Below are 72,089 nucleotides of genomic sequence, written 5' to 3'. Positions count from 1 at the left end.
AAAATATATGTAAATAAATAAATAATATTGAGAACATAAGTTGTAGGGTCATTGAAAGTGAGTCCTTAGGTTGTGGAGTTAGTTCAGTGTACAGGGAGTGAAATTATCCTCTCCAGTTGAAGGGTAATAAGCATCAGGCAGCTGTGGAGAACAAGTCACTATGTAGACTTAAGTCAGACATTGATAGACTCTTGATTAGTCAGGGCATGAAGGGATTCAGGGAGAAGACAGGAGTTTGGGGCTGAGAGGGAAAATGGATCGGCCATGATGAAATGGCAGAGCAGACTTGATGGGCAAAATGGCCTAATTCTGCTTTTTTTCCCCTCCAGTCCTGCTGATGGGTCTCATCCCAAAACGTCGACTGTACCGTCTTCCATAGATGCTGCCTGGCCTGCTGAGTTCCTCCAGCATTTTGTGTGTGTAATTCTGCTTCTATATCTTTTGGAATTATGGCCTTATAACTGTTCCTGAACCTGGTGGTGTGGGACCCACAACTTACTAATCAGAACCCGCAAGTGTTTGGGATGTGGAAGGAATGCAGAGCATCCAGAGGAAATTTGCCTGGTCTATCATGCTGGTTTGGACAAACCAGCCCCACAGAAACATAAAATAATGGATTATAATTCAATGGTGAACAACCAGAAAACTCTCTTAACAAATGAGTCAAACTTTGCTTTTGATTTATATTTTATATTTAATCTTTAACTTTAATGAAGGAACTAAACTGTTTAGATCCTATTCCCAGGCATTGAAGGAGAAAGGACCTTATATCCTTGGATGTTTCTACCATATAACTAACGATTCAACACTTCAAGCCACAAACTAATTTTCTCTGAAAGCAGCAATCTATACTAGCATCTATTAGGCAGTTTAACATTAATAACACCATTGTATTCCCATACATGTCAACATAAGTTCTCAGTTCAACCTTGCTAATATTAAATAATTGCAATTAAAATAACAGGTGTGAATTTAAGTGTGAATTGCACTTAGTAGAAAATATTGCTCTGTTCTAAATGACACAGACTCCTCTACAGATTTAGAATCTGCTCCCTGGATTTTGTTTTGAACAGTGAGTATGATGGCCCAGAATTTGGTCATAGTTGAATCCATTACGGATATACTCTTCGTAATTAGACCTGAAACTCACTCTAGTGTTGAAGTGCCTCATTTAAATTATTGGCTTATTATTGTGAAGTGCACTGAGATACAGGACAGTGGAAAGAATTTGTATTGCATGCCATCAAGAAAGGTCTTGGCCAAAAATGTCAGCTGTTTATACATTTCAATAGATGCCTCCTGACTTGCTGAGATTCCCCAGCATATTCTGTGTGTTTCTTTTGATTTCCAGCAACTGCAGACATTCTCATCTTTAAGACCATGCCATGCGTAGTTACACTGAAGTAGCAAAAAATAAACAAAAATCAGACTATAGTGTTGCAGTTTCAGTGAAAGTGTGGTGCAAGGGATAGACTGTGAGGTCAAGAGGTCACTTTCTGTGACATCCACTCAGGAATCTGCTAACAACGGGATAGAAGATTCAAGATTCAAGATTCCAGATTGTTTAGTGTCATTTCCAGTACACAAGTATAAAAGAGAATGCAATGGTTGCTTCCATGGATCTGATGCCGCACAAAAAAACAACATTTGATAACAAATACAAAAATAAAAGTCCAAAATAAATAAAAATGGTGCCTGCATACAATGCTCCTTCGGTCAATATCTTCTGGGTAGATCATGAAACCATGTATTTCACTTCTTTTATGTTTTTTGTTTGTTTTTCATCTTGAATGTGATTCTGGAACTTTGGAGACTGTGATCTGCAGTTTGGAGACCGTCTGGGTGTTTCTGTGCTGTGCAGTCTCCGAGGGGCAGCAGAGGCAGCATGCGGGAACCTCGTGGCGAGAAGACTGCGAGCCAATGTTTGACTCCATTTTGTCAATAAAGACCAGAAGACTGTAAGAGATAGAAGCAGAATTAGGCCATCTGGCACATTGAGTCCACTTTGCCATTTAATCATGGCTGATCCTTTTATCCCCTCCTCAGCACCACTCCCCGGCCTTCTCCCCATAGTCTTTGATGCTGTGTATAATCAAGAACCTACTAAGCTCTGACTTAAGTGAACCCAACGGCCTGACTTCCATAGCTGCCTGTGGTAACAAATTCCACAAATTCACCACCCACTGGCTAAAGAAATTACTCCACATCTGTTTTAAATGGACGCTCCTCTATCCTAAGGCTGTGCCCTCTTATCCACCATGGGAAACATCCTTTCCACATCCTCTCTGTCTTGGCCATTCAACATTCGAGAGGTTTCAATGAGATCCCCCCACCCCCATTATTTTAATGATGAGGCTACACTCAGGTTGGAGGAACAACACCTCATATACCATCTAGGTAATCTCCAGCCCCTTGGTATGAACATAGAATTCTCCAACTTCCGGTAATTCCCTCCCCCTCCTTTCCCCTATCCCTATTTCACTCTGCCCCCTCCCCCAGCTGCCTATCACCTCCCTCATGGTTCCGCCTCCTTCTACTACCCATTATGTTTTCCCTTATTCCTTCTTCACCTTTCCTGCCTATCACCTCCCTGCTTCCCCTCCCCCACCCCTTTATCTCTCCCCTTACTGGTTTTTCACCTGGAACCTACCAGCCTTCTCCTTCCCACCCTCCCCCCACCTTCTTTATAGGGCCTCTGCTCCTTCCCTATTCAGTCCTGACAAAGGGTTCCGGCCCAAAACGTTTCCATGGATGCTGCCCAACCTGCTGAATTCCTCCAGTGTGTTGTGAGTGTTGCTTTGTCACCAGCATCTGCAGAGTATTTTGTGTTTACTTTAAACACATAAGATAGCTTGTATACATAGATTGATTGTATGTTTCTAAATTGACTCTAGGCATAGGTGTTACAAGGGGTGCTGGAAACGGACCCAAATGCTAGACATAGATACTGAAGTACAAGGAACAGGACTTGACTAGAGTAGGGACGTGACAGGATTCAGGCAAGGGACAAGGACAAGAATGCAGACTTTGGCTAGGGAAAGCGGAATCAGGACTAAGAACCATGGACTAGGAGACAAGGCTTGGACTCCAAGCCCGAGACTGGACAAGGACCCAGAACCTATGTCTTGCCTTGGGCTTGGACCCCAGAGCCAGGCAAGGACATGACATGGCTTGAGGCTTGGGGTCTTGGGTCTTGAGCTTGGCTTGAGATCCTCGAGGCTTGGGTTCTTGGAGCTTGGCTGCGGGATCTTTGTCTTGAAATGTGGAGGCTGATAACTCGGGGACTGGAGCTGAGAGACAGGCTGGGAACTGAACATCAACATAGAGCCAGGACTTATCCTTTGACAAGCCAGGACTCATCTTTAATACAACACAAACATGAGACAGGTCAGAACATAGACATAGAGCCAGGGCTTATCCTACGACAAGCCAGGACTCAACTTCATGTCCACACCAAGGTGGGAGAGGTCTCTCCGTCAGATAATGGCAGAACGGCTGGACTTACCCAACAGAGGCAAAGACAAGACAAGACAGGTACACCCCGCCGGGTAATGGAAAAACGGCTTGGCTTACCCCACAGAGTCAAGGACAAGAAGAGACAAATACCAAAGGATGACAGACAGTTCTGTCTCTGCTCCGAGGAAGCTCCGAGTCTCAGATCGGTCAGTAACCTCAGCTGGCTACAGAAACAGCTGGATCCCTGCCTAGCTCGGAGTGGCTGGCAGCCACTCAGCTGGCCCGGAAAACAGCCGAATCCATACCACAAAGACTACACCAACAAGTGGCAACAAGGCTTCATGAAGCAGTGGTCCTACAACCAAGTCTAGAGATCACGAATGGTTTCGCTAGCCTTCCATCAGCAAGTTGCTCCAAGGGGGACTGACAAGACAAACCAGCAGCCCACACTCAATCCCAAGGCTACTTATATTGCAAGCCCAAAGAAGGGAATCAGGTGCCTATGATTAACTCGAACAAGAGACAGCTGGAAGAACCGGAGTCCTAAGTCCATGGACCGGACCGTGAACCGGAATGTGGACATCACGGACTGGACCATGGCAATAGGAGTGTCTGTACATAAGGTGGCTGACAGAGAAGGATGAAGTAGTGGTGTTGGAGGGGTTTAGAGGAGTGTGTTAATGGATAGAGCTATTGCTCAGCTTCACTGTTCGCGGAAAGTAGCTGTTTTTGAGTCTGGTGGTCCTGGTATAGATGGTACATAGCCTAATCTCTGATGAGAATGAGACAAACAGGGTGGATGGGATCCATCATGATGTTCCTGGCCTTTTTCTGCCATCTTCCTGTATATATGTTTTTGATGGTTGGTAGATTGGTGCTGGTGATGCGTTGGCCAGTTTTAACTTCCCGTTGTACCACCACAGAACAGTTTCAATGCCACACAGGGATACAGCATGTCAGGATGCTCTGTACAGTGTATCTGTAAAAGGGATGTGAGCATCATTGTGCATAGCACAGCTTTTTTCAGCCTCCTCAGAAAGGAGAGGCTGTCCTTGAGCCTACAGTTTCATGTTGTCAGGCTTTCTCTCAGGAGAAAACCAATGACCGGGATGGGAAAGGGATTATGTTAGCTGCTTTGCTGAGGCAGCAGGAAGTATAGACACAGCCACCAGAGGGGACGTTGCTATGTGTGAAAGGCTGGGCTGTGTTTACAGCTCTCTGCAATTTCTTGTGGTCTCAGGCAGAGCAGTTACCATACCAAACCAAACAGCGAGGCCTAAAGAAAGGCCTTGGTACAAAATATCAAATGGAAATTGTTTCCATAGATGCTGCCTGATCTGCTAAGTTCCTCCAGCATTTTGTGCTTGTTACTTTGGGCTTCCAGCATCTGCAGAATCTCTTGTGTTTATATTATGTATTTGGACAGGATGCTATCTATGGCGCTTCTGTAATAATTATTTTCCAGTCCTGATAAAGGGCTTCGGCCCAAAGCATCAAATATTTATTTTTCTCCAAAGATGCTGCCTGACCTGCTGAATTGCTACAGTATTTTGTATGTGTTCCTCAAGATTTCCAGCATCTGCAGACTCACTTGTGTTTATAATAAACACATTTGTTTGACTCTCACAGGTCCTGCTGCTGTTATTGGATGTAATACTTACCACAGCTCCAGTGATGTTTAAAGTCCAGCACAGGGTATATTACAACAGAGCTTGACTGTGGGCAAACTATAGAAGAGAAATGGCACGTGGAGGACCAGACTTCTTACTCTGTGATGGTTTAGTCAGAATTAATAACTTGGGAATGAAGCTGGGTGAAAGAGTATTTCGATATGCAGAGGAGAGGAAACTGTAAGAGGAAGGTGGAGCAAGTAACCACGCTTTCAGAATCAGTATCACCTTTAATATCACTGTCATTTTTCATGAAATTTGTTGTTTTGCAATACATCTGTAACACCCTGGTTAAGATTTTTACTGCTATACTATAAGCTTCTCATTTTAGCAGCTCTGTAAGAGCAATCGGTTCTGCCTTTAGCATGTTTGTTTTGAGCTAAAGATAAGGGGCTATGTTGTTCAGTTTAGGATTATTGTGTCAGCTAATCAATACGATGGAATTAGGAGAAGGTTCTAAAGAATGCTGAGCGGAGAGGTTTTTGTGACGTACACTGGTGTAGGCCGAGGTCTTTTTGGCGGGAGCTGGGAGAAGACAGGAGGGAAGATGGCTAGGGATGCTGTCCCTGTTGCACAAGGTGCTTTGTGCAGGTGAATGGCTTCAAGGAGGAAGGACCGATACTCCCGTGGGGGAGCCTGTCTGTTTGAAATGGATTTCGAGCGTCATTCAGAGGTGACGTGTGCTTTCACACAGGTTGTGAGTCCAGCATGTGAGTTAAAGACAACTCCAACATGAGCTCCAACTTGACTGGGTTAACTGCAATGGGCCCTTTTTTTACTCTTATTTTTCCCTACTAACTGTTTGATAAAGCTGAAATTTGTAAACATACTTTCTTTATAATTACATGCAGCGTACAATCTGTTATTTCTTGCCGATGTCTAATTGCGTGGAGGCAGTATTTACACAGTATTTGCACAGATCAGGATTCAGGTGGTCAAGACATCCAACTTCTCAGTTTTGGTGGGACCAAGTCATACTGATCCTAGACATTCAGAGTTTGAGAAAGGAGGTCTTCTCACCTCTGTGTCCAGTGATTGTTAGCAAGGGGCTAATGAGCTGCATCTCTGGAGATGCCCATTAATAGGGGTTTCACACAATAATAATAAAAACCAGAAGGTACAATTAGAAGCACATATTTATAAAAAAAAGGTACATTAAATAAATAGTACAAAAAGGGAAAGAAAACTACTAGGGTAGAGCTCAATGGTCAATATACTATTCAGATATCCGATGGTGGAAAGGAAGAAGCTGTTCCTAAGATGTTGAGTGTGTGTCTTCAGGCTTCTTCACCTCTCCCTTGATGGTAGCAATGAGAAGAAGGCATATCCTGCCGATGAGGGTCTTTAATCATAGATGCAGCTTTTTGGGGCATCACCTTTTTAAACTCCGCACAAAAGGTTGTCACCTTCTACATCGTTGGCATGTTAAGTGATATTCACGATCGTACACAATCACATTTCCTTTTCCAGTTTCTGATGTGGACAGTGCTGACAACGTGAAATTTGCGATGATTTGTCTGCAGATTTTAGAAGTGGCTTATTTATACCGCTTTTATTGAAGAAATTATTGATTCACAATGTTGAATTACAAAGAAGTAAAGGGCGCGAGTGCAAAAGAACAGTTAGTTCATTTAAAGCAGAATGGCTCAATGAAACAGTAGAAATGGCTACGCTGTAAACTCATGAGGTCAGGAACGTACAGCTACAAGAAATATTTATGTACAATACAGAAACGTGTTAACTGCATGCACTGTTGCGATGCAAATGTTGGTGGAGAATTTGCAAGTGGGAAGAAGTGGAGAGACATTTGAAAACTTGACTTTTTAAAGTGTCATTTAGCAAGCAAATCATATGTGGACGGTATGCAAAAGCTCTGGTGGGAAAACCCTTCATTACCCACTATAGGCCTGATACGTATGTTTTGTGAGAGTGCAGGTGAACGAGAGCAAAAGCGATCAAATCCAGAGGAGATCAAAGTTCTTATTGATAGTTATTTTATTTCTTTTAAACAATGAACAACAAACTGGATTTGGTAGTTTATTATCCTGACAATAGCTTCAGGTTTACTTCCACTTACATCGAGGAGGCGGAGCTAAGTAGTTATGGCGCCTAACGATGACTCCTTTGCTTTCATCTTCGAAAACAGTTCTGTTTCCATCTTTAATATCTCTATTTTTCCCTTTCAGGGTTCTTACGAAGACCCTGACCTGGAGTTACATGCTGACTACGGTTCTTTGCGGGAATGGGACCCGCTCTCGAGGTTCCACAATCGGCCACTATTCGGCATGCCAAAGCCTTGGCCTAAGATTTCGGCACGGATTCAGAAGCCTGGGATCTCGAGGAACTGGAGATGGGCAGATCAGGGGTCAGTGTCGCCACAGGAGATCCGTGTGTCGTTGGGGGAGTCGGAACATCTGCTGTGCTCCTGGGGACCCGGGATCTTTGCGATCTTCAGGCACAGAGCTTGAAAAAAGTGACGTAACAGACTTTTAACATCATAAACAAGCGAGTTGTTTGTTACCTCTCCCCGCTCGTTCAAAAATGGAGTCACCTCTTTCTCCCTTATTATGTCGAATTATCGGGTGAACAATGTACTCTTTGGGGTACCTGCAAGTCTGTGTCTTTTCTATTGCTTTGCTCACGCTTGAGTGCTGGTAGCGGGTGCACTTTATTTTTGCCGGTGGGGGGAGGGGGATTGTTGCTCGCTGCTGCTTACGCGTGGGAGGAGAGGGAGCTGGGGGGGGGTACTTTGGGGTTCTAACATTTAACTGTTGTTCATTCTTGGCACACTCTTCTGTTTTCGTGGATGGTTAGGAAGAGAAAGCATTTCAGGATGTTTATTGTATACATTTCTCTGACATTAAATTGTACTTTCGTACCTTTGAACTTAAAAATTCAGTGCTCACATGTTGTTGTCACTGGGCAAAAAATTGCACAGTGCAAGATTTTTGCGCACACTGGTCATTACAAATTAGAGGGAACATTGCTCAGTGCTTTTGACCATTAAAAATAATACCAATATCAGAACTAAAGTTAACACTTGAGTGATCATCAATTGCCACTTGTTTTTTTGTTTTGTTTTGACATGAATCATGGACCACCTACATTAGGCACCTGAAAGCCTTGGAATACCATCAAAGATCCTCACGAAAGATTTTAACAATCAGTTGGAAAGACAGGCACGCTTACACCAGTGTACTGGAGGAGGCCAACATATACAGTATCTCCACCATGATGAAGCAACACCAACTCCAATGGATAGATCATATCACTTGAATGCCTAACTCACGTCTCGCCAAATAGATCCTTTACTTCCAGTTGAAAGAAGGTCAATGAGCCCCTGGGGGACAAAGGAAATGCTTCAAAGATAACATTAAAAACAGCTTGAAGAAATTCAACATCACATCTAAACACTGGAAAGACATTGTACTCAATAGATGCACCTGGATGAAATCTGTTCAAGAGGGAACGACCTCCACTGTGCCGCTGATAACAAGCAGCCACTCTAAAGGAGAGTCTGAACAACCAAAAGGTCCAACCACTAACTACAGCCACCACTTACTCTTGCTCATACTGCACCAGAATCTGTGGATCCTGGATCAGCCTCTACAACCACCGAAGGACCCAGTATTAGACAATCCCTCAGGGAAACATCATACTCAATTCCAGTGATTGCATTAAACTTTCAAAAGATACTTGTGAACATGCCCTTTGTGTATAGAAATATTACTCCTGAAAGTCCTGGTTCTAATTTGTACAATATCTATTCTTTTTAGTTTCTCCAAATTTTGAAGGTTTTACTGAAGTGACAATGAAGAGCTTGAGTTTTTAAGACTATGGATCATGTTAATGTCAAAGTTTGTTCAAAGTTTGGTGTCAAAACTTCATTTTGGTTAGTAGGTATACAATGGGCCAAATTGTCTCCTTCTGTGCCATTAATTTGTCATGGTTTTATAAGGCTTACTTTCTACCTGACCAAAAACGGTAGAAACACTGTGTATGGAATAAATGGAGCGTGATATGTTTATAGCATACATATCTGTGTACTGAAGAATTAAAAAACAAAAATAATTTAAAATTTGTAAGAAATTACTTTGGATACATTTGATAGGATGGAAAATTGCTCAAACACCTCATACCAACAAGGACACAATCACTGTTCTTCTGTGTTTCCATATGCCCTGCTACTTCCTAGAAGATTTCCTCTTACCAAGAGTGACTTTATCATTTCCAGAGTCACCTTACGATTCAGACACTCCTGTATCCAGCATCACTTTACATACATACAATCAGACGGTCCTGATGAAGGGTCCTGGCCTGAAATGTTGACTCTTTATTCCTCTCCATAGATGCTGCCTGACTTGTTGAGTTCCTCCAGAATTTTGTGTATGCTGCTCTGCATTTCTAGTGTCTGCAGACTTTATGTGTACAGGTATAAGCTCACCTTATGTATGTATAGCCACACTCAACAATTACTTGTATGTTGTGTTTTATAGAATTGCTTTTATGTTTATATTTATTGTGTTTTTTATGATTATTCCATTTTATGCTGCATCAGATCCAGAGAAACAATACATTTTACACTTGGAGAACGACAATAAACAATTTTGAATCTGTGTCTACATATTGAGCTAACTGTCCAAAGACTATATATGCATCTTCGAAAGAAAGACTTCAAATTATATTTCTAATCTAGACCTCAAGGCTTCTTGAAGAAACTTCCTGACAATTAAGTATTTTTTGAAGTGAAGGCAATACTAACTTTAGAATTAAATCTTTGGCATCTGCCATTCCTGTTCTCATGTTCTTGCTTGATGTTTGAAAGAGGAAAATTCTCTGCCTCAGAAAAAAACAAAAATGCAGCCATATACAATATGAAATTAGAATGCAAGTTTGAATCAGGAACACAAATGTTAAAAAGCAAAGCAAAATATCGACATCAGCCAAATGTTGCTCCTCAACTCTTAAAACACAAGGTTCAATTAATTGATCTGCTCGAAGCAACTTATGAAGATAATGCCTTTGGGCCCCTGCATTTGCTGAAATGGCTGCTCCACTGAGAAACACTTCATGACAAAATAAAAGCATCTGTTTCTCACATCATGCATCAGACATTCAAAACACACTGTGGATTTGTTCCTTTCATTTACCATCCATCCTTTTTTCTTAATAATATTGTGCCCACTCCGTTCCACACCTGCTAAATACAGAATTCATCTTATCAGGTGATGCAGGGACTTGCTCACAGTAGTCAGGGCAGCAGGCTGCTTGAGGAATTTATAAAGGACTTTTATTTAAAGAGATTAGTTTTATTTGTCACATCAAAACATACAGTGAAATGCATCTTTTGAGTCAAATCAAATCAGTGAGAAATGTGCTGGACAGACCTCAAGTGTCTTTTTTAGATTATGAGAACACTCAGTCCTCTTTTCCTGTCATTTAGAAATGCATACATGCATTAAGAAATGGTACAATATTTCTCCTGAGTGATATCACAAAAAACAAGACAGACCAAAGACTAACACTGACAGAACCACATAATTATAACATATAATTACAACAGTGCAAAGCAATACCATAATTTGATAAAGAACAGACCACAGGCACAGTAAAAAAAAGTTCTCAAAGTCCCAAGTCGATTGACTCCTGAGTCCCCGATAGCAGGCGGCAAAAGGGAGAAACTCCCTTCCATAAACCTCCAGGCACCGACAACTTGCCGATACCTTGGAAGCAGCCGATCCCAGCTGACCCTGAGTCCATCTGTCCGAAAACTCCGAGCTTCTGAGCAGCCTCTCCAATACAGCCTCCCGAGCGCCATCCTCTGCCGAGCGCCTTTGACCTCTCCCCGGCCGCTGAAACATGAAAAGCCGAGGATTTCGAGGCCTTCAGCTCCGGAGATTCTGGTTACCACACAGTAACAGTGGTAGCAAAGTAGTCATTTCAGAAGCTTTCCAGATGTTCCGCTGTGCTCTCACATCTACCTCCATTAAATCAAGATTGTGCACGGTCCCCTACTTGACAAATAACAGATATTCATCACCGAAGTGGCCGCGCGCACTGTTGTTGTGCTGCCATCTTCTCCCCCCTCTTCATGTTTCTGATGCCAACATAACATTTCCAAAACTCACTAATCCGAACTGTACATCTTTTGGAATATGGGAAGAAGCTGGAGCACCTGGAGGAAACTCACTCAAGTCACGGGGAGAATGAACAAACTCCTTACAGGCAGCAGCGAGAATTGAACCCTTGACTGGCAACAGTTGGCATTGCAAAGCAATGCACTAGCCACTATGCTACTGTGCCACCCCATGAAATGCCCCGTTCGTTTAAGTGGTGTCTGTCAAAATCTCAGTGCATTCCTGGAGTACCTTACAGCCAATTAAATGTTCATTGAATATCAAGTTCACGTTCAGTTTATTGACATTCAACAATTAATCAGGTGCATTTACGGCACATAGAAGTAAACAGTATAACGTGACTGGGGCTTCACGCATGATGAGACCTGGGTGGTGGCAGAGTTCAGTAGTCTTACGCCTTGGGAGATGAAGCTATTCCTCATCCTAACAGTTGTTGCCCCAATGCTATGGTATCTTCTGCCTGATATTGGGGGTCAAGGAAGCAGTTGGATGAATGGGAGGGATCATTGACAATGCTCAGGACTCTGCATGTGCAGCGCTCCTGATAAATATCTCTGGTGGGTGGAAAACGGACCCCAGTGATCCCCTCAGCAGTCCTCACAATCCTTTGCAGGGACTTGCTGTCAGATGCCTTGCAGTTCCTGTACCAGACAGTGATGCAGCTGGTCAGGACACTCTCGACAGTGCTCCTGTAAAAATTGTAAGAGCTTATAGTCCCCATTGTAGACCAGTCTGGTCTCGAATCATCTTGGACTCCTTGTCAGCATTGCATTTTTTGGTTGCGTGTCGCACTAATACACCGCAGTAAATGCAGGTAAATGTATATGAATGAGGTTGGTCCTTGATCCCCGATAAAGTTGGTTTTGGTGGATCACAGTCTGTGAAGTCCATGCACTAGCAAGTATGTGTAATGGCTACCTCTTGGTAAAAGAAACCACAGGTAGACAACACCTGTTGTGTTCTTTATATTAATACGTATCGTGGGTTTCTAATAAAGAACCATATTCTGGAAGAATAAAACTTTTATTTAACAGCAATAACCAAACATATCTTACAGCACCATGCTTCCAAATCTTTCTATCATTTCTGTGTATGCTCAGAACTCTCTCCAATCACTTTCTGACACGTCATATCACCACATCTTCCTTTCCTTAAAAAGAAAAACAATTAGCAACATTGACCAAAGCAAATACATAATTTAACATGTCTCTATCAGTCTCTCTGGGGGTTTACGAACATGAGTAGACCTTCTAAGTGGTTCACACAGTTCTTGTGTTTCATTGTTATTTCCATGTTTTGTTTGGTCTGCATCAGTTAACTGCAACTCTGACGTTGGCTCTTTCTTAAGGTCTTTACGATTTCTTCTGAACACTGCTTCTTCTTCTGTTTGGACCATGTATGATCTGGGTTGTACTTCTTCAACTACCGCAGTTTTCTTAATTCCTTCACTTCTATTTGTAATGAAATACAAATCTTCTTTTCTTCATCTAATTCATTCGGTAAATGTGTAATCTCTTTTTTATGCTGAGACTTCATCATTTCAATAAAACTTCTTAATTCCTTCACTTGTACTTTCACTTCTCCTGATTCTTGTCACTCTTTGGCTTCAAGTCAGTATTGTACTGTACCGGCAAGTTTGGCCTCTGTCCTCCTGCAGAGGTGAGATTGTGATGGAATGCATGGCCCAGTGATGCATGTGCGTTACTTCCAGAGGGCAAAATTGCAACTCCTGGTTTTGGTGCCAATGCCTTGTCAGATGCTGGTAACAAAGGGATGGGTCTGGGAGCTTTCTTTATGACTTCAAGCCGTTCCATTCTGTCAAGCTCTGTTTTCAGTTGATAATGTAATGCAAAAGGTACATTTCTACATGGATGTACTACAGGTTGCACTGTGTTGTCAATTTTAATCGTGTGTTCTCCTGGAAGACAACCAAGCCCTTTGAACAAGTCGTCATGCTCTTTCATCAAGTACCTGTATTCTGACTCTGTGTCACTGTTCAGGACTAAGACTCTTCACCAAATTCAGTCTCTCACAGGCAGATAAACCCAGTATTTACTGTACATTCTTTGGCACCACGACAAATGAAAGCTTGTGCACAATATTTTTGTGTGATACTTTTGCCACACATGTTCCTTTAACTGGAATGTCTGTACCTGAATATCCAGTCATGTTTATATTTGTCTTATGTAACTTTGGTATTGGCTTTAATGCATTAAACTCAGATTCTGCAAGAACATTTACTTGTGCTCTAGTATCAAGTTTAGACAGAATATTGTTTTGGTTCACTTGCAATGGAATAGTCCAGTCATTCTTACTTTGTTTGTTTTCACAAAGCACATCTATATAAAACTCCTCCAGTTCATTTTCAAGCACTGCATTTCCCTGTTTTATTTTCTTTCTACTTCTGCAACAGCATGAAAAATGATTACTCTTACCACAGTCATTGCACATTTTCCCATACTCTGGACGCTGTTTTGGCCGATGCTGCTGCCCACTCCGATTACATAGCTTTTTTCTCTCAGATGATGTCTTGCTTTCTGTGGGTTTTGTTATTGTTTTATTATTTTTCCTAATATGTTCATGCTTTTTTACAGTGTCTACATTGCAGCTTTCAATGAAAAAGTCTTTAGCCTGTGATGTCACTGTTTCCGAAGCTTTGCAGAGCATCAAAGCTTTTTCCAAGTCTAAGTGTTGGTCTCTTAACAGTCTTTCTCTCAGACCATTATCCTGAATGCCACAAACAATTCTGTCTTTAATGATAGAGTCTGTCAGTTCTCCAAACTCGCATGATTTACTCCTGTGTCTCAACTCAGTAACATATTGATCAATTGTTTCACCAGTTCTCTGCGCACATGTAAAAATTATCTGCTTTTCATACATCACATTACGCTTTGGTATACAAAATGCTTCAAATTTGTCCATTATCGATTTTAGATTTAAATTATCTCCATTTTCAAAGTAAAATCGTTATATACCGCAACTGCATCATCACCTATTACGTGGAGTAGAAGAGCAGCTTTCGTTTTTTCCGGTTTTCTATCCGCTCCAATCGCCGATAAATAAATTTCAAAACGTTGTTTAAATTTTCTCCAGTTCTCTGCTACGTTCCCAGACAATTGAAATGTCGGTGGAGGCTGCAACCCTTCCATTTGTAAAACTGTTAGCGAACACCAAAACAATCCAAACTCTTTTTTATCTTCAATTCTCCCGTGTTAGGAAACATATTATTCTCTGACACCATGTTGTCTTCCAGACCAACTTCTGACACCATGTTGTGTTCTTTATATTTATACGTACCGTCGGTTTCTAATAAAGAACCATATTCTGGAAGAATAGAACTTTTATTTAACAGCAACAACCACACGTGTCTTACAGCGCTATGCTTCCAGAACTTTATCCTCTCTGTGTATGCGCAGAACTCTCTCCTATCACATTCTGACATGTCATATCACCACAACACCCAGACCTCAAATTGAAGTTTGGGGCCTGAAATATCAGGATCCACATGGACAAGAGACTTATGAGGATGGGAAGTAGTGGCCATTTTACACAGCAAGGTTCCACGAACAGAAATGTGTAAATGACTAGATAATCTTTATAGGAAATGTTGGTTCAGTTAAAATTATTGGTTAAGACACCATACTCCTCTTCAAACTAGTGTCAAAGGGATTTTCGACGCCCACCATTGAGAGCTGTTACTTAATGCCTCATGCCAAATTGTCACTGCTGCCAATGCACAATCATGCAGTACTACTCTGGAGTATATGGCCAAAGGCTCAAGGCATTCAACATTCAAGAATCATACACACAAAGTGCTGGAAGAACACACTAGTTACGGCAGCATCTATGGAGGGGAATTAACAGGCGGCATTTCATGCTGAGACCCTTCATCAGGACGGAAGGGTCACGTCCTCAAATGTCGACTCTTAGTTCCTCTCATTAGATGCTGCCGAACCTGTTGAGATTGTCCAGTATTTTTTGCGTGTTACTCTGGATTTTCAACATCCACAGAATCTCTTGTGTTCTATATTCAGTTTATTTATTTATCACATGTACATCAAAACATAGTGAGATTCATCATTTTTAACACAACCTATGGATGTGCTGGGAACAACCCGCAAGTGGGACTTGAACCCTGAAACCTACTGAATAACAGCTTATAGTGCTGCTACTGAGCCAAAACGGGCGTATAACTACCACTGCACTGAAATTTGAGCCTTAATTCCATCTGCCCAAGCAGGCAAACTGCACCAAAATGGAGACCAAGTCACGGTAACTTCACTGGAAGTTCCTACCTAAAGGAATGGATGCCAGGAGTGGGGCATCACAACATAGCCCAATGTTAAGATTAGCTTTATCTGTCACATATATCGAAACATGAAACACTACAAGCAGGGTAGACAAAGGAGATGTAGTAGATGTGGTGTACTTAGATTTTCAGCAGGCCTTTGACAAGGTGCGGCACATGAGGCTGCTTAGCAAGATAAGAGCCCGTGGAATTACAGGGAAGCTACTAGCATCGGTGGAGCATTGGCTGATCTGCAGAAAACAGAGAGTGAGAATAAAAGCATCCTATTCTGGTTGTCTGCTGGTTACCAGTGGAGTTCCACAGGGGTCAGTGTTGGGATCGCTGCTTTTTATGAAGTATGTCACTAATTTGGACTATGGGATTAATGGATTTGTGGCTAAATTTGCCGATGATACAGAGATAGGTGGAGGAGTGGGTAGTGTTCAGGAAACAGAGAACCTGCAGAGAGACTTAGATAGTTTAAGGAACAGGCAAAGAAGTGGCAAATGAAATATAATGTTGGAAAGTGTATGGTCATGCACTTTGGTGGAAGAAATAAATGGGCAGACTATTATTTAGATGGGGAAAGAATTCCACATACAAAGCTGCAAAGGGACTTGAGTGTTCTTGTGCAAGATACCCTAAAGGTTAAACACCAGGTTGAGTCATTTGTGTAGAAGGCAAATGCATATTGGCATTCATTTCTAGAGGTATAGAATATAAGAGCAGGGATGTGATGTTGAAGCTTTATAAGGCACTCGTGAGACCACACTTGGAGTATTGTGTGCAGTTTTGGGCTCCTTGTTTTAGGAAAGGATATACTGACATTGGAGAGGGTTCATAGAAGATTCATGAGAATGATTCCTGGAATGGAAGGATTACCCTATGAGGCACATCTGGGAGCTCTTGGGCTGTATTCCCTGGAGTTCAGGAGAATGAGGGGGGATCTCATAGAAACATTCTGAATGTTAAGAGGCCTGATCAGATTTGATATGGCAAAGTTATTTCCCATGGTAGGGGAATCTAGGACAAGAGGGCATGACTTCAGGATTGAATGACGTCCATTTAGAAAAGAGATGTGGAGAAATTACTTTAGTGATAGGGTAGTAAATCTGTGGAATTTGTTGCCACAAGCAGCTGTGGAGGCCAAATCATTGGGTGTATATAAGGCAGAGATAGATAGGCTCTTGATTAGCCAGGGCATCAAAGGATATGGAGAGAAGACAGGGAGTGGGGATGACTGGAAGAATTGTATCAGCCCATGATTGAATGGTGGGGCAGACTCAATGGCCTGCTTTGCTCCTATATCTTATGGTCTTATGGTCTAACTTACAGTGAAGTGTGTCAATTCAAATCAGCATTAATTGTGTTAAGCAGCTTGCAAGTATTGTCACGCTTCTGGCACCAATATGGTATTCCCAGAACTCACTAACTCTAATTACACATCTTTAGAATGTGGGAGGAAACCAGAGCATCCTGAGGAAACACACATGGTTACAGGGAGAATGTACAAACTGCTTACAGGCAGTGTTAGGATTGAACCCCAATCAATGATCCTTAGCACTGCACAGTGATGCACTAACCATTACACTCTGATGCTGCCCCATAACGCACTGTGCCTCCCCAAACAGTCTCTGGTTCATCCCCAGTGGCCCATGCATCTTCTACATACATGCTTAGGTTATGGCTGTAACTTTGACAGGAGGCAATTTTAACCCCAACCCTTCCACCAGGAAACTGAATGGCTGGAGTTTCTGGCTTTTTATCCTGCCTGATCGTAACTCATTCACCAATGTTAACAAAATACCACTGAAGTGCAAAGCCAGCACTGGCAAAATGCTGTTTATGATTTTGCTTAAGGTTCTCCATAACATCTGTCCAAAAGTGTAATTACAGTTTTTGCAATTGAACAGACATTTTAGATTTCCCTGCTGTGATTCTGGTTTTTTTTTTGGTCTGTATTGCATAGGATGTTTGAAATTCTGCCAGTGTACTTAAAATGTACTTAAGTAATAAAATTTTACAATAAAAGGAATAATCAAGTAAAACTGTCAGATTTGTGTTAATTATTAATACGCATGACAGGATTCAATTCCAGTAATCTTCTGTTACGAATGGGTTGTGATACGAGGTTAATAGCTATGGAACTATGATAGGAGATACTCTGAACATATCTCCATTAACACCGTGCTCTGGAAGCAACGTTTGTAATTACCTTTTACAGACCCCCTTCTCACAGTGTTCCCCCTCTCTCCGGAGGTGCTCAACTAAAATGGATTATAATTTCACAGGCACTCACTTACTCAGTGGCCATGAATGGACATAGAGGCCTCACCAGGTCAAACAAATGGTGCAAAGGTTTGCTTTACATGATTTAAAAAGTTCAAAGTATGTATACATTACACAACCTTGGGATTCATCTCCTAACAGGCAGCCAAAAAGCAAAGAAGTTTAAAAAACACTATTGAAAAAACCAATGCGCAGAGAAAATTATGCAAACAATAACTGCAAACAAGTAGCATTCTGAACTGAAGTCCACAACGACAGTCCTGTCCATAGACCCTTCGTTCAGCACAGAGCGGTGCAGTGAACTGAACCAGTCTGATCCTCGCCTCTTTCCCCAATACTCTGACCTTTTCAATCTAGCCTGGTGCTTAAATTGTCAAAGCATTGGGCTCAGATGCTTTGATACACTTTGGGCCTGGAGCCTGCTGCCTCGGTGTGGCCTGTACTCAACCTTTCTGATTTGATTGTTATGACTGCAAGCATCTGTTGGGCATTAATAACACAAAATACTTCAAGTCTGGTTTATCATACCTGTGTGTGCTGTGTGTGACTATATGTACTGTGGTTTGCACCTTGCCCCAGAAGAACAAAGTTTCATTTAGCTGTATATATGCATATGGTTGAATTACAATAAATTTCAACTTGAACTAGGTTATACATCCTTCGACTGATCCTTTAGCTACCTACACTATTGTTGGTGATGTCCTTCAGATGAGACATTAAGGTGAATCCTGTCTACTTCTCCCGGCTGGTTTTAAAGATCCCAGGGAACTTTGAGAAAGGGAAGGAGAGTTATCACAGATATCATGGACAAGTTTAATCCCTCAATCATCTCAAATTTTCTGGTCACTGCCCCCATTGGCTGTTGATGGAACATTGTATATTACCTGCTACACTTCCAACATTACAATTGTACCTACATTTTAAAAATTGTATATTACAATGTATATTTTGGGATATTCTAGTTTCAGGAAGACACTGTGGTCTAGAAATCACAATAAGCCTAAAAGTAGACTCTAAACATGCAGTGTTGTGTAGGAAACTGACATTGGTTTGGGTGAGGCAACCGTGTTTGGATATTCTACTGGATCCAAGGCTAGTAGATGTGATGTGCAAAATGTCTAGGATCTGTCAATATGACACATTGATTCATGTGCTGATTATCTTTTCCCACAAAGACAATTGTTTTCATCATTCCATGAGCAATACATTACACTAAAGAGCTGGTCTGAGATTTCAGACTAGCTATGCAAACTGTGGAAAGTACAAAAAAAGTTCTTGATTGGTATGGAGGTGCCAAACTATGGACCCCGCTAGCAAGCCCTGCAGCGGGTTCGGCAATTACGCTCATGAATAATTACGTTCCAGTTAATTACTGTTTCATTCCGATGGTACTTAACATTCCCTTCTTTTCACTGTGGTCTTGTCGAGACTTGAGAAAAGGACAGCAATACTATGCTCCCTGCTTACCTTCGTCCTTCTCTGAAAAAGAGGAGTACCATTTTGACTAACGCTGGAAACAAGTGGTACTTGTTTAGTATTTAGATATTGTTGGCATTTTACTTTCAGTTTGAAAGTTTTAGTTAACGGTCCTGTTGGTCTAGTGTTTATTGTTTTCCTTTCCCTTAAAATTCTGCAAAGTTCACATTAAAGCCTGTGATCAGTTGACTGGCTTCAGTCTCTCTCTCTCTCTCTCTCCGCACTTGGGCCATATCTGAACATTCTGACAGGAGGTCACTGGTATTGATTTGTATGCTATTGTTGGAATTTTATTCCCAAGATGTGGACAGTAGTAGTCATAAAGCACGAAAACAGACACGCTGGCCCAACTTGTCCATGCTGTTCAAAATGCCTGTATTTGACCCATCACCTTAGAAATTCTTTATTCTGCAACTCCTGAAAAAACACTAAGTGCATTTACTCATGATTTTAAAAACCTACATAAAATGCCCTCTCATTCTCCAGTGCTCTAAGGAATAAAGTCTTAGCCAATCCAACCTCCCCCTATAACTTAATCCCAAGAGTCCTAAAACATCTGTGTCTCTTTGCTGCACTCTACATTTTAGTAACATTTTTCCTATAGTAGGGTGACCAAAACTGTAAACAACACTCACCATCATCTTATAGAACTGCACCATGATCTCCCAATGTCTATACTCAATGGCCTGACAAATAAAAGCCAGCGTGTCAAAGGCCTTAGTCACACCCTGTCTATCTATGACTCATCTTTCAGCAAATCATGAATTCCCAGGTCCACCTGCTCTCAACTCGAAACGTCGACTGTTTACTCTTTTCCATAGACGCTGCCTGGCCTGCTGAGTTCCTCCAACATTTTGTGTGTGTTGCTCGGATTTCCAGCATCTGCAGATGTTCTCTTGTCCACTTGTTCCACAACATTCCCCTGAACCCTGTCCTAGACTTGTATTTGCACTGCTATGCTCACACATGGACCTTTCCTTTACAATGTCCGGAGTGCATTTCCCTAGGGTAAATGGTTTGGAGGGGAGAGATGAAAATGGGGAGGGCTTTGAAGGAAGTACATAAAGAGTATGGGAGAGGTTTCCATATTGGAAATGAGTGGGGAGAACAGGCTATGGAGATAATTAGAATGGGACAGGGAGGTTATAGTAGGGAATGTAGGGAAGAGTGAATTCTATTTGTCTTTGTGGCACAGCAAAGATAAGAGAGATAACAATGAGGCAGAAGGGTAAAGTAGTCTCTATAAGGCTGGTACCAGACTGCAAAAAGTATACAACCAGCCTTTTCAAGGTTCTTTTGAAGACCGTGACTTGGAGTTACACGCTGACTTTGGTTTTTTTGCGGGAATGGGACCCACTCTCAGGGCCTCATGACCTGTCGTTTCTCGATGTGCCAAGGATGCGGCCTAGGAGACTAGCGTGCCTTCAGGGTATTGGATTTTCGTGGCTCTGGAGGTGGGCGGATTCGAGGCTGGTGCCGCCACAGAAAACTGGCGCGTCATGGGAGTACACGGAAGATTGAAAGCAGCGAGCTGGCTGCTGGCTGTGTACCCAAAGACCTGAGATATTTGGGTACACAGCTCGGAAAAAGTGACTCAATCAGCAACTTGTTTTGTTATGTCTCCCTTCTGGCTGTGAAATGGGGACATCTCTTTTTCCTTTATTAGGGAGAGAGAGAATCTGTGGTATGTCGAATTACTGGGTGAACAAGTAGTCTTTGGGGTACTACAAGTCTGTGTCTTTACTGTTGCTTTGCTGCACGCTTGAGTGCTCGGTGGGGGGCTGCCATTGCTTTTTGCTAGTGGGGGAAGGGGGTCATTGCTTTGCTACTACTTTTGCGTGGGTGGAGGGAGTTGGGGGGCTTTGGGGTTCTAACATTTAACTGTCATTCATTCTTTGGGGTATTCCTCTGTTGTCATGGATGTTTGCAAAGAAAAAGAATTTCAGGATGTATAGTGTATACATTTCTTGACATTAAATGTATCTATTAAAAATGTGGGATAAAATGAATGATAAAAGACTCATTCCAGCTTCCAGCTCAACATTAGCTCCATTAACGACATGAACTCCATAAACATGGTGCGCAATGGTAGCATAGTGATTAACACAGCACTTTACAGTGCCAGCCACCCGGCTTCGATTTCCACTGCTGTCTCTTAGTGGGAGAGTCTAGGAGCAGAGAGCACAACTTCAGAGTAGAGAAGAGGAGGAAGAAGAATCTGTGAAACTCTTTGCCACAGACAGTTGTGAAGGCCATGTCATTGGGTATATTTAAAGCAGAGGTGATAGGTCCTCGATTAGTAAGGGCATCAAGCTTTATAGGGAGAGGGGAGGAGAATGGGGTTGAGAGGGAAAATAAGACAACCATGATCGAATGACAGAGAAGACTCAATGGACTGAACGGCTTAATTCTTCATCCCTAGTTCAAAATCCACGTAATCCATGCAAGATGGCGCCAGCAAAAAAACGGGACCAATAGTGACGTTCTGCAGACAGTTCATGAAACTACTTCTTTTACTTCATCCTCTTTCAAATATGATTCTACTACTAAGCTGCGTGGATTTGGAATCTGTGAGTTACATTTTGATTGTGTTTTCGGGCTGATTGAGCGATCTGGCATTTTGCAGTCTCCAAGGGTGATTGTTGAAGCTTGGAGCAGAGTGTGCTGCCTGAAGGCCTCCTGGAGGCCTGGAGACCAGGCGCAAGCACGTGAGCGACTCCATTACTTCTCCCCGATTGAGGCATCAAGGGCATGAGCTCATGATGGACCCAATTGCTTCTCTCCAGTTGAGGCATTGAGCAAAGTTGAAGTCGATGAGGACGAGAGTGGAGGATGGTGCCATTTGCTTGAGTGTGACCAGTCTTCCCCCTCCCTCTCATTAACTGCTGTCAGAGGGAAGTGCAGAAGCCTTGGGTTTCTTGCTGCAAGGATTGATTGATGAGGCAGTGGGCTAATTTTGGAGGACTTCGAGGTTCGTGTGGTGTCCGTTTCTGGATTCTGGTTACTCTTTTTATTTGCTGGTTTTGAGGGGTTTGATCGGACTGGGGCTCTTCAGCAAAGGATGGCTCTGCGTGCAGGCTAATGGTGTGGTGCTGACCTAAACTAAGCTGAATGCTAACAGACTCCTGCTTGACATTTTATATTCTATATGTTGTTCGCTCGCTTTTCGTCTTTTGTGCAATTTGTTATTTTATCGCGCTTTGGGTGCTCAATGTTTTCTTGAACGGGTTCCATGGTGTTTTTTTGTTTTGTGGCTGCCTGTGGGAGGACAAATCTCAGGGATGCATTCTGTATACATAAATGTACTTTAGATGTCTGAATCTTTCAATCTCCTGTTCCTCTGTCTGAAGGTCTTATAGCCATCATTGATAATAGCGAGTGTCCTCCACACCACTCAAGGGCCTTTGATTTACTTACCAGTATTTCTACAGCCAGAGAGTAATGTGCTGAAAGTTCAGACCAGCTTTCCAGTGTGATACACTACCCAGTCAATGATGAAAATTGTTGTCCTTGTGGAAAAAAACACAAAACAAGGGTAAATGTGCCTCGTTAATGGATTCTGGGTATTCTTGACATAGTCCCAATGATATGATATGTTGCTGGAAGTCTTCCCTGCTCTGGAATAAGCACATCCAAGATAAATATCTGATTTCTTTCTTATGGGAGCATTAACACACTCCACTTATTGTACCCTTGTAAGTGATAGGCATCGGATTCATCCTGGCACATATCCATGCTTTGGCACAGAAGGGTTCGATTCCGCTGTATAAAAGCTTTGCACTCTCCAGCACACAGCAGTGTGTGACTGGCACTAGAGTGAATATGAAAGCATAGTCCACAGAGTCTCAATGTTTAAAAAGGCACTTTACATCCCTTTTGAACCTTGAAGGACAAAACACAGTTGTCAAGAGGCACATGGCAATCAACCACTGGAAGAAAGACATGGCTGTGGCCAGATTCTTGGATTCATTGATGTTCAAGATTGAAGATGCAAGATTATTTATCACTTGTATATCAAAACATGCAGTGAAATGCATTGTTTGTGTTAGAAACCAAGTCTCCCAAAGTTGTGGTACGGGAAGCCTGCACATTCTGGCACCAGCATAGCATGCACACTATGCTCAAAAGAACAACACAGAACACAACAAGCAACAAAACAACAACAGAAAAACAAGCCCCATTCGTCCCTCGTAGCTATACAAATACACAGCCCTCTAACCCCAGATCAGTCTGTATTCTTCAGCCTCTAGCCTCCAGGGGATCCTAATTCAGACCTGAATTTGAACATCGACATACAGACAATGAGTCTTGTCCACCCCAGCAGAAACGGAGAGATTTGTTGACCGAGGGTTTTGACCAAATGACATCAACTTCCGGACTTCCCATTCAACCCTCAGGCTTTGATCTTCAGCATCGACCCTACTGAACACCAGACTGAACCTCAAACTCCAATTTCACCCAATTCATGAATTCAGGGGGTCACTGGACCTCGTTCCTCCTGCCTGCATGTCGCTCTGACTCCGGAAGCTGCCGACAACTCACTACCTCTGGGGGAAGCACCAAGCTTCATCCATGCTGGTCTGTCAGAAATATGTCCCGGCCCGGTCCACAGCTATCCCATATCTGCGTTGCTGTCCTTCAAATGCGGAGCAGAGATTTAAGACTCCAACCTGTCCTCTAATTCCTCTAATTCTACCACATCCCTGTCCCTAAAACCAATAACTTTCTTTTTTTTCTCATTTTATTATCAAAGTATACAACTCTGAAATTCTTCTTCTGCAGATAGCCACAAAACCAAGAAAGAGAAGCATGGCAGCACAATCATCACCCTCACCCCCAATTCGCCTTCCCCACACAAGAAATGAACAAGAATGGAACAGGCACATTGACCCCCAAATCCACCTGCCTTGCACATAAAAAATGAAAAAGATCAGGTGAAAAACACAGAATATGAAAACTATAAGACTGAAAAAAATATCTGTAGTCCAAGTCCATATCTAAACTGCAGAAAACCTGGGTAACATTCTTTGGGCACAATGGCAGCTTCCCACTTCAGCAGCAGAACAATCTCTCCAGCGATCAAAAGGCAGGCAGCCGGTATTCACTTTCCACATTCACCACAATGTTTCAATCTCCCTTTTCACTTTAGTCGGCGAACAATGGAAGCTTTAATCGGTAAAATGGAGCCAAACATCAACTGGCACCCCCTCCCACAGCCTTCCCACTAGGGTTCATGCATAATACCTCTGCCACCCAGAATCCTCTCGGAGACTGCAGAGTGTCGAAACACCCAAACGATCTCCATACTGAAAATCACAGGATCCCAAGATAGAAAACAAACATAAAAGACATAAAAGAAGTGAAGTACGTGGTTTCATGATCTATCCAGAATATGTTGACCATGGCAGCATTGTACGCAAGCGCCATCTTGACTCCTAACTCCCCTCTCTGTCCCCAAAACCATCCCTGCAAGCTCAAAAAGCCACAAAAAAACAACTAAAACTGAGCCTTTACCTTAGCAGAAGTAACAGCTTGATGCCATCTTGGACATGTTAACAGCGATAAATTTTGACTAAGCCACCTAATTATTGGAATCAAAGAGGCAATAAGATTGGAGCAATAATAGCTCCAACTCTGCTGCTGCTTGGAATGTTTCCTGGATGCGGGAGAGGAGTGTTTTTATTTATTAACCAAAATACACTTCATTTATAATTTTAAAAATTTACTAGAATAAACTGTGCAATGCCTTTTCATTCTTACATTCACAGACAATATGTTTAGTAATAAATTACATTTTTAATTTAAATAACACCATTGCTGATTATGTTGCCTCCTGGGGTGGTACATGGAGTCAATGAGGTCACGTTGCCCAGCGCAACTCATGAACACACACCCCCACCTTCCAACTCCCTACTGCCTTTATAATGGTCCATCCACCTCACCACCCATGGATTACACCAGGCACTCAGAGCCAACACTAATCAAAGTTCCGTCATGTGAAAAAGTTGCCAGCTGACAAAGGAAAAGGCCGAAGATGTGCTCAAAGCATTCCTGAAAAAATGCATTATCACTATGACTGTTAGAAGTAGCGGACCATTCGCGGTGATAGTGAGTACATGTATCGATTGCACACAGAAGCCTGCTATGAATGTTTCTCTCTCCACAGATGTTATCTCAGCTGTTAAATATTTCCAGAAATAACCTGATGGATATAAAATGACGATTCTCATGGACAAAAGCAGATTAGATTTGCACATACAATATCTCCCTTCTTTCTTTCAGTCCGGATGAAGGGTCTCAATCCAAAACATCATTGTCTATTTCCCTCCATAGATGCTGCTTGAGCTGCAGATCTCCTCCAGCATTTCGTTAGTTGCTTATTACAAACGTAATTGCTAAGCTTATTGCTAACCCTTTTTAGCACAGGAGAAGACTGTCCAAGGTTCAAGATGTTTATTGCTCACTCATCAGATTAAACTTCTAACAGTATCCTTTGACTATCCACTTGACACAATCAAGAAAAGCAATACTATCCATATTGACCTTATTAGACCAAGACATACCGTCTACTTGACCTGATCCCGACTAATAACGTCTCAAAACATAGCAGCAACAACAAGTATACAGACAAGGTTATTACCAGATAAGGATCAATGTAAAAAATAACAGTATAAAATCTAAGCAACACACACAAAATGCAGAAGGAACTCAGCAAACCAGGCAGTGTCTATGGAAAAGAGTACAGTCAATGTTTTGGGCCGAAACCCTTCGTCAGAACTGTAAATTCTAGTTGACAGGAGAATTGGCAAGAGTTACAATGAAAGTTTGTCTCTACGTTTCTGGCTAGTTTACTGTCATGTTCCTTGTGCTTTCCTTAACAGTTTCTTGAAAATCCTTTGCTGAATTCTAAAACACTTCCAAACTTCAGGCTTACTTTGTGTGGCAATTTGTCATACGAAGGGATATTCGTTCATTCGTTATGTGCCATGTCGTATGACATGGGCAGTTATGGTCTATCTATGACCAAGATTGTTTTTGGAATGTTTTTCTACAGAGGTGGTTTGCCATTGCCTTCTTCTGGACAGTGTCTTTAGAAAATGGGTGACAACAGCCGTGATCAATACTCTTCAGAGATTGTCTGTATGGCATAATTGGCCACATTGGACTTGTGAAGTGCACCAGCTGCCCATATGACCATCCACCACCTGTCCCATGGCTTCAAGTGACCCTGTTTGGAAGGGCTAGGCAGGTGCTACATCTCGCTCAAGGGTGGCCTACAGGCTAGCGCAGGGAAAGAGCGCCTTACACCTCCTTTGGTAGAGATGTATCTCCACCCCACCACCCAGAAGGGATATACTTGTTGATATTAAAGTTCAAAGTCCAATGTAAATTTTTTACCAAGGTACATATAGGTCACCATATACAACCCTGAAATTAATTTTCTTGCAAGCACGTTCAATAAATCTTCATAGTCCGCAGAACTTCACCATAGTTCACTGGTGCCATCTTGTAATTACATAATGAATTTGTGTTGCTCACTAGTGCCTTTAAGTATATAGCCATATTTCTATGATATTTTTAATAAACGTATCAGCAACAAATCCTCAAAGGAGAACATATGGTCGGACAAAATGTTTAAGCATTCCTCCTCCGGTGAAGAAAGTACTGAAGTGAATACTAATTGCGGAACAAACACAAAGTACTGGAGAAACTCAGCAGGTCAGACAGCAGCTGTGGAGAGGAATAAACAGACAACACTTTGGGCCAAGATCCTTCATCAAGACTGGAAAGGAAGGGGAAAGAAGCCAGAATAAAAAGGTGGGGAAAGGAGCAAGAGTACAAACTGGCTGGTGGTAGGTGAGACCAGGAGAGGGAGAAGGTAGGTGAGTGGAAGAGAGGGGAATGAAGTGAAAAGCTGTGCGGTGACAGGTGGAAGAAGTAAAGGGACGAAGAAGAAAGGCTCCCATAGGAGAGGAGTGGAGCACGGGAGAAAGGAAAGGAGAGGAGGCACCAGAGAGAGTTGATGGGCAAGTGAGGAGAAGAGCAGGGATAAGAGGCAAATCAGAATGAGGAACGGAAAAGCAGAGAATGGGGGGAGGGAAATTACTGGAATTTAGAGAAATCGATGCTCATGCCATCAGGTTGGAGGCTACTCAGAAGGAATATGAGGTGTTGCTCCTCCAACCAGACAGTGACTTCAACATGACAATGGAGGGGCCATGGACCAATATGTCAAATGGGAACGGGCAGTGCCTGTAAGTTGCTTGAAACACTTGGCAGTTCAGGCAACGTCAACTGAAGCAGAAAGAGTCTCTGCCAGAACTAGGAAAAGAGAAAGCATATCATTTTTAAGTTGCAGTGAGGGCAACGGAAGGCAGTAAAAAGAGAATATCTCATATAGAGCGAAACCAAATATTTGTACCAGACATAAAAGTTACTGGTGAACGCAGCAGGCCAGGCAGCATCTCTAGGAAGAGGTGTGGTCGACGTTTCAGGCCGAGACCCTTCGTCAGGACTACCTGACGAAGGGTCTCGGCCTGAAACGTCGACCGCACCTCTTCCTAGAGATGCTGCCTGGCCTGTTGCGTTCACCAGCAACTTTTATGTGTGTTGCTTGAATTTCCAGCATCTGCAGAATTCCTGTTATTTGTACCAGAGGTTGGCAAAGATATGATGGGTCTGCTTTTATCATATGAGAGTTCCGTTCAAACATCTGATAACAGGGGGACAGAAGTTGCCCTTAAGCTTGGTGTATGTACCTTAAAACTTCCAAATTTCTGCTGAATGGGAGAGGAGAGAAGAGGGAATGACCATGGCAGCAGAGGTCTACAGTTATCTTGGCAGTTGTCCTGGAATCACTGGTGGTGAGGCTGGTTTGTGCGATGGAATGGGTTGTGTTCACAACTCTCTGTAATTTCTTGCTGTCTTGGGCAAAGCAGTTGTTATACCAAGCTGTGATGCTTGGAGGATCTACCCTGTGCTCAAATCATTGAATCATTCATGAAGAAGGCATGCTGGTATCTCCATTTCATTAGGAGTTTGAGGAGATTGCCAGAAATCTTACAAATTTCCATAAATATATAGCAGAGAACATTCTGACCAGTTGCATAGCTTGATATGGAGGCTCCAATGGACAGGATTGAAAGAGGTTGCAAAGGGTTGTAGTCTCACCTATCATGGGCACAACCCTCTTCACCATCTAGGACATCTTCAAGAAGGTAGCATCAACCACAAAGGACATCTTCAAGAAGTTAGCGTCAATCATCCAGGGACTGTGGGACTGCTCTCTTCTCATTACTACAATCAGGGATGTGGTGAGGGAGTCTGTAGACCCACACTCATCTATTTAGACAGAGGGTGTACTTTGATGATCTGCACTACTGGATTTAACCCTTTCCTAGGTCTTCACCAGTGTTCTGCCTCCGAGTCCATGCAAAGTGGAAAAAGGCACTAAATCAATAAGCAATGTTCTTTAACGATAAGAACAAATGATTAGAAAGGTAGCTGCAATTCCAGGTGCAAACACAACTTCCCCATTATCACTCTATTGGAGAAGCCTCAGATAATCAAAAAAGAAATGAGTGCCATGTGTTAGTGTGATTAAATATGGGGACACAAGAGATTCCACTTGTTGGAATATGGAAAAACAAACAAACTTCTGGAGGAACTGAGCAGGTCAAGCAGCAGTTCTAGAGGAAAATGATTAGTCAGATCTGACCTGAGTCCAGATGAAGGGTCTGAACCTGAGCTGGCAAATGTTCATTTCCCTCTACAAACACTGCCTGACCCTCCGAGTTTCTGCTGTAGTTTGTGTTTTGAGAGAGATTATATATTCCTATGCTTCCTCCCCTCTGCCATCAAATTTCTGAATGGACAATGAAACCCAAGGACACTTCTTCAGTACTGTTTGTTATTTTGTGTTACTGATTTGTAACAGGGGAACACATCTCACAGCATCCACTCAAACAGATTTCACAAGTTCAGCCGGGCCGGAGGCTGTCTTCCCCTTGACTAAGCTGCCAGCCAAATCTGAGGGTTACATATACATATACTTCTTATGTAATTCATAGTTTTTATGACTTTGCATTGCAATGTACTGCTGCTGCAAAACTATAAATTTCACAACCTTTGCCGGTGACATTAAACCCGATTCTGATTCTGGTATAAACCAAAGGGAAATTTAGCCAAACCTTCAAATGTGTATTGGCTGTCTTCTCTGAATCTTCTTCCAATCTGTACGCTGCACCGTAGCGCAGTGATATGCGTAATGGTATGAGTTAGAGTTAGATATGGCCTTTGTGGCTACGGGGGTCAGGGGGTATGGAGGGAAGGCTGGGGCGGGGTTCTGAGTTGGATGATCAGCCATGATCATAATAAATGGCGGTGCAGGCTCGAAGGGCCAAATGGCCTACTCCTGCACCTATTTTTTATGTTTCTATGTTTCTATGTAACGGTATTACAGTGCCAGGTTTCAATCCCCATTGCTGTCTGAAAGAAGGTTTTTCGTCCTCACTGTGACCACATGGGTTTCCCCTGGGTGCTCCAGTTTCCTCCGACATTCTAAAAGTTACAGTTAAGTTTCATGGGAGTACTGAAGCATGCTTCGCTTGCCCAGCACAACCCTCGCTGATTTGATTTCAAGCACTCAATGAATTTCACTGTATGTTTCAATCTATATGTGACAAATAAAGTTAATCTTCTTAAGATCGCTTTCATCTTTATTAAAACATGTGCTTCCCATTACAACCTCTTGATATATCCTACTCTCTTCACTCTGTGTACTGTCACGCATACATTGGTCCTTGATCAACATTGAGAGATTTCTGAAAACTGAATTCAATCAATACTTTCAAGTGGTGACGGTAATCTTCAACACGGACGGTAATATTTTCCCAAGTGGAAGCAGTATTTTATCACCTTATTCTATCATTCTTTAGATTTGCATTCCCGTTCAGTCTCACCAAGGCTAATTAGATATTCTACGGAGCATTGCGCATCCCATAGTTAAATGATTTTAAATTAACCAACGCTCCAGTTATGACTCCAAACTGCTCCTTGCTTATATATTGTTGGCATTCATATCCTAAGAAATCACATGAGAGAACTGGAGTACACTGGCTTGGCCACACAGCCTAAAGAAAATTGTCACATCATTGCCCAGAGTTTGTTACGTAAAGCTAAACTCCCGATGTATAATAATGATTCACTGTCCTGATGATCAGAAATATTGAGAGGATGCAGCAGAGCACACAAGCAATGACAATATAAATCAGCATTTAAATTGTTTGCTTGAGTGAGGGTGTTGAACTAGACGCCCCAAGAATTTCTTCTGTTCAATAGTGTCTTGGGAGGTTTTAAAATCTCCTGAACAGACAGGCAAGGCTCCTATTTAATACCTTTCTGAAAACACCTTTGACAATAAATTTATTTTTTACTTGGTTATTGCCCTGTGTCACTATTGTTGGAGGGGCTGATATCTTTGAAAGCCAATTTTTTCCAGCATGTAAGTCCTTCAGCTTGATGGAGAAATGTGCTCAAACTCGTGAGAGAAAGAAAGAGAGAGAGAAGGAGAGAGAGAGAATGTGAGAGAGAGAGGAGCAGAGAGGCAGGGAGGGGAAGAGAGAGAGAGAAAAAAAGAGGAGAGAAAAAAGAGGAGAGAGAGAGAAAAAAGAGGAGAGAAGAGAGAGGGGAGAGAGAGAAAGAGAGACAGATAGAAGAAAGGGAGAGGGGTGAGAGGGAGAGGGCAGAAAGAGAGATAGAGAGTTGAGAGAGAGAGAGAGAAAGAGAGAATTAAATAATAAAAAACAGACAAAATGGCAGCTAGGAGATTAGCAAAGTATGAAGCAAGGATAACAAAGAAGTAAATCTAAGATGAATGAGAGAAAGCAAAACCATTCTGAAGCAAAGCTACTGAAGGTGATAAACTGGGGAGAAGGTGACAAGCAACAGGAAGGGAAAGAAGTACCTGAAGAGAGAATAATGAACAGAAATATTGGAAAGCATAACTTATACATCATCCATGGAATGGGAGACCTGACAATAAACGTTGAACAAAGTTGACTGCAATAACAGCTTTGATAACAGTAGTGGAGCTCTGCTGGTCCTTGGTAACAAGCCTGGTTACGCAAGCTAAATGGAGTTGTTATTCATTCACCGGGTAGCCATTACCCAGCATAATCAAACCTGCCACAGGTGAGGAAGTCGCTAATGTTGCTCCATTATTCAGGAAGGGAAATAGGTAACTATAGAATGGTGAAAGTCAAATCTGTGGTAGGAAAGTTACTGAAGACAGGTTCAAAGATTCAAGAACATTCAAAGTGCATTTATTATCAAAGAATGTATAAATTATACAACCTTGAGATTTGTTTGCTTACAGGCAGCTACAAAGCAAGGAACCCGAAAGAGCCCAATTTTGAAAAAGACCAGTGTGCACAGAGAAAGAGAAATAAAAAACACAAAACAAATCAGAGATACTGAATTTGAAAGCCTGGCCTGATTAGTGATAGTACGGCTTTGTGCAGGAGAAGATATGTCTTACTCACATGACTTGATTTTCTGACCAGGTGACAAAGGTTATTGATGAAGGTGGTACTGTGGAAATTGTCTACATGGACTATAGTAAAGTGATTGACAAGGTCACCTATGGGAGGTTCATCCAGACAATTAATGCATGGTATCCACAGTCATTTGGATTCAGAAATGGCTAGCTCAGAGAAGGCAGAGGACAGAGGATAATGATGAAGAGGACTAATTCTGGCTGGAGGTCTGTGACTAGTGGATCCATTCTGAGACCTCTGCTGTTTGTGTGATATATATATATCTGCATATATAAAAGACCTAGATGAAAGCATAGATGGATATATTGGTAAGTTTTGAGATTATATAAAGATTGGTGATGTTTCTGATCATTACAGGACTAGCAGATGGAATTTAACCCAGCCAAATGTGAAGTGATTAATCTTGGCCAATCAAACATAAGGACAGTACACCTAATGGCAAGGCCCTAAACTGTGTTCATGAGCAGAGGGATTTTGAGATCCAAGTTCATATCTTCCTGGAAGTGGCTACACAGGTTGCTACGGAGGTCAAGGATGCATACAACATGCTTTCCTTTATTAGTCGAGGAACTGAGTTCAAGTGTCTGGAAGTGATGTTGAAGTTTTATGAAACTCTAGTTAGGCCACATCTGGAGTGCCGCATTCCTTTCTGGTCACTGCATTATAGGAAGGATGCCTAAGTTTTGGAGAGGGAACACAAAAAGTTTATCAGGATGCTGCCTAGATTAGAGGGCATGTACTATAAGACAAGGTTAAACAACTTGGGTTGTTTTCTCCGAAGTGGCAGTAGCCGAGGGGGAACCCAATAGAAGTTGATAAGATTATGAATGGTATAGATAGAGTAGGTAGCCAGCACCTTTTATCCAGATTTGAAATGGCACACATTTAAGGTGAAGTGGGGGAGGTGAGAGAAGTTCAAGGGGGTTGTATGGGGCAAGCTTTTTACACAGAGAGTGGAAATTGCCTGGAATGCACTGCTTGGGATAGTGTTAGAGGCAAATACAGTGGAAGTGTTCGAGAGGCTCTTGCACAGGCACGTGATGTACAGGAAATGGAAGGATATGAACATTGAGTAGGCAGAGAGATTAATATAGTTGATTAGTAATTTAGTTCAGCCTAATGTTGTGGGCCAAAGGATCTGCTTCGGTGCTGTGATCAGGTAATCTGCAACATTACTGGGTTTGTGAGATACAAGTTTGTCAGTGAGGTTTGTGATAATTCACTAACTACAGCAAAAATGGTTATGGTAACATGAGTCAGAGTCAGAATCAGGTTTAATATCACCGGCATATGCTATGAAGTCTGTTAATTTTGCGGCAGCAGTACAATGCAATACATCATAGAAAATACTGTGGATTACAGTACATATATATATAATTTATAAAGCAAGTAGTGCAAAGAAAACATTTGAAAAATTAGTGAGGGAGTGTGCATGGGTTTAATGTCCATTTAAAAATTAGATGGCAGAGGGGAAGGAGCTATTCCTGAGTCATTGAGTGTGTGTCTTCAGGCTTTTTACCACCTTCCTGGTGGTAGCAATGAGAGAGGACATGACCTGGGTGATGGGGTTCCTCAATAAATGGCCGAGAAACAAGGCCTATATAGCAAAGAGGCAGATGACAGCCTGCAGACAATAGGGAGCCTGGAAAGTGGAGGGCATCAGGATAAAGAGGAGCATGTCCGGATTTAGAATGATGCTTGGGTACAACAAGATGAGTTGAATAGAGGAGAGTGTCTGGACACTGCAATATAATGAAACCCACTTCATTATACACTATGTGCACAGTACATTTCATTGCAACCACATTACTGTGACACACATCAAAGTTGCTGGTGAATGCAGCAGGCCAGGCAGCATCTCTAAGAAGAGGTACAGTCGACGCTTCAGGCTGAGACTCTTCGTCTCGGCCTGAAATGTCGACTGTACCTCTTCCTAGAGATGATGCCTGGCCTCAGCAACTTTGATGTGTGTTGCTTGAATTTCCAGCATCTGCAGAATTTCTGTTGTTTGCACATTACTGTGAGTCATTTTTTAGCTCTTTGCATCCGTGTCTGTGAAACCTGCAGGATCCATTTTGCTGCTTGTCACTGCAACCTTTCACCCTCTTTCTTCCCAAGTTCTCCTTCAGGCACCACCTGTGATAAAGCATTCCATGTTTTTGAAAATTTATAATAATTCTACCAATTCCCTCCTCGTCTGTGAGGGAATCTTATTCTCTGAGCCCAAGTACACAAAACAATCGCTCTGGAATCAAATTTTGTGAAGTTCTGACAGACCCCTTGTCACCCTAGATGAAGAGTCTTCACCTGAAGCATCGGCTATCCATCTTCCTCTACAGATGCTGCCTAATTTGTTGAGTTCCTCTAATATCTGTATGTTGCTCTAGATTCCAGCATCTGCTGTCTCTTGTGACCTCCCTGTTATGCTTGTTTTGTTTTACCAAATACCCAGTATGGAAATTGTCCTCATTGTTCGAAGTTCAAACTAAATTTATTATCAAGGCACATATACAGTATGTCACCATATACAACCCTGTGGTTAATTTTCTTGTGGACATACTCAATAAATCTATAGAATAATAACCATAACAGAACCAATAAAAGACCACACTAAGTTGGGCTTTCAACCAGACTGCAGAAGATGATAAACAGTACAAATATGAAAAGAAAAATTAATAATGATAAATAAATAAGCAATAAACATCAAGATCATGAGATGAAAAGCCATTGAGTCCATTGGTTGTCGGAACACTTCAATGATGGGGCAATTGAAGTTGAGTGAAGTTAATCCTTTTGGTTCAAGAGCTGGGTGGCTGAGGGATAGTAACCATTCCTGAATCTGGTAGGGTGGGTCCTGAGGCTCCTGTGCCTTCTTCCTGATGGCAGCAGAGAGAAGAAAGCATAGAACATAGAACATACAATAGTACAGCACATTACAGGCCCTTCGGCCCACAATGTTGTACCGACCCTCAAACCCTGCCTCCCATATAAGCCCCCACCTTAAATTCCTCCATATACCTGTCTAGTAGTCTCTTAAACTTCACGAGTGTATCTGCCTCCACCACTGACTCAGGCAGTGCATTCCACGCACCAACCACTCTCTGAGTAAAAAACCTTCCTCTAATGTCCCCCTTGAACTTCCCACCCCTTACCTTAAAGCCATGTCCTCTTGTATTGAGCAGTGGTGCCCTGGGGAAGAGGCGCTGGCTATCCACTCTATCTATTCCTCTTATTATCTTGTACACCTCTATCATGTCTCCTTTCATCCTCCTTCTCTCCAAAGAGTAAAGCCCTAGCTCCCTTAATCTCTGATCATAATGCATACTTTCTAAACCAGGCAGCATCCTGGTAAATCTCCTCTGTACCCTTTCCAATGCTTCCACATCCTTCCTATAGTGAGGGGACCAGAAATGGACACAGTACTCCAAGTGTGGCCTAACCAGAGTTTTATAGAGCTGCATCATTACATCGCGACTCTTAAACTCTATCCCTGGACTTATGAAAGCTAACACCCCATAAGCTTTCTTAACTACCCTATCCACCTGTGAGGCAGCGTTCAGGGATCTGTGGACAGGTACCCCCAGATCCCTCTGCTCCTCCACGCTACCAAGTATCCTGCCATTTACTTTGTACTCTGCCTTGGAGTTTGTCCTTCCAAAGTGTACCACCTCACACTTCTCCGAGTTGAACTCCATCTGCCACTTCTCAGCCCTTGTCTTGGATTGTGGGTGTTGCTGATGATGGATGCTGCTTTCCTGTGACGGTTTCCATGGAGATGTGCTCATTGGTAGGGACAGAGCCATAATTTGTGCGGTGCATTCTTCCAGTTTGTCACCTCTACCTTTTTCATGCCCAGTAATGCATCAACTATTCCAACCTTGACTCATCCTAAGTTCTTATACACAATTACCACTAATTCCTGACTAAGGGTCTCGGCCTGAAACGTCGACTGCACCTCTTCCTACAGATGCTGCCTGGCCTGCTGCATTCACCAGCAACTTTGATGTGTGTTGCTTGAATTTCCAGCATCTGCAGAATTCCTGTTGTTTGCTATCACTAATTCCTTACTACTTAGGTAGCACTTGGCCGGAGAAAGTCTTAATTTCACATTTTTTCCATACACGCATCTACCATTAAAATTGTATCTATCTATATTTCTTCCCAGGTTTTGAAGCATACAATTTTAAATATACTTCCTTTAAATATTTAATTTCCCCCAGTATTACTTAGTTCACGGTTCTTTGGATTGTCACCTAAGTTTAACAGAAATCAAAAGACCAAGCTAGATTGAGTTTATGCTGTAAGTCATCACAATCTATGTCAAACGTGGGCTCTTGTGCATATCGTTATTGATCATAAACACAAGGGATTTTGCAGATGCTGGAAATCCAGAACAACACACATAACATGATGGAGGAACTCAGCAGATCAGGTAGCATCTATGAAGAGGAATAAACAGTTGACGTTTTGTGCCAGAAAGGAAAGGTGAAGGTGGGATAAGAAGATAATAATAATAATAAGAAGAAGAAGAAGATGGGATGATGGGAAAGAATACAAGCTGGCAGGCTATAGCTGAAACCAGGTGAAGGGGAAGGTGGTGGGTAGTGGAGGGGAATGTATTAAGAAGCTGGGTGGTAATATGTGGAAGAGGTAAAAGGCTGAAGAAGAAAGAATCCGATAGGAGAGAATAGTGGACCACTGCGTGTTGTTCTGGATTTCAAGCATCCACAGAATCTGCATTTTTACCCAGTTATCATATGCACAAAAGCCCAAGTTCTACATAGATTGTGATAATTTGCTTACATTAACTCAATCCATCTTGCTTTCCAGTGGTTCTGTTAGGCTTAGTAAGGTGACAATATCCTCTCCTGTCAGATTCCTTCTTCTTCAGCACTTGAACCCTTCCATCTATCACCTCTCAGCTTCTTAATTCATTCCCCCTTCCTCACCCACCAACCCTCCCCCTTACCTGGTTTCACCTATCACCTGCCAGTGTGTACACCATTCTGGCTTCTTCCCCCTCCCGTTACCGTCCTGATGAAGGGTCTTGGCCTGAAACGTTGACTGTTTATTCCTTTCCATTGATACTTCCTGACCTGCTGAGTTCCTCCAGCATTTTGTGTGATAATTGGTTATGTGTTGCGCCTTGAAACTTTCCTTTACTATCGGATTCCACCAGCTTGGTGTCCTTTGCTGCTTTAACCTCTCACCACCCAGTCTCTGTTCTTATTACTATTCTTCCATCCCCCATCCACCAATCATGCCTTTTCACTTGGATCTATATTTTGAGATACAGTGCGGAATAGGCCCTTCTGGCCCTTCGAGCTGCGCTGCCCAGCAACGCCTGATTTAACTATAGACTAATCATGGGACAATTGACAATGATCAATTAACCTACTGACCATTATGTCTTTGGACTGTGGGAGAAAACCAGAGCACCCAGAGGAAACCCACATGGTCACAGGAAGAACGTACAAACTCCTTACAGAGAGCAGCAGGAATTGAACCTGTGTTGCTGTTACTGTAAAGCATTGTGCTAACCACTGTTAGAGGGTATTTTGGAGATATGCAATATAACGGATATAAATATCAAAAGCAACCACTCTTCAGATTTGATTATGGATTGTAGATTGAATTAAAAATGCAAAACAACTGTCTTCCTGAAGCTGCATTTGAGAGTAAATTGCAGATTAGGAAACACCCAATTGACTGAGATGTCTGCAAATGCATGAATGCAATCAACACCCCATTGACTTGAGATTCTGCATAGGCAAGAATATGACTCAGAGACCACGGTATTTAATACTTCTCTAGGTGTGCTGGTGGGAAGATCCAGGAATTCCAAAAGTTAATGGAACTCAAAAGAAGCATTATGAAGGCCTTGCAACTATAGAAATTGTCCTGTTACCTTTGTTCTTTAACACATAGAAATGTGCTGTAATGTTGAGTGGGGAAACTGCTCCCTCTCTTGAGTGACTCCAAAGGCTGTCAGCTCGTGTATGTCCCAAATAATGACTTTTATATCGGCCTGAAACATCGGCTGTTTACTCTTTACCACAGATGCTGCCTGGCAGGCTGACTTCCTCCAACATTTTGTGTGTGTTGCTTTGGATATCCAGTATTTGCAGATAATCCCATGTTTAAGACTTTTATATCTACCAGCTGTGTCTCTCCGGTGGCTTTGTTTAGAGTCACAACTACTACACTACTGTGCAGCCTGCCTATCGCTTGCCAGCCTTTTCTCCACCACCTCCCCCTTACCTCTTTACACCATCTATCTCCCATCTACTCTCTCAATCTAGATGCAATATTTAGACCCAGGACCTCAACTGTGTAATTCCCTCTATAAATGTTGCCTGGCCTGCTGAGTTCCTCCAGCAAATTATTTATTGCACCTGTGGTCTCTTGTACATCCATAAATACTTCGTCAGTTATAAACTGCTTCAGATTATAAACTGAAAACAGCTCTATTAACAAGACAAGCACTAGTAATAAAAAACTATAATTTACACAGCATGTTCTTTTGACTGGGAATCCAGGAAATAAATAGAAGCAATTTTGCATCTTGCTCCTAATACCAGACATGAGAAACCTCCTCTAAACTATAACACTGCAAAATGACTTTCATTTACCCTCCCATGGAATCTCCATGCTTGCATTGAGTCCTGGCAGAAGATCCTCAGAGGTACAGTCCCCTGTCAGCAACCAGGCATTGGAAATATGTCTTATAGAGTCAAGCACATCCTTAAACAAGTGCAAAATAGTGCCAGCAACAATATCTGCTGATCCAGAGATTAAATGCTGCAAAGTTAGCAATCTCTCTCCAATAGGTCAATAAATATTCGCATCATGAATTGAGTGATTTTAACTGAGAAGGCTCCACTAGAATTTTTTAAAAAGTGCCAAAGGTCTTCCACTTGAAATATATTTACTCTTAACAAAACCTTGAACTATCTAGGTAGGAAGGGAATCTATTTTGCTTAAATTAAGGAAAAAAAAACATACAAAAATCTAAAAGATTGATTCTTAGCAGAGTGGAGGAACCGAGGGATTTTGGATATGTCCATAGATCCCTCAAAATTGCTGTGCACAATGAAAGGATTGTTAAGAAGGTGTACGGTGTTGGCGCCGTTAGTCAAACGATTGTGTGTTCATGAGCTATGAGGTGATGTTGCAGCTCTATAAAACCACGGTTAGACCACACTTGGAGTACTGAGCTCAGTTCTGCTTGGCTCATTAAAGGAAGGATGTCAAGTTTTAGAGAGGGTGAAGAGAAGGTTTACCTGGAGTTTGCATGGATTATAAAGCATGTTTTACAAAGTTGAACGATCTAGGACTTTTTTCCTTGGAGCAAAGGAGGATGAAAGATGACCTGATAGAGGTGTATAAGATGATAAGAGTCATATATAGAGAGGCCTGCTTGGGCAGAAATGGCTAAATCGAGAGGTCATGATTTTGGATGTTTAAAGGGAATAATAGGGGGGATGTCAAAGGTAGTTTTTTTTTACACAGACAGAGGTTAAGTGCGTGGAAGGTTGGTGGTAGAGGCAGATACATTAGGGAGATTGAAGAGATTCAGATAGGCACATGAACTAAAGAAAAATGAAGAGCAATGTGGAAGGGAACTGCTAGGTTAATCTCAGAGTAGTTTAAAAGGTCCAAACAACATTGTTGGCCAAAGGACCAGAACTGTGGTGTACTCTTCTATGTTCGACTGTATGTTTGAATATGTAAGTGCTGGGAAAATGCACCAAGTCAGATCCAGCCTTGATCCATCTCAGTAGGAAGCCAGTTAACCCACCATGCTTGAATAGTTAACCAGAAAAAACTGTCCATCATTGGTGGCAGTTCCAGAGATGAGAGCGCAATGCTGGCTTCAGGTGCTGTCCGCATGGAGTTTGTGCTTTCTCCCTGTGACTGCATGGGTTTCCTCCAAAACCTCAAAGGTGTGGATATCAGTAAGTTAACTGACCATTGCAAAGTGCCCCTAGAGAGGAGGTAATGGGTCATGGTCTGAAATGTTGACTGTTTATTCCTCTCCATAGATGCTGCCAGACTAACTGAGTTCCTCCAGCATTTTGCTTGTGTTGCTCAAGATTTCCAATGTCCACAGACTCTCTTGTGTTTAGGAGTTGATGAGAATCTTAGGAATCAGTGTAAATGGGTGTTTGGTGCTTGGCAGGGCAACAGTGGACCTGTTTCCACTCTGTACCTCTCTATGTCCCCATGCTTTTGCCTTTTTTTGACAGAGTGAACTAATTAATCCCATTTCCCCATTATTTCCTCATTTTATTCCCATTCAAATATTTAACCAGATTTTCTTCATTTACCTATCTGTCTATCTGAATATATAATGCAGAGTTAGATAGACATATATTATTTGCACTAGTGGAGGGGTATAAAAAGCCAATCTATCTGGATGAGACGCTTCATCAGGATTGGAGAGGAAGTGTGCAGAAGCTAAAATAAGAAGGTGGGGGTGGACTCAATAGGAACTTGTGATGGTGTATTTAAAAAATGTTGGGCTTGGGTGAAAGCAGGAGAAGAGGATTAATTGAAGGGCTTTGGTCCAAGATAATGACTGCTTATTCCTCTGCATAGATGCTGCCTGGCCTGCTGGGTTTATCCAGCATTTTGTGTTTGTTGCTCTGGGTTTCCAGCACCTGCAGAATCTCTTGTGTTTTTGACAATCCTCTTTGATTTTACTGAGGATGTTACAAACTCACAAAAGCAGCTTCCCGGGAGGAAGTCTATATAGACTCCAGACAGCGTCTCTCATGTGAAAAGTTTGCAACACAACTATAGAGCCTTGGAAATCCGTGATGCAGGATTCGATAAGATATTGGATAAAAGAGAAGTAAAAGGTTTCATAAATGGCAGTAACAGACTGGGAAAGAGGTCTGGAGATAGGAGGACAGAACAAGACTTTGTGACCCTACAAAAATGGTCAGCTCTGGTTCAGTGATCTTTGAGAAGTGACTTGATGGAGGCATACTAGATTGTAAGAAATGTTGATAGAGTGGACAGCCAGATACTTTTTCCCAGTGGCTCATACCAGGGGCATAATTTTAAAGTGATTGGAAGAAAGTATGGGAGGAGGAATGCCAAAGGTAGGTTTTTTACAGAGAGTGGTGGGCATGTGGAATACCCTGCCAGGGGTGTTGATAGAAGCAGGTACATTAGGAGCATTTAATAAATTCTTAGATAGACACATGAATGACAGAAAAATATGTAGGAGGGAAAAGCTAGATTGAATTTGGAATAGGTTATAAGGTTGGCACAGTATTGTGGGCCGAAGGGCCTGTACTGTGCTGTAGTGTTCTATGTTCTTTAATAGTGAATGTTGTTTTTTCACTACTTCTAGTATTGACTGGTTCTCAACTGGAAGCAGTCTGATCTCAGAAAAGTTAACAAACTCCACAATGGTTCGTACTTGGATGTAGTACTGCCAAGTGCCATAGCTTCACCTGCACACAAGATAGGGTCATCAGGTTTCTTTGTTTGTGATACGAAACATGCTGAGGCATCTAGTAGCTTTGGGACTGACTTAGATGTTTGGCTCTTTTCCATAGTATATTTACAAGTTGTTTCTTCATGTCACCTTTGGCATTTTGGCTATTTGCCTTATCCTCTATTGCCTGGGCTCACTCACTCTTCTGCGGCTGTGCAGATACGGACAATAATGTTCCAGGAAAAGTTCTTGAAACAGAACTAGTGGTTGCAGATGAATCTGAGCCACCGCAAGTGCAAGAAAATTTAACTTGTTAGTCCTTGTCTTCCTGAAATGAAGACAATGATGGTGCCAGAATGAAATAAGTAGGACCTTAAGACTCTAAGACATAGGAGTGGAATTTGGCTATTCAGATCATCAAGTCTGCTCTACCATTCTATGATGGCTGATTTATTATCCATCTCAACCCCCATTCTCCTGCTTTCTCTCTGTCATCCTTTCCCACTCAACCTAAGCTTTAAGTATATCCAGTGATTTGGCCTCCACAGCCTTCTGAGGGAATGAATTCCACAGATTCACCACCCTTTACCCAAAGACATCCCTCCTCAACTCTGTTCTAAAGGGATGTCCTTGTATTATATGGTTGTTCCCAATGGTCCTAGACTTCTCCCACTATAGGAAACATTATCTCCAGATCCACTCTATATAGGTCTTTCAATGAGACTTTCCCCTCGTTCTTCAAAACTCCAACACATACTGGCCCAGGGCGATCAAATGCTCCTCATGTATTAACCACCTCATTGAAGCTTTTTCCACCAGTTGCATTTTGACTTCAGTTTTACCGGGGCAAGGTTATCTGCCACTGAGCAAAATGCTCTATCTTGATATCAAGACAGTCACTCTAATGTCACTTCTGAAGTTCGTCCTATGGTCCAAGTTCTGAAGGTTCCTCAAACAGTCTGCTGAGAGAACACAGTTGGTCAGGCAGCATCTCAGGAACATAAATTGTTGATGCTTTGAATCGGAAGCCTGCACCTAGACTGGAACCGAGTGGCAAAACCCAAGCTATCCATTGGTGAATAGATTATTTATTTATTTGTTTAATTAATTTAGAGATACAGCACAGTAACAGACCCTTCTGTCCCAATGAGCATAGGCAGCCCAATTACACCCATGTGACCAAATAACCTACTAACCCATATGTCTTTGCAATGTGAGAGGAAACCAGATCACCGTATTCTTCCATACTCTGGCTGTTTATGTGCCTCTAAACACCTCTTAAATGCAAGAATTGCAAAGAATATCATCACGTATCAACAATATCAACAATAACAATATCATGTGTAAAATAGTCTTCCCCTCAAATCCTCTTTAAAATTTCCTCCACCCAACTTAAAGCTGTGCCCTATTGTTTTTGAATCCACTATATTGGAGGTGTGGTGGGGGTGGGGGTGGAAGATTCTGACAATTTACCCTATCCATGCCACTTATAATTTTATATATCTCCATCACGTCACCCCCTCAGACTTCTTCAGCCAAAGATAAGAAGCCAGGTCTATCTAATCTTTCTTGATAACCAAGACACGTCATCCCAGGTAATATCCTGATGCAGGGTTTCAGCCCAGAATGTTGACAGTTCCTCCCCCACCCCCACAGTCATAAAGTACTACAGTACAGAAACAGTCCTTTTGACCCAACAATCCATGTCAACCACAGCATCCTCCCTGCTAGTGTCAGGTACCCACACTTGGCCCATTACCCTCCAAGTCTCTCCCTTCCATATATTTTTCTTAAATGTTGCAATTGTACCCACCGTAGCCACTTACACTGGCAGCTCATTCCAGGTACTCGTCATCGTCTGTGTAAATAGGTTGCTTCTCAAGTCTCTTTTAAATCTCTCCCCTCTTATTGTGTATCTGTGCCCTCGAGTTTTGGACATTTCAATCTTGGGGAAAAGACCAATACTGTCACCTTATCCAAACCCACTATGATTTTATAAACTCAAAGAGATCTCTCCTCATTCTCTTATGCTCCACGGAATAAAGATCCGGTGAGAACAACCTCTTCCTATAACCCAGGCCCTCAAGCCCACGCAGCATCTTCCTAAACCTCTTCTGACTTGCTTGTAATGGGGTGACCAAAGTATTTAGACAATACTTCAAGACTTTGTTTGTGAATGATATTTCATATCTTCTATTGTATTTCTTTATAAATGCCTGCAAGAAAATACATCTCAAGGTAGTATGAGTTAATATATAGGCAGTTTGACAATAAATTTACTTTCAACTTTGAAGTGCAGCCTCACCAATGATTTATATATCTGCTGCATAAAGTTCCTACTTCTAAATTCAATGCCCCGACGGATGATGGCCAGCATGCTAAATGCATTCTTCACCACCCTGTCTGTTTGCATGACCACTTTCAGTGAGCTATGCACTCGTAGTCACAGTTCCCTTTGCCCCACAGCATTTATCAGTGCCTTGTTTCTCACTGTATATGTTCCACACTGACTTGAATGTCTAAAGTGCATCAACTCACACTTAACAAAATTGAAATCTATTTGCCATTTCTCAGTCCCTCTACCTAATTGATCAAGATCTCTCTGCAATTCACTGGAACCTACTTCACAATCAACAACACCCCTAATTTAGCATCAGTAGCAAACTTGCTAATCATAGGGTCATAGAAAAGTACAGCACAGAAACAGGCCCTTTGGCCCATCTAATCCATGCTGAACCATTTAAACTACCTACTCCCATCGACCTGCACCTGGACCATAGCCTTCAATACCACTTATATCCATGTACCTATCCAAACTTCTCTTAAACATTGAAATCAAGCTCACATGCACCATCTGCACTGGCAGCTCATTCTACATTCTCACCACACTTTGAGTGAAGCAGTTTCCCTTCATGTTGCTCTTAAACATTTCACCTTTCACCCTTAGCCTAGTTGTAGTCCCACCAAACCTCAGTGGAAAAGGCCAGCTTGCATTTACCCTATCTACACCCCTCATAATTTTGTACACCCCTATCAAATCTCCCCTCAATCTTTTAAGTTCCAAGGAATAAAGTCCTAACCTATTCAATCTTTCCTCATAACTCAGGTCCTCCAATCCTGGCAACATCCTTATAACTTTTTAATCATGCCAAGTATATACATATCCAAAGCATTTAATTCACAATGATGTCCCAACCCTGACCTCCAGGGCACTCCACTAGTAACAGGCCTCCAGCCAGAGAATCAGTTTTCAACCATCATACTCTGCTTCCTAACATCAAGCCTCTTATGAACGAATCTACCTCACAAGCCTCCTTGTGAGTCCCATGCAACCAAATGTTGCTTGATCTGCTGAGTTCCTCCAGCAGATTATTTGTTGTTTCAGATTCCAGCACCTCCATCAGACAAATCTCCTCTGTACTCTCTGCAGTTCAATCACGTCCTCCCTGCAGTATGGTGACCAGAATTGGGCAGTACTCCAACTGAGGTCTGACCAATGTTTTATAGAATTAGAGCACAACCTTACTGCTCTTGTATTCAGTGGCCTGACTAATGAAGGCCAGCATCCCATATGGATTCCTAATCACGTTATTACCTATATTGTCACCTTCAATTATCTTAGGACTGCTGAAACACCCTGGTGAATCTCCTCTGCATCTTCTCTAGTGCATCCATATCCCCTTTTGTAAAGTTCATTTGTAACCTCTTAACTGTTATAGTCACTGCTGTGACTTATGAACTCAATCATTGCATCTGCCTTTTTCATCCCCTTTGCTACCTGTGTTTCCACTTTTAGGAAATGATGGACCTGAACCCCTATTCACTAGTATTCTGAGATAAAATTAATGGGTTCATGGACCAATCAGAAATATCATGGTGGTGAGGAAGAATTATTGAGAGAGGGTCTTCAGGCTTCTGTACCTCAAAGTATTAACTTTGTATGGTAGTGATAAGAAGAAGGTATGTACTGGATGGTAAGGACTCTTCATGATCAATGGTGTCTTCATTTATGTCTTCAGTGGTGGGAGGGCTGTGCCTGTAATAGAGCTGACCGAGTCTACAACATCTACAACTCTCTGCAGTCTCTTGCTATCCCGTGCATTGGAGCCCCTTCATACTGGGCATTGATGCAACCAGTCAGACTCTGTCCATCAGGCATCCGCAGAAATTTGCCGTTGTCTTTGGTGACTTACCAAATCTCCTCAACGGTTAATGCAGTAGATCCATTGACATGCCTTCTTCATAAATGCATCAACGTGTTGGGCCCAGGGTAGATCCTCTGAGATGTGGATGCTCTGGGACTTAAAGGTGCCAACCCATTCCACCAATGACCCCTGCGTTCTCCTGACATCCCCTATCTGAGGTCCACAATCAATTCATTGGTCTTCCTATTGGAGTGTGAGTTTGCTTTTGCAACACCACTTAACCAGTCAATCTACTTCACCCCTGTAAGCTTCCATAGCCATCTGAGATTCTACCAACTGTGTTGCCACCTGCAAATTTATAGATGGAGTTTGAGCTGTAACTTGCCACACAGTCACAAGTGTGCAGAGAATAGAGCACAGAGCTAAATACACCATCTTGATACCGGACCCAATTCGATTTCCCAAACTGCAAGATCTAGCACTTGCCCAAGTAAATTTCGTCTATCAACACTCCACCCAACTTTACACCCGACCCATTTTCTGATTTAGACTACCTTCTCAGCTGTCCATTCCACCACAAATTCTTCGTGTCATCCGCAAACAGACCTGCATCCCTTACTAAGCGTATGCAGTCTTGGATGTGAACACCAGTGTATCTCCGGCAGATGACTGGGCGCAGTTGCCCTGAATTCGGACTCTTGGCAGATTGAGTTTAAGTTTACAGGAGGTTTAGATATTTGGAATAATTTCTTCCGCCGAAGATTCTGCGTGTGTGCGCCCTGTAATCAGCTAAAGCCGAGATGCTTCTGCGAGGACTTAGCGTTGGGCTTCACACCTATACACCCGCTGGAGCAGGAGTAATGCAACTCGGGCTGTGGGAAGAGAGGCTGCGGAGACAGCCCGTGTCTGCAGCGTTGCTCGGTGTGCAGGTTTGAGGTGCATAGCCGCTCTTCGTCTCACGCTGCACGGATACATGCCGGTCCCTCCCGGCTGCAGACGGGACCAGCAAGACTCTGAATTTATCCGCCCGTTGGTCATCGCCTTGTGATTCAGAGCAAGTCCTCTGCGCCCATCTTGGTCTATTTAAGACCTCTGCCTCTTTCCCCACGGCGCACGGTAAGAGATGATTTAGCTATGGCAAAAAATGCTACTTACAGTAAGTGAATTTGCAATGTGTAGGCAAACCGCGCGTTGATAATTTGGAGAATAACACTAACGCGGTTCCACACATGTAATATAAGAACTTTATTTTCTAACTACGGTTTGTTCTTCGGTAAATGACTCTAATAAGCGGTTAAAGCAATTAAGGCGTATTCACCCAGTTTCAATTCACAGCTTTCGTCCAATTACGCTTTACACTTCTGAAGATCCCCAATTTAAATTGTGGGGTTAATTGTACCTCGTCCCAAGGTGACATTAATCGGGTCACTTAACTCAAACCTTTGCAAATGCTTCCATGCAGCCGTTTTACGCCCTTCATGTCATTCCTTAACACCGACTTCTGCTAGCAAGCTACCTCGAGCCTGTCTTAATGTTTTTTTCTTCATGTTGTTCCCAGTAGGTATTTGGGTCTGAACGACATTGCAAAGCTTTTTGAGTCTTATAGACGAAGCTAATGTGCTGAATTGAAAATTGTTGCTGGTGTTAGCATGACATTGGTTTCACGGCAGAAGAGTGATACAAGCAGCGAATAACAGGTTGGATTCATGTGGACCTTGTTTCACCCACATCAGTCCTCCTATTTTTTTTATGTATCTTTCACCGTTCACATCCTCTTTGCTATTCCGGTTTGCCTTTTCTCAGTGTGACTTGACGATCATCCTGTTTTCCTTCTCTCTAACATGTGGAAGAGAAGACTTCGATTGATCCTAGTGTAGGGTAAAAAGGTAGGTACAATATTGTTAGCCAAAGGGCTCACTGAGCTGTAGTTTGAATTTCAAAGTAAATTTATTATCAATGTACGTATATGTCACCATATACAAACCTGAGATACATTTTCTTGTGGGCATTCTCAATAAATCCAATATCCGTAATAGAATCAATGAAAGACTGCACCAAGATGGGCTTTCAACCTGTGTGCAAAAGACAACAACCAGTGCATACGCCAAAAGGAAAGAAACAGTAATAATAAATAAGCAATAAATATCGAGAACATGAGATGAAGAGTCCTTAAAAGTGAGTGTACAGGTTGTGGGAACATTTCACTGATGGGGCAAGTGAAGTTATCTCCTTTGGTTCCCCTAAAACCCTCACTAATTTTTATAGATGCACCATAGAAAGCATTCTTCTAGGGTGCATCACAACCTGGTATGGAAGTTGTCCTGTCCAAGACCGAAAGAAGCTGCAGAAGAACCTGAACATGGCGCAGCACATCACACAAACCAATCTTCCGTCCGTGGACTCACTTTACACCGCACGCTGTCGGAGCAGTGCTGCCAGGATAACCAAGGACTCGACCCATCCAGTCAACACACTTCTCATCCCTCTTCCCTCCTGGAGAAGGTTCAGGAGCTTGAAGACTCGTACGGCCAGATTTGGGAACAGCTTCTTTCCAACTGTGATAAGACTGCTGGACGGATCCTGACCTGGATCTGGGCCGTACCCTCCAAATATCTGGACCTGCCTCTCGGTTTTTTTGCACTACCTTACTTCCCATTTTTCTATGTTCTATTTATGATTTATAATTTAAAATTGTAATATTTACTAATTTTAACTATTTTTAATATTTAATATTTGCAATCCAGGGAGTGTGAAGCGCAGAATCAAATATCGCTGTGATGATTTTACGTTCTAGTACCAATTGCTTGGCAACAATAAAGTATAAGTGTAAGAGCCTGATGGTTAAGGGACAATTAAAGTTCCTGAACCTGGTAGTGTGAGTCCTAAGGCTCCTGTACCTTCTTCCTGGTGGCAGCAATGAGAAGAGAGCATGATCTGGGTGGTGGGCTCCTTGATGATGGGTGTTGCTTTCCTACGACAATGTTTTGTGTAGATGTGCTCAATGGTGGAGTGGGGAGGGTGGGATGGGGTGCTGTTCAATATTCTATGTTCTGCCCTATACGGTGCATTCACTGTTTCACTCTTTACCTTAAAATCCATTCTTAACCCTCTTGTAAATTTCAGAAGCTCTTCTCTTCATCTTTTACAGTCCTTGCATTAAGTTCCTGATGGGTATCTTCTGTCCATAATCCAGCTTTCATGGAAATGTGGTTCATAATATCATTGTTTAGGTTATCTCTCAAGGTCCTATTCTTTACAATATACCATTTAGGAGGTTTAGTATCAGTTCATTTGTGACACCACATATATTTCTCTACAATATATATTCTCTCTTCCTTAGTTACTATTGTTTAATCTACACATCCTACAACAGAGTTTAGATTCTTCCTCTGGATTCACTCCTCTCCATCCTGACCTACCTCTCCCTCCTCTCCTCCTCTCCTCCTCCCCATCTCTGTACATACGCTGTACTAGAACTCTCAGAAGTTAGGAAAGGATATCAGTGGGATTATTTAATAAAGTGGATATCATCCAGACAATTCCTCACCATTACCATATTGTTCTTCTGGGATTCAGCACCCCAAATTGATTCTTGAATAATTTATGGTGTCATTACAGCCGTATTGGAATAGGAATTGGTTTATCATTGTTACATGTACCAAGATACAGCGAAAAACTTAGTTTTGCATGCCGTTCCTACAGATCATTTCAAAACTTTATTAGGCACCTACTTTACCTAATAAAGTGGCCACTGGGTGTATGTTCATGGTTCCCTGAGATACTCAAGCCACCCTGTCTGCACCACCAATCGTTCCACGGTTAAAGTCACCTAGATCACATTTCTTCCCCATTCTGACGTTTGGCCTGAACAACAACTGAACCTCTTGACCACGCTTACATGCTTTTATGCATTGAGCTACATGATTGGCTAATTATTGATATTTGCATTAATGTGCAGATGTACAGGTGTGCCTAATAAAGTGGCAATGAGTGTGTTATTACAGTTACACAGAAAGTGGGGTGTAGATAGACAATAAGTTGCAAGACCCATGATGTGGTAAATTGTGAGATCAAGAATTCATTTTAATGTTCAAGAAATTTATTGAAAACACTTAGAACTACAGGATAGAGCTGTTCTGTACTTCCTATTTAACCTATGATTTCCTTTTTTTGCTGAAAGGCTGAGATTGACCCTATTGTTATTGCAAACGCAACCAATTTTGAATTTCAAAAAGAGAACCTTTGAACCACTGAGAATATTGTGTGATTGACAAAAAAATACTTTGATACTATTAAGTAAGGTACTTCCCCCAAAATATTGCAGCAATACTGTGTGATTTCAAATTTTTCACTTTTGAGCAAGTTACGACTGGTTCAACCAAGACGTTCATTGATGTGTTGAACTAAGTGCTTAGAAACAAAGAATTTGAAGAATTGACTTCATTGGGACATTTCAAGCTTCTAGTGCTGACAGTGAACGTGGATTCGATCTTATGAATTCAATCAAATGTAAATCCAGAAACAGACTGGAAGTGGAACTTTTGGATGATCTAATGAGAATTAAGACAATTCTTTCATCTGAATGCAAAATTAATCAGGATAGCAGATTTATAATAAAGACAGATGAGAAAAAATTATGAAACGTGAAGATTTTCTTTGTTGAACTCTGTTTTGTTATACCCTTCAACTATTAAATAAAATCAAAAGTAGAGTATGTGATTTTAAAATTTTCATTCTAAATATTCAGAGCATACATATTAGAAAAAGAAATATTTAAAGTGCAGTGCAGTTTTCAGGCCATGTAAACATTTCCTGCTCAGAGTGATGCAGCTGTAAAAAAAAATACCGGGAATGTTGGTTAAAAGCTTGCCATTCTCTTAACTCATCATCAGGAAATCTATAATCCAGGTGATAACACACACATTGAATGATTGGAATAATAAGCGCAGCATCGATGTCAGAACTTATAGATACAAGCAGATCTTTCACTTTTTCACCGCAATAAACTATTTCCCTATGATACTGTGACTAACTTGTTAATTTTGCATACTGCAGTGCTTCAATTGTATCCAAACAGCTTTTCTGAAGGAGATGCCAGATCTTCTAAAACATCACTAAGGTCAAGTTATGCTAATCAATATTATGGATTGATCACAATCTTCAGGCGGTGGTTGCTGATTGGATTGTTGCATTCACTAACTTGCCCTTTGCAATACTGGATCAAAACTTCATAATTCCTCATGAAAGCAGTAACGGCAAGATGTCTTGATTGCCATCTTACTTCATTTAATTAGTGGTCTAAATGACATAACATCATGGTCTGTGATATTAGCTAATTCTTCTAGCTTTCCTCTTATAACCAATGACCTGCTGAACATTGTATACACTGTTTGTAGCAGTGGTTCAAAATCCTGCATAATTGATACGTTTTTCATGCGTCGTTCTATCCCAGGTCTTCTCTGTGTGCAACGCAATATTGCTCAGATAGATGCTTTCTTTCTCATTGAAGAAGTGCCTTCACACCATTATTCTTTCCAAGCATAACATCCTTTCCAACATAACATATTAACATAGTTTTAAAATTATGTTAACATTATATAAAATAAAATTCCAGCTGTGCGGCAACAAAGGCTATGTGCGCGGGGGCATTTCTGTCAGTGTACGGCTGCTCACCACGCATCTTAGAGGGGCTGACCCATGTTACATTGTGAGTTTCTGCCTTTGCTGGAAATCCAGAGTAACACACACAAAATGTCAGAGGAACTCAGCAGGCCAGGCAGAATCTACTGAAAGGAATAAACAGTTGATATTCTAGGTTGAAACCCCTCATCAGGACTGGAAAGGAAGGGGACAGAAGCCAGAATAAGGTGGGGGAAAAGAAGTGCAGCCTCCAACCTAACAGCATTAATATTGATTTCTCTAGATTTCAGTAATTTCTCCCCCTCTCATTTTCCATTCCCTATACTGGTTCCCATCTTACCTCTTCTTTCCTCCTCACCTGTCCATCTCCTTTCTGTGGTGGCCCTCCTCCTTTTCTGGTCCACTCTCTTCTCCTTTCAGATTCCTTCTTCTTCAGCCCTTTTTCTATTCTACCTTTTACCTCCCTGCTTCTCACTTCATCCCACCTCCCCTACCCACCCATCTTCTCTCTCACCTGACTTCACCTATCACCTATCAGCTTGCACACCTTCCCGGACCCCACCTTCTTATTCTGCCTTCTTCCCCCTTCATTTCCAGTCCTGATAAAGAGATTTGGCCTGAATCATTGGCATTTTTCCTCTCCATAGACTCTGCCTGAACTGCTGACTTTCTTCAGCATTTTGTCTGTGTTAATATGACACTTATCCTCCAGTAGCTGCAGTTCATTGTGTTCGAGCTCTCAGTGAATTGGCTGAGTTTCAATTCCCAAACCGCATTCCTAAGACAAGTGCAAAACACCTCAGCTATTGAATGATTAGTGTTATGCTGTTAAGTGCAAGGCACCTTGTGTTCTTTATACAAAGATCACATGACACTTACAGCAAAGGAATCAAGACATTCTCTCTGATTTCCTTACCAATATTTAGACTGATAATTTATTTAGAGATACAGTGCCGAATAGGCCCTTCCAGCCCTTCGAGCCACACTGCCAGCAACCCCTAGCCTAATCACAGGACAATTTATAAATGTACCAATTAAACTACTAGCAGTCCTAATGTCTTTGGACTGTGGGAGGAAACTGGAGCACATTCCATGGAGAGGATGTACAATGGACTCCGGAACTGAACTCTGATCTTTGACACTTAGAGCTGTAACAGCGTCATGCTAACCACTAGCCTCCTCCAGGAGGACCACAGCCTTGTTACAGGATCTGGAGGCTTGCATACCTCAATGACCCAGAGAGCCATGTTGGCTGGAGTCAGGGCCTTGGGCTTTGGCTCATGGTAGGGTCACCCATGCCAAACAGTTCAAAGGGTAGAGGCCAGACTAAGAGTGGTCCACTGGTCCTCCAGGTTTGGGGGCTCGGCTCAGGGCTAACAACCCTGACCGGTAAAAAACAATTGTTACGGAAACAGCAATGAAGAATCCTTCTATAATCGGTGTGGGATGTTATAGACAGAGAGAGATGGAGGACCTTCACTGCCGCCCTAAACGCCAGCACAGTAACGGGCAGTGAGTAAGTAAATAGGAACTGCTACTCTACCATGGTGCCCCATTAAGTCACATTAAGTTATTATTTGAGTTATTGATCAACACATTGAGTTTGTGGCCTATCATTACATACTGTTTGGCTGTCTTCTTTGCTATATTAGTAACTGTACTTCAGAAGTCCTCAGTTGGTGGTCACATGTGGAGACACAAGAGATTGCAGAAGCAAAAAAAAAGGCAAAATGCTGAAAAAACTCAGCAGGCTGAGCAGCATCCACGGAAGCAAAGGGACAGTTGGTTGTTTCTGGATCCTGCATCGGTCTTGAAAGCTGAATTCCTCCAGCATTTTATATTTTTCTGGTTGTCAGGTATGTTGAGTCATCCTGAAATCTTGAAGGGTGTATATTTTAATCTTACTGTACTTTGATCCGGTAAAGGGATGAGTCTATTATTCTGATTCCAGGACATTGGTGCCTCTCAAGAGTTATCTCACCAAAAAAAAATTACTAGGGACTGGACGTTTGTGTAGAAATCCCATTCACATGTCTTTACTGCAAAAGATAAGGATATTTTTTACCTAGAGGCAATATACTTCAACCTTCCCAGCTGGCACTACGGATTCAAGATGGAGTAGAAATATTGACACACAGCGTTAGAACAAGCAGAATCTCCTATCTCCCCATACTTTGCTCAGTGTGTAACAAGCATCTTGTTTGACTTGCAGGCTGGAATACAATCTTGGTTCAACGTTCATATAAAATAATGCAACCTACCATCTTCAAGGTCCAGAGGATATCCTGCCGTTCTCAGAATTCCCTCTGAGTTTGATCCCATCGAACAGATATCCACCACACTGTTCAGAGCCCAGAACCTATAATGAATGCTAGTGTCGATGCTTTTATCAGTCCTTTCCTTTATCAGACCCTTCTCTATAACTATAATGGTACAGATACGGCCACTGCCACAGGACACTGGTGTAACAAAAGCATTGGTCCTCACTTTCAACTACCGGTCTTCTCCAGCGCAGCTAAAGTAAGAGTGGGGATCACCATCCTCGTTTTCACCATTTCTGCTTTCTGCAACCTTGGCGTGCTGTGGATTACCAGCCGGAACCGCAAGAGGAAATCTCATGTCAGGATTCTGATTGTCAACCTCGTGGTGGCGGACCTCCTGGTGACCTTTATCGTGATGCCGGTTGACGCTGCCTGGAATATCACTGTGCAGTGGCAGGGCGGGGACGTCGCTTGCAAACTGCTCATGTTCCTCAAGCTGATGGCCATGTACTCCTGCGCGTTTGTCACCGTGGTGATTAGCATCGACCGCCAGTCAGCCATTCTAAACCCCCTGGGCATCAGCGAGGCTAAGAAGAGGAATAAGGTCATGTTGACCGTGGCTTGGCTACTAAGTGGCACCTTGGCCATGCCTCAGGTGAGAAAGCTGTTCTGTTTTTGATCTTCATCCCTGAGGAACTGAATTCTGACCCAAGCTTTGTCCCACTGAGTGCTTATATCCAATTGGTTTTAAGGTTAATTGACAAATAATATAGCTATTGTTATGTTTCAGAAAATTGATATATGTGTATAAGATGATAAGAGGCATAGGTAGAGTGGACAACCAGAGCCTTATTCCTAGGGTGAGAATGGTTAATACAAGGGAGCATAATCTTAAAGTGATTTGAGAAAAGTATAGGGGGGATGTCAGAGGTATTACGAGGGTCACTAGTGAACTCAAGTGTAGGAATCACAGAGACTTCAGCAATTGAAACAAAAGTAAAGATTTATTACAGAGATTAACTAGAAAAAAAACACCAACAAGAGCTCAGGCAAACTGTACAGGATATTAATGAACTTAAATGATACACACACAAACTCGGTTAGGGTTTCACCTGACAAGGAACTACAATGACTAACAAAGAAGGTTTGGCATGCGCCCCTGAAACCCAAAATACACCCTGAAGCAGGGAGGAGTTCCATAGCAATTGGGTAACACAATTGGTCCAGACAAAGTGATGATCTCCAAAGCCAGCAACTGCAATACCAGACCGTGCTAATTAAGTGATCCCAGCTTGAATAAAAGTGATAAGATACAATGGGAGTTTAACAGTCCCCGTGATACTAAACGAGACACCTGCAAAACAAAGTGAACACCCAGAGCTAGTCCAAAGACAAACAATTAGAAAAAGTGAACAATCCAAGGACAATGCATACCAGTGAGGTGACACTGTGAAAACGCAGTCTACATACTACATGGTTGTGACAGGTAGATTTTTTATAGAGTGGTGGGTGCGTGGAAAATGCTGTTGGGGGGAGTCAGTGGAGGCAGATATGCACATTAGGGACATTTAAGAGACTCTTAGATAAGCACATTGATGAAAGAAAAATGGAGGGCTCTACAGGAGGGAAGAGTTAGACTGAATTTTCAGAAGGTTATACAACTCAGAATACAAGGAAGTCCCTTTTAGAACAGAGATGAGGAGGAATTTCTTTAGCCAGAGGGTGATGAACCTGTGGAAATCATTGCCACAGATAGCTGAGGAGGCCAAGTCATTTGGTATATTTAAAGTGGAGGTTGATAAATTCTTGACTAGTAAGGGTATCACAGGTTACAGAGAGAAGTTTGAGAATGGGGTTGAGGGGGATAATAAATCAGCTATGATGCAACGGCAGAGCAGACTTGATGGGCTGAATGGCCAAATTCCGCTCATATGTCCCATGGCATTATGGTCTTAGAAGGTCAGCACAACACAAAGGTCTTGCTCTGTGCTGAAATGTTCTATGTTCCATGTTCTAAATTACTGTCCATTCCTGTTGATTAACAGAAGAATTTGGCCAAGCAAATCATCCCTAACCAGTAAAAATAGTTTGTTGAAATTTCTGCACTAACAAGTTTCCGAAAGCACTGTTTCACTGCTTTAACAACTAGCTAAACCAAAGAGCATTTCCTGTCAACAGCTTGGCTCCCCGCGATCAGAATTCACTTCAGACACATCAGGAGTGAAACTCACAGCAGGGAACATTGTAACACAAATGGTACAACAGATAGATTAAAGTCTGTGACTTTTAACCATGTTTGTGCCTTGCCATTGGGAAAAACGCTAGGTATTCATTCTGATTTTCATACTTAATTTTGAAAGAGAGCAAGTTAGGAAGGTCAAGTGGTCGAGAGAGATCAGGTCCAGGAATTTTAAACACCAGATGTTCTGCAGATGCTGGAAATCCAGAGTAACACACACAAAATGCTGGTGGATCTTAGCAGCTCAGGTTGATAGGTTCTTGATTAGTATGGGTGTCAAAGATTACAGGGAGAAGGCAGAAGAATGGATTGAGAGGGATAGTAAATCAGCCATGATGTGATGATGAAAATGACTCGATGAGTCAAATGGTCTCACTCTGCTCCTATGCCTTATGGTCTTATGGTCTTAACTGTACCTTAAACACAATCCCTGTTCTAGAATATTATTTCTCCATTCTCCTCCCTGCTTCGTTCTCTCTCCCCAAGATAAATTAACATAAAACTCATAACTGAGGAAAAGTTCAAGGGGGAAATCAGACTGCAAAACAAGAAGGCTAGACCCAGGTAAAAAATTATATGACAGGTGACAAGTGTCTTCTTATGTAGACATGGGTACAGAATGTGGCCTCAACCTTGGCCGTCTGAAGTAAGTGGTCATGTTCCTAGAAAACCCGTTTTTAGCAGTGAAAGTGATTCTTGAAGTAAATGAGATATTTATTTTCATAGAGAAGTGGCATTTACAGTGGCCCCTATATTAGGCACACCTGTACACCTGTTTATTAATGTAAATATCTAATTAGCCAATCATGTGGTAGCAATTCAGTCCTTAAAAGGCATGCAGATGTAGTCAAGAGGTTCAGTTGTTGTTCAGACCAAACAATGAGATGAGGAAGAAATGTGACCTAAGTGATTTTGACTGGAATAATTGTTGTGGTTTAAAGGTGGTTTAAGTGTCTTCGTTACTGCTTATTTCCTGGGATTTCCACACCCAAGTCTCTAGAGCTTACAGAGACTGGTATGGAAGATAATAAACATTCAGTGAGAGGCAGTTCTGTGGGCAAAAATGCCTTGTTAATAAAAGAGGTCAGAGAAGCATGGCTGAACTGGTTCAAGCTGACAGGAAGGTGACAGTAACTCAAATAACCACACAATAACAGTGATGTGCAGGACAGCATCTCTGAACGCACAACACATTGAACCTTGAAGTGGATGGGCTACAGCAGCAGAAGTCCATGAACATGCACTCTTTTTTCCCCCCAGTCCTGATGAAGTGTCTCATCCCAAAATGTCGACTCTTCTATAGATGCTGCCTGGCCTGCTGAGCTCCTCCAGCATTGTGTGTGTGTTGCTCTGGATTTCCAGTATCTGCAGATTTTCTCATGTTTGTGATGCATTAGCTATAGGAAGTACCACATAAAGTTGTCACTGAGCGTGTTATTATAAGTGGTCATGCTCCTGGAGATCCTTATTTAAGCAGAGAAAGAAGTTAACGTAATCAATTAAAGATTTGTGTCCGTTGAAAACGGGCATTCAGATTTTGCTTTCAATGCCGTGGAAGTATAACAAAATTGCTCAGCACGTCAGTAGTTCACGTTGAAAACAAAATTGGAGACCTTTTCAGCACTGGGAAGGGAAACATTACTTGCTGCTAATTACAGAGTATGTACCTGGTAATGGTTTTAATGATGGGATGTAATATTTCGCAACCACAGGTATTATAGCAAGACTTGCAAATTGCCATCTGCACGTCACATTTCTTTCCATCCACACTCCACTGTACTGCACCTTAATTCTGCAAAAATTGTAAATAATTTATTCTTTGAATTAAACTGAAAGAGGTCCGAATAACTATTGCATATTACGTTATTCATTATACTGAGTAAACCTCATAAAGACCATTTCACAACATCCCAAAGTAGCTTCCTGCTGAATGAGTTTAGACCCTGTCATAAAGTGGAAAAACACAGCAAACAATATGCGCATAACAAAAAAATCCCAGAAGCAACAGTGAGCTGAATTTTAAGATGCCTACAAATGTAATTTGCTCTTATTACCTGCATGTGTTAAAGAGCATTACCCTTAAATATTGCAGCAGTTCTCCTGTGTATCAAATAAGAAATATTGTTGCAGATAATGCGGTAGAATGCATTTCACCAGTTGTTAGTTGTTAATTAGGTTTCTATGTACTAGAAATTTGTTTTGGTGACGTTTTCAACAGTGTGTTTGTAATAATTTTATGAAGCTATTCATAAGACCACAAGATATAGGATCAGAACCAAGTCATTCAGCCCAGTAATCAGAAGTATAAAGGGACTTGGGAGTACTTGTGCAGGATTCCCTAAAGGTTAACTTACTGTTTGGTTCAGTGGTGAGGAAGGCAAATGCAACGTTAGCATACATTTCAAGAGAACCAGAATATAAGAGCAAGGACATGATTCCGAGTCCTTATAAGCCGTTGGTCAGACCACACTTGGAGTTTTCTGAGCAGGTTTGGACCCTTTATCTGAGGAAGGATATGCTATACATAGCAATATTCAAGATTCAAAATTCGGGATTGTTTAACGTCATTTGCTGTGCACAAGTGAAAAGAAGAATGGTGGAGGGGAACTGATTGGGTCTGGAGTCCAAAAAATAGCGGAGAGCTTTGAGACCTTCTTGGCTTCTTGGCTCCATCCCTCCCCCTCTTGTCTTCTCCTATCACTTTGGATCTCCCCCTTCCCCCTCCCCCCTTCAAATCTCTTACTAGCTCTTCCTTCAGTTAGTCCTGACGAAGGGTCTCGGCCCGAAACGTCGACTGTACCTCTTCCTAGATATACTGCCTGGCCTGCTGCGTTCACCAGCAACTTTGATGTGTGTTGAATAAATAATTGTTATTGGATTCAATGCAGCACAAAAAAATCACAATAAGATAAAGAATAAATTTAACAACACAATAAATATAAACACATAAGATAGCTTATTTACATAGATTGATTGCATGTTGTGATATAGGGTGACTCTGACAGGAAATGATAAAGTAGTGGTGGTAGGGGGGTTGGTGGGATGGGTTGGTGAGTGGAGGTGTTCATTAGCCTTACTGCTGAGAAAAGTAAGTTTTTGAATCTGGTGGTCCTGGCATAGTTGGTACGTTGACTCCTTGCTGGGAGCGGGATGAAGAGTCCATGTGGAGGGTGGCTGGGATCCTTCATGTTACTGGCCTTTTTCTGGCATCTTTCTGTGTATATGTCCTTAATGGCGGCCAGGCAGGTGCTGGTGATGCAATGGGCAGTTTTACCCGCCTGTTGTAGAGCCTTCCTGTCCTCCCCAGTGCAGTGTTCGACCCACGCAGTTAAACAGCATGTTAGGTTGCTCTCTACTGGGCATCTGTAGAAGGACATGAGCTTAGATTTCCATAGTCCAGCCCTCTTCAGCCTCCTCAGAAAGTAAAGGCGTTAGTGAGCATTCCTGATTGTGTAGGATGAGTTCTGGGACCATGAGAGGTTGTGCGACTTGTGCACTCCCCAGAGTTTGGAACTGCACGCAGTTTCCACCGCTGTGCCACCAATATGCAAAAACATTGCGAGCAAGGCAGTGCAGAAAGCAGCATAGAGAAAACACAGTAATGCATCAATAGAGATATAGGTACTCTACATGAACTTGTTATGGAATACTGTATGTGTAATTTCTTTTTCAGATTGTCCTGTTCCATACCGTAACCATTAATGAACCCCAGAACTTCACTCAGTGTACCACTGTTGGGAGTTTCAAGCATCACTGGCAAGAAACCTCCTACAACATGTTTACCTTTGTTTTCCTGTTTCTCATGCCTTTGATGATCATGATATTGTGCTACACCCGGATCCTGATGGAGATATCAAACAGGATGGCCAAGGAAAACTGTAAGTTACACTCCCATTATTACCAGTTTCATCTTCTTCCCTGCATGGGTGCTGAATTTAGATGAAGACTCATTTCACAGCTTTTGTTTCAAGGCTCATTCTCAGATTTCCCAATCTGCAGAAATGCATAACTTACTCAAATCTCTCTTCTAGATTTTTCAATTTTACCCTCACCTTTCAACTTAATTAACCCACTCTGCTATATGTTTGAGCCGGGTTCGGATTTATTTTGTAAGTATCTTGCATCAGTCTTCACTGAGGAAGACAGCAGGATACCGGACACTCAAGGGTGGCAGGGAAGAGAAGTGTGCGCAGTCACAGTTACGACAGAGAAAGTACTCAGGAAGCTGAATAGGCTAAAGGTAGTTAAATCTCCTGGACCAGATGGAATGCACCCTCGTGTTCTGAAGGAAGTAGCTGTGGAGATTGCGGAGGCATTAGCGATGATCTTTCAAAAGTTGATAGATTCTGGCATGGTTCCGGAGGACTGGAAGATTGCAAATGTCACTTCGCTATTTAAGAAGGGGGCAAGGAAGCATAAAGGAAATTATAGACCTGTTAGCTTGACATCCGTGGTTGGGAAGTTGTTGGAGTCGATTGTCAAGGATGAGGTTACAGAGTACCTGGAGGCATATGACAAGATAGGCAGAACTCAGCATGGATTCCTTAAAAAAAATCCTGCCTGACAAACCTATTACAATTTTTTGAGGAAATTACCAGTATGCTAGACAAGGGAGATGCAGTGGATGTTGTATATCTGGATTTTCAGAAGGCCTTTGACAAGGTGCCACACATGAGGCTACTTAACAAGATAAGAGCCCATGGAATTACGGTAAAGTTACATACGTGGATAGAGCTTTGGCTGATTGGCAGGAAACAGAGAGTGGGAATAAAGGGATCCTATTCTGGTTGGCTGCCGGTTACCAGTGGTGTTCCACAGGGATCAGTGCTGGGGCCGTTTCTTTTTACATTGTACATCAACGACTTAGATTATGGAATAGATGGCTTTGTGGCTAAGTTTGCTCACGATATGAAGGTAGGTGGAGGGGCCGGTAGTGCTGAGGAAACGGAGAGTCTGCAGAGAGACTTGGATAGATTGGAAGAATGGGCAGAGAAGTGGCAAATGAAGTACAATGTTGGAAAGTGTATGGTTATGCACTTTGGCAGAAAAAATAAACGGGCAGACTATTATTTAAATGGGGAAAGAATTCAAAGTTCTGAGATGCAATGGTACTTGGGAGTCCTCATACAGGATACCCTTAAAGTTAACCTCCAGGTTGAGTCAGTAGTGAAGAAGGCGAATGCAATGTTGGCATTCATTTCTAGAGGAATGGAGTATAGGAGCAGGGATGTGATGTTGAGGCTCTATAAGGCGCTGGTGAGACCTCACTTGGAGTACTGTGGGCAGTTTTGGTCTCCTTATTCAAGAAAGGATGTGCTGACGTTGGAGAGGGTACAGAGAAGATTCACTAGAATGATTCCGGGAATGAGAGGGTTAACATATGAGGAACGTTTATCCGCTCTTGGACTGTATTCCTTGGAGTTCAGAAGAATGAGGGGAGACCTCATAGAAACATTTTGAATGTTAAAAGGCATGGACAGAGTGGTTGTGGCAAAGTTGTTTCCCATGATGGGGGAGTCTAGTACGAGAGGGCATGACTTAAGGATTGAAGGGCGCCCTTTCAGAACAGGAATGCGAAGAAATTTTTTTAGTCAGAGGGTGGTGAATCTATGGAATTTGTTGCCACAGGCAGCAGTGGAGGCCAAGTCATTGGGTGTATTTAAGGCAGAGATTGATAGGTATCTGAGTAGCCAGGGCATCAAAGGTTATGGTGAGAAGGCAGGGGAGTGGGACTAAATAGGAGAAAATGGATCAGCTCATGATAAAATGGCAGAGCAGACTCGATGGGCCGAATGGCCTACTTTTGCTCCTTTATCTTATGGTCTTATGGTCTTATTTATCACGTGTACTCTGAAACATACAGTGAAGTGTGTCACTTGCGTTAACAACCAGCACACTGAAGGATGTGCTGGGGGGGCGGCCCACAAGTGTTACCACATGTCCCAGCACCAACGAAGCATGCCTACAAAGGGCGGGAACAACAGAGACACTACAAAGCGGAACATACCAAGTGACAAAAACAGCAGCACCAAAACAACCCCCTGTTTCTCCCTAACATCTCACCCACCCATGCACAAGCATATTCCTCCAACACTAGGGCAAGCCATCTTTTGCCTCCAGCAGACTTGTGGATTCACAAACACTGGGGCTTCGACTTCCCTGGTGGATTTGCAGAGGTTCTCAGACTTGGGTCCTGCCTTGATAGTTTACTCCAGTAATTAACGTCTCCTTATACATTGAACTTTCAAATACCCTGCGATGCATTTTCAGCCTAATTGATGGAGACGTTTTTGGTGTCAGTCACTGGGTATGGCTATTTCAGGAGACGAGGTGAGTATAATTGTCAATGTCTCTGGAATAAGAAAGGGGAAATCAAAGTAATTGACATTTAGTTACTTGATTGGGAAACATTATTTGTGGATGTCGAGTCAGGGCAGGATCAGATTTGGATTAATTTTAGGAAGTCAAGTGACTGATTAATATTTATTGTCTAAAAGCACAAATAAGGAGTGTTTACTTCATGGACAGTTACCATGACACTCATTAAGTCTACCTCAATAAACAAGGTACTGGCTACTGGAGGAAATCAGTAGGTCAGGCATCAGCTATGGAGGGAAATAGAGACAAGTGACATTTAAGTTCAGACCCTTCATCTGGACTGAGTTCAAGATTCAAGATTAGACTTATTGGTCACATGTGTATCGAAACATACAGTGAAATGTGTTATTTACATTAACCACCAACACAATCTAAGGATGTGCTGGGGGCTGCCCATGCATCCGGCGCCAACATAGTATGCCCACAATCTTCATCAGAACAACACGCAACCAACATGTAAAAAGAAAACATACAACCGAGTTAGGGTTTGGGTTCGGGTGAAGTGTCTCGACCCGAAATTTTGACTGTCCATCTCCCTCCTCAGATGCTGCTGAGTTCCTCTGGCATTTTGCATGTTGTTTCAGATTTCAGCGGCTGCAGTATCCCCATCAAATCAGACCAGTGGAAAACAATGCTGGAGAGCTAGATGAATTGAATAAGTATTTTGCATCAGTCTTCAATGTGGATACACCTAGCAGTATGCCGGAAGCTCAAGAGTGTCGGGGGGCAGAAGGGAATGCAGTTGCAATTACTAGGGAGAAGGTGTTTGGCGCACTGGACGCTCTGAAGGTAGATAAATTGGATGGACAATGCTCCAGGGCTCTGAAAGAGGTGGCTGGAATAATCGTAGAGGCATTAGAATTGATCTTTCAAGAATCAATAAATTCTGGCATGCTTCCTGATGACTGGAGAATTAAAAATGTCACTCCACTCTTCAAGAAGGGGGGGAGGCAGAAGAAAGGAAATTATAGACCAGTTAGTCTGACCCCAGTGGTGGGATGACGTTGGAGTTGACTGTTAACAATGTGGTTTCAGGATACTTGGAAGCACATGATAGACTAGGCCATAGTCAGCTTGGTTTCCTCATGGAAAAATCTTACCTGAAAAATCTGTTGGAATACTTTGAAGACATAATAAACAGGATAGACAAAGGAGCATCGGTGGATTTTGTGTACTTGGATTTTCAGAAGGCCTTTGACAAGATATCATACGTTAAACTGCTTAACAAGTTAGAGCCCATGATGTTACAGGAACAATTCTAGCATGGACAGAGCATTGACTGATTGGCAGGATGCAAAGTCTGGAAATAAAGGAAGCCTTTTCTGGTTGGCTGCCAGAGACTAGTGATGTTCCTCAGGGGTCGGTGTTGGGATTGCTTCTTTTTACATTATATGTCAATGATTTGGATAACAGAGTTGATGGCTTTGTGGCCAGGTTTGCAGATGATACAAACCTACCTGGAGGGGCAGGTAGTGTTGAGGAAGCAGGGAGATTACAGAAGGATTTAGACAGATTAGGAGAATGGGCAAGGAAGTGGCAGATGGAATACCGTGTCAGCAAGTGTATGGGCATGGGCATTGGTAGAATAAATAAAAGCATAGATTATTTTCTGAATGGAGAGAACATCCATAAATCCAAGGTGCAAATGGACTTCGGAATCCTTGTGCAGGATTCCCTAAACGTTAATTTGCACATCGAGTTGGTGGTCAGGAAGGCAAGTGTAATGTTAGCATTCATTATATTCACTAGAATATAAAAGCAAGAATATAATTTTGAGGTTTTATAAGGCCCTGGTGAGGCCTTACTTGGAGCACTGTGAGCAGTTTAGTGCCCCTTATTTAAGAATGGATGAGCTGACATTGGAGAGGGTTCAAAAGAGGTTCATAAAAATGATTCTGGGATTGAAAGGCTTACCAAATGAGGAGTATTTGATGGCTCTGTGCCTTTACTCACTAGAACTCAGAAGAATGAGGGGGGATCTCATTGAAACCTATCAAATGTTGAAAAGCCTCAAAAGAGTGGATGTGGAGAGGATGCTTCCTATGGTGGGGCACTCCAGGACCAGGGGGCACAGCCTCAGAATAGAGGGACGTTCCTTTAGATGAAGAATTTCTTCAGCCAGAAAGTGGTGAATCTGTGGAATTCGTTGCCACAGGCAGCTGTGGAGGCCACATCAATAGGGATATTTAAGGCAGATGTTGATAGATTCTTGATAATTCAGGACATGAATGGTTATGGGGAAAAGGCAAGAAATTGGGAAAGAGAGGGAAATGGGTCAGCAATGATGAAATGGTGGAGCAGACTCAATGGGCTGAATTGCCTAATTCTGATCCTATACCTTATGGTCTTATGGTCATAAATCAACATGCCTGAGAGAAAGGGAGAAAAAGTAAAATGAACAAAGTTCTCAGCGCAAGTTTTTGATTTCAATCTGTAATATTTTTGAGATGAAGATGTCAGTTTATTTTGTTTTCCATTTCTAGTACCTGCGACGGAGGTGCATTTAAGACGATCAAAGAACAATATACCAAAGGCACGCCTGAGAACCTTAAAGATGAGCATCATTATTGTCACCTCCTTCATTGTTTGCTGGACACCCTATTACCTCCTGGGGCTCTGGTACTGGTTCTCTCCAGAGATGCTCTCTGAAGGAAAGGTCTCACATGCATTGAGCCACATCCTCTTCATCTTTGGTCTCTTCAACACGGTCCTGGATCCCATCACCTACGGGCTTTTTACCATCCACTTCAGAAGAGGACTACAATGGTGCTGCCACACAGAAACATTGCCATCCCATTCAGACCTTAGTTCTACACGGACAGGCTCATTCAGGTGCTCAGGGTCGTCCGTTCGACTCAAGAGGTTACCTGCACCTGGTCTAGAAGGTCTAAGGTCAATCACAGAGACTGAGTCTCACAGCAAAAACAGCTATTGCAGGAATGGTTACCTTGATGCACAGGAAGGGTACCGGTGAAGGAGCTAGCCTGAGGCTCCAGACTGGTGAGATCACCAAACTAAATAGCAGGTCCGTCCAGCTGCAAGTAACAGTTCAATCAGTGTGTGCATGGTTTAATTTACCAGCTCTTTCAGTGGTTGAAGTTTCTTTTCTTCCCCATTTTTCCTATTGCTTGCTCTTGTGAGTTTACTCTGCACAGAGTCAAGGAGTAGTTATAACACGGGTGCCATTCAGTCCATCAAGTTTTTACAATCCCTATCCAAGAGCAATCTAGTTCATCTTAGTACACCAACCTTCTCCTCATATTCCTGGAAATTCATCTCCTTTAGATACCTATTCAGTGAAACTGCCTTCAATACTTCAATAAGTATATATGTGGGGTGTTATATGGGAGGCAGGGTTTAAGGATTGGCTCAACATTGTGGGCTGAAGGGCCTGTACTGTGCTGTACTCTTCTATGTTCTATACACACACACACACACACACACACACACACACACACACACACAAAAGGGGTGATTGATAAGTTCGTGGCCTAAGGTAGAAGGAGTCAATTTTACAAAACCTAGTACATTTATTTTTCCTACATTTACACACTTAGTCCAGCGGTCGTGGAGCATACGAATCCCTTCTTTGTAGAAGTCAGCATCTTGGACCTCCAGAAGTGGTCCACAGCAGGGGTGATTGGTAAGTTCATGGCCTAAGGTAGAAGGAAATGAGTTATTAACTTCAAACTTCCTGCATTTTCATTCAAAGAGTTGAACTGCACGTGCATGTAATGAGAGCTGTATAACTCATCTTCTTCTACCCAAGGCCATGAACTTATCAATCACCCCTGCTGTGGACCACCTGGAGGTCCAAGACGCTCTTGTTACATGCACGTACAGCTCAACTCTTTGAGTGAAAATACAGAAAGTTTGAAGTTAATAACTCATCTCCTTCTACCTTAGGCCACAAACTTATCAATCACCCCTGCTTTGGACCACTTCTACAAAGAAGGGATCCGTATGCTCCACGACAGCTGGACTAAGTGTGTGCATGTAGGAGGGGACTATGTGGAAAAATGAATGTGCTAAGTTTTTTAAAATTGACTCCTTCTACTTCAGGCCATGAACTTATCAATCACCCCTCGTATATATACACAGAAAGGTGTCGGAAAAAAGACGGCAATATCATGAAGGATCTCACCCACCCTGCTCATGGGCTGTTTGATCCAATCACATCAGGTAGGAGTCTATGCCAGGACGACCAGACTCAAAAGCAGTTACTTTCCCAATCAGTAAGGCTGATCAACACCTCCACCCACTAATACACCCTGCTGCACCCTGCACGACCACGACTTTTTCATTTCCTGTCAGAGGTACATTATGCGCAGACTCTGCTGTACCTAGTGTCACTTTATGCACATACAGTCAATCTATAAGCTATCTTAAGTATTTATGTTTATTTGTTTTTTTTATTATTGTGCTCTTTGTATTACTGTATTTTTTCTGTGCTGCGTTGGATCTAGAAAAACAATTATTTCGTTCCACTTTACACTTGTGTACTGGACTTGCTTACTTAAGCCCATCATCCTTACTGGGGCATAGGCCGCCAATAACAGCTCACCAGATTTCTCTGTCCTGGGCCAGTTTTTCAAGCTGTTTGCAGGTGTAGCCCATCTTCAAAGATCCTTCCTCTACCAAGGATGGGGTCTTTCGAGCTTCTGCTGGCATTTCTGTAGCTCTGGGTTTTTACGGGATGGGGTTGCTAACCCCATGCCCAGCCCTCCTCCTTTTGCAGCCAGGCTCGAGACAAGTCAAACTTGTGCACTGGAACTGACATTAAGCAATCTTGAATCTTGAATCCTGGACTCTGAGTATGGAAGTATTCAGAAACTGAATGCTGTGCTTCAGAAAGCTGATCCTGTCTTTCAGTAGGTGACTAACCTGTTTTACTGGCACAGCAGGAAGATTCAAATTCAGTCAGACCACCTAGTATCTGAGCATTGCATCCCTTGGTCCATAAATACCACAGCTCATTTCATCAATGTTTTCCAAAAATTTGTAAATGCATATAATTTTCTGCTTTGACCCACACCATGTATGACAGGTGTGGAAAATTCATTTCCCATTTGGAAAATCTTTCTAGTCCCAGATGTCTACAATCAGAATACGGAATGTGTTTAATATAAATTCTATTTTTTACCGGTGGAAATTACATTTGCCTTTGAATCCTGTCTTCTGCTGTCAACTGTGCTAGGTTTACCATGGCTTTGTAAATGAGTAGTGACTGCTTTCTCAATACATGAATAAACTTCTCATTGAATAAAATGTTACCTGCATTGTGTATTATTTAAAGTTACCTCATCCAACCAGGGATGGCTTTATTAATTACTTCTTTGCCTCAGTAAGTCAATACACTTACATGAATTCGCATGTGGTTTTAACTTGAACTATGCTGAGATGAATAATTTTTGAAGTATAGTTTTATTTTTATATCTTTAGAGATACAATACAGTTACTGGTTTTTGTGGCCCAATGAGCCTCCCAATTGCACCCATGTGATAAATTTATCCATTAACCCGTACGTTGTTCGAATGTGGGAGGAAACCAGACCACCCATTGGAAACATGTACAAACACATGGAGAACATACAAATTCCTTTTAGCCAGTTGCAGAATTGAACTCAGATCACTGACACTGTAATAGTGTTATGTTAACCATGACTCTACTGTGACCCCTTTAAATAAGAAATATAATTATTGATCTAGATTGGATAAGGGTATAATTTGGATTCCACTTGCAGATTGACTACAGTTCTTGCTTCCCCAACCTCATGCAAACCTTCTCTTAAACTTACATTATTAGTGCTTCATGCTCATATCTAGCATTTCTTAAATGAGCCACACTATGTTTGTCAACTCGTTACGAGGATTACCCCTTAGTGCACACCTCCTAGGTTTTCCTGACCCTTCGGGAATAGACGAGGTAATACCCGGGTAAAAGAGTCTGTGCTGGCCAGTGATCTTCACACATCTGACGTGGGGTCCTTCACATCTGCGATGGTTAGTCCCCAGAGTTGTCGCTACTTGAGCTCCCAAGATCCTTCATTTTCATTCCTTCCCTTATCAGGTTAATCTTTGACATTTCACTTTCTTTGGTTTGAGGTCATCTGACTGACCTGTGTCAAATTCCCACTAGGCGTACCCCAGGACATTATTTTATGGCCTTTGCTTTCAACATCGTGCTTTAGATGACTTCTTTTGTTCTATTCAGCTCGGACTGGTTCAAACCCAATCAAATTAGGTCGTGCAGACACTGGGCCCAGGTGATGAGATTACTTCTGCAGTCCTTTCATTTTGCATAATAAGCAGCTTCTTATCTGAGAATGGTCACCGGTTTAGCAGACCGTTAGCAGAAACCGCTTGTTTCCATTGTTCTGAATAAATTCTCCCAGAGTAAAGCTGCAAGGACAGACTCACAAACTGTTCTCTTTTATAATTAATTCTACATGTTCATATTCCTGGCCAAAAAATTCCTCTTAAATTTCTATTAGGTTTATCAGTAACTCTCTCATTTAAGATATTTCACCTCACAGCCAAAATTAGAACTCAAAGGCAATATTTACACATACTGAGTAGCCGTCTGGTAGGTTGCATTAATGAGAATGGTGAAGTTAGAAGTGTTCACGGAAACCGACAACAACTTTAAATTATCTGCGGAAGTGCATCTTAATGCGGAAATCTCAAAGCTGTTGTTAATGATTCAACGTTCTGTCACAGGCTACAATGATGGAGTCTCCAGTTATGAAATAAACTGAAGCATTTAGTGAGACAGCCTGAGGTTGGGCAGGTGGCTCACTTCTTCCAGACTTCACCTTAAAAAGAGTTGAGGAGTCATACACTGAAACATGAAATTAAGATCCTAATAGAAGATTTTCTGCTCCAAGCACTCCTGGTTGGCAACACTCATCAAAGTTGCTGGTGAACGCAGCAGGCCAGGCAGCATCTGTAGGAAGAGGTGCAGTCGACGTTTCAGGCCGAGACCCTTCGTCAGGCCTGAAACGTCGACTGCACCTCTTCCTACAGATGCTGCCTGGCCTGCTGCGTTCACCAGCAACTTTGATGTGTGTTGCTTGAATTTCCAGCATCTGCAGAATTCCTGTTGTTTGCGTTTAAACTCCTGGTTGGCACTTGCTGTAATTTCCACGTACCTGAGGTGAACTTCAATTCCGCTGCCTGGTCTTACTTCACAAATTCCATTCACCCATCACCCCTATGCAACACGCACAAAATGCTGGAGAAACTCAGCAAGTCAGGCAGCATTGATGGAGGAGCATAAGTGGCGGTTGTTTAGACTGAAGACAATTCATCAGGACTGGGAAGGAAGGGGGAAGAAGCCAGAGTATGAAGATGGAGGAAGGGAAGGAGTACAAACTGGTAGGTGGAAAGTGAAACCAGGCGAGGGGAAGGGTGGGTGGATGAAGTGAGAAGCTGGGAGGTGATGGGTGTAAGAAGTAAAGGGTTGAAAAAGAAGGAATCTGAGCCATTATCCCTATTTTTCTGCCCTTTATTCACTTTTTGTGAGGGATGGAAGGCAGTGTATAACCTTTGAAGTGTGCTGCCAGGGCTTTGCTGGACATTCTCTTCACAGAGCCCTCAGCGCATCGGGCATTGCTGGTACAAGGAGGCAGAGAGCCATTGGCAACATCACTGAGACAGCATAGAAAGACCCAAGATGACTCTGGATGAAGAGAGCAAGCCCATGGGGATCTGTCTTGTCTTGATCAACCAATGCTGGGTCACCTGGGTGATGGTATCTGAAGTTGAAAGACCTGGAACACCTGGCGACCCCAGATTACATCATTGATGGTGTGTTCAGAGCACCTTGAGATGTATTCTTCAAATATGAAAGAAGTATTGATGCCATGATCAAGGCCAGCATTGACTTTGCAAAGATCAGTTATTGTGAAGGAGGCGGTCGTCATTTTCTTGAACCATTGCTATAATGCAACCATTATCATACAACTCAATAGCTTGCTGGGACTCTTCAAAAGCCACATTGAGTCAACCGCATTGTTGAATGTCAGGAGTTTGAGAGAAACACTTTGCTGTTAAAATGGCATTTTCCTACTCTGAGGACTTTAGCGAAGCAAAGTGTCTTTTATAACAGTAATTCATTCATGTTACAATCATCATTACCAAGGCTAGTGTGCTTTAAGTTGCAGGTTTTGTCATGGTGGGATTTGAACTTTCTATCTGGATTGTTCATCCAGGCCCCTAGATTACTAATCTGATCACATAACCCACTGCTCCACCTAAACCACATCAGCCCCTCAGCTGAACATTTAATTTTAACAATATCACTTTTGTTTCAAAATCAACGTTCTACATTCCTGTATCCTTGACATTATCTAAATTCCAACAGTCTTCTGTGTGTTCTCTAGTCCATGAATTCAAAACCCAGCTGGGTCCCAACCTGGGCAGCAGCAATATCTGTCCAGAAGAAGGGCCTGGCAGTCTACTTCCATTTCTTGCCATGAAAACCCTATGGACCATGAGGTCACGAAGAGTCGGATGTGACTGAACAACAACAAAGGCTGATGTTGTTGAGGTTCCTAAAGGCAGAAAATTCTCAGAGAAATTACTTTATTCAGAGGGTGGTAAATCTGTGGAATTTGTTGCCCTGAGCGGCTGTAGAGGCCAAGTCACTGGATGCATTAAAGGCAGAGATAGATAAGTTCTTGATGAGCCAGGGCATCAAAGGTTATGGGAAATGAGATGACTGGAAGAATTGGATCAGCCCATGATTGAATGGTGGAGCAGACTTGAAGTGCCGAATGGCCTATTTCTGTTCCTATATCTTATGGTCTAATGGAATAAGCAGTCAACTAGAAACTGATTTTAATAAAAATGCAGGTGCTGGTTGTCTTCTGGTAACACCAAACTAGCACTTTTCTCTATTAATGTCCACTTAAGATATGGCAAGGTCTGCCAAACACATGAAAATATGACAGGCAAAGATAGTACAAGGACAGATTTCCCAGCATAGCAATTACATCGGCTTCATTATGAGTTTAATTAAATTTTTTAAAAAAACAACAAATCATGCCTGTATCCACCATAAGAGATCTAAAATGATTTAAATCAGCAGAAAATTAGATGAAGCCACAATAGCAGTTGACTCAAAATATTGCATTTATAAGAAGATAAGTGTTTATAAAACACATCTGGAAAGAAAACAGTGACATGTTAATTCCATATTGCAACACCGTGCAGGAACTCTGCGGGTCATGTGGAATCTATGGAGAAAAGTGGTTTGTTCATACTTTGTATCGAAACCCTTCCTCTGGACTTTTGAAGGGTCTTGCTTCAAAATCTTGCCTGACTTCTTGAGTTCTTCAAGTGCTCCCAATTCCAGCACCTGTGATCTCTGTGCCAAAGTCAAATTTATTATCGAAGTATGTATACATGAACATATACTAGCTTGAGATTCATTTTCTTTCAGGCACTTACAGGAGAATAAAGAAATACAATTGAATTTATTATAAACTATATTTAAGCAAGACTGACAAACAACCAATTTGCAAAAGAAGATAAATTGTGCAAAAAAAACCCCCTAAGAATATGAGTTGCAAGAAGTCTTTGAAAGTGAGGTTGTATGTTGAGTTCTGTTAAGTTGTGGTGAGTGAAGTTATACTAGTTAGATCAGAAGCTGTGGTGTTTCCATACCAGGCCATGATACAAGCAGTTAGGATACTCTTCACTGTACATCTATAAAAGTTTGTCAACTCCCCACTGTGCATCTATAAAAGTTTGTCACTAAAAACTTTGAAAAACTTTTAAGTGACGTGCTGAATCTATGCAAACTTTCAACAATGAGAAATTCTGTCAAAAGGGAACCTTTATCCAATGTTTGCCACACCAAATTCTGAACCAGTATGGATGACTCCACTCGCATCAATTCTGAACTGATTCCATGACCCATGGACTCACATTCAATGATTCTGCAACTTGTGTCCGCAGTCGTTTTTATCTGTTAATTTGCATTTGCACAGTTTGCCTTCTTTTGCACATCGGTTGTTTGTCAGTCATTGCCTGTGTGTAGCTTTTCATTGATTCCATTGTATTTATTTGTTCTACTGTGAACACCTGCAAGAAAATGA

The 72,089-nt window shown here is 42.2% G+C and overlaps 1 protein-coding gene across 1 annotated transcript; it reads left to right on the top strand.

Annotated features, from left to right (window-relative positions):
- The first annotated feature begins 53,473 nt into the window (after window positions 1–53,473).
- Window positions 53,474–64,961, top strand: LOC140209601 (gonadotropin-releasing hormone II receptor-like). Its single transcript, XM_072277873.1, has 3 exons — window positions 53,474–54,025; window positions 59,283–59,487; window positions 64,471–64,961. Exons 1-3 carry the CDS (start codon window positions 53,474–53,476, stop codon window positions 64,959–64,961), a joined length of 1,248 nt encoding a protein of 415 aa, XP_072133974.1.
- Window positions 64,962–72,089: the final 7,128 nt, after the last annotated feature.

Source organism: Mobula birostris, chromosome 14 (assembly GCF_030028105.1).
Source record: "Mobula birostris isolate sMobBir1 chromosome 14, sMobBir1.hap1, whole genome shotgun sequence".
Classification (NCBI taxonomy): Eukaryota; Metazoa; Chordata; class Chondrichthyes; order Myliobatiformes; family Myliobatidae; genus Mobula; species Mobula birostris.
The sequence above is the reverse complement of the archived record's forward strand: the minus strand, read 5'-3'. Positions and strand labels throughout refer to the sequence as shown.

Bases quoted from the DNA above. Each gene is read 5' to 3' on its own strand.
- LOC140209601 (XM_072277873.1), top strand. From the start codon at position 53,474: ATGAATGCTAGTGTCGATGCTTTTATCAGTCCTTTCCTTTATCAGACC. The intron at 54,026-59,282 runs GTGAGAAAGCTG...TTTCTTTTTCAG, and splicing joins GCACCTTGGCCATGCCTCAG to ATTGTCCTGTTCCATACCGT. The intron at 59,488-64,470 runs GTAAGTTACACT...TTCCATTTCTAG, and splicing joins CAGGATGGCCAAGGAAAACT to TACCTGCGACGGAGGTGCAT.